We start from the raw sequence: 72089 nt of genomic DNA on the forward strand, positions 1-72089 counted from the left end.
AAAGTTCACATGTCCTAATCTACCATGTTAAATATCACAAGAATCAACCATGTAAGCAGAAAAAGAAGATGCATTATTATTGATAATATCATAAACATTCAACATAAAAAAAAAAACCTGATTACAATAGCCCTTCCCCACAAATGCGTCATTCTTGGTTAAAACTATTTTATCAAAGTCAAACAAGATCCTCATTCCTGCTTTCCCAAGCAAAGATACTGACACCAAGTTCCACTGAATATCTAGCACATAAAGAACATCACTGAGGACGAGCACTTTTCTAGAGGTTAGCTTAAGGAGAACTTTCCCTTTGTCAATCATTGGGGTAGATCTAGAATCACCCATGAACACTTGTTCCTCTCCTTCCTTTATAGTGGTATAGGAACTGAATGCACTTCTATTGCCACATATGTACTTGGTAGCCCTAGAATCTACCACCCGGTCCTTCATATTAGTGACCAAGCTCACATTAGAGGAGACTATTGTTGTGATCACCTCTGTCTCTGCTAGATTTACCTATGAATTGGGCTTCTCAGTTCTTTTCCTATGGTGGCATAGAGCTGCATGGTGACCAAACTTGCCACAGATAAAGCAACTACCCCATTTTTTAATAGTTGGGTTCTGGACCTTGTTTGATGCATTGGGCTTGGTCATAAAGTTTTGTTTTCTAGACCTATTGTTTTTGGGTTTGGGTTTTTCTTCTACTACATTAGCCTTAGAAGATAATTCCTTAGTTTTCTCAACATTGTCCATATTTCAGTTTTGTTCCTCAATCTTAATATGGATTATGACATCTTCTAGGGACATTTGTTTCCTTTTATGTTTCATGTTATTTTTGTAGTCTTTCCAAAACTATGGAAAAGTCTACTAAGTAACCAGCCACAAAAGGTTCAAGTAATTTAATGTCTTCAATAGTAAAGTCATTAATCAATAAGTGGTAATCATGGATTTGAGATGACACATCTCTATCCTCGATCATTTGGAGATTTCTAAAATTCCTTATAGCATATTTCTGAGTTCCTGCATCTTCTAACATATATTTTTTATTTATTGCATCCCAAATTTCTTTTGCAACTTTATATTGACAATAAATATCAAAAAGTTCATTAGAAAGGATACTAAGAATAGCATGTCTAACTTGTTTATTTTCAGTTTCCCAGGTAGGCAATAAATCAGAACCATATTATGGTTTTGAGTCAGTCAAAATATGTCCTAAGTTCACTACATCAATTTTTGAGAAAACCCTTTCTTACCATCTATTGAAGAATGTCCCGTTGAAGGGATCAATCTTAGAGGTGTTAGGACGTGTGTGAACTAGGGAAGCTTCCATGGATCAATTTCAAGATTGTTGTTCTAAGGGTATTAAAGCAAAAGACTAGCCCAAAAATGCAAAAGCAAAGAACAAAAAACTTATCAGTGATAGGATGAAGCGTGATAATGCATTGTCCTTGAAATAGATCCACCATCCTCAAAGATGAACTTGGTGCACTAAGTTACCAGTGGTCTACCTCCAAGATTAAATAGTCAGCTCGCCTTAGGTGTACTCTATAGGCGAGACGTGTATAGCTTGGATTCTAAAAAATTCCTCCAGATAAATGTATGAATACAACAAGAACAATGATGAATAGAATCTTGCAGAGTGCTGGAAGACTTAAAAGAATTCTAGAAATTGGTGTGTTGAGAGTTGAGGGGTGACTTGCTTTTATAGGCCACTAACACAGTCCCAACGGGACTTTAATAGTAATTAAAACAGGACTCTACTTATAAGCAAAATAGGACTCTACTTGTAAGTGGAATGAGACTCTACTTGTAAGCAGAATAGAACCCTACTTGCAAGTGGAATGAGACTCTACTTGTAAACAGAATAGGACTCTACTTATAAGTGGAATGGGACTCTACTAGCGCAATCCCAATGGGACTCTTCCCAAAGAGTCGACCAAAAATAAAAGACTAAGTCAAACAGAATAAAATTAAATTAAACAAAATAATTATTTTGAATTTTTTTAAAAATAATCGAGTTTGCGCGCATACGCGAAGGAAGACCCTCAAAACAGGATGCATGTGCGGACGTGACGCATATTAAGGAATTCTGTCCCAACCAGCCTAAAGCTCACTCAAATGGGCTTGGTCCCCATGGGTGTGCGAGACTTTCCTATACCTCTCCACAAGCCTATTAGGCTAAGGAAAGTGGGTTAGTTAACCACTAAAGGTGTTTCTCATTTTCCTATGTGGGACAAGCTAAAACTATTAAAACACTTTTTCACATTCTACACTTTTCCTACAAGCCATGGTATAGGTTCCATGTTCAACGTGGTGCCGTGAGCACCATGGAAATAGGTTTCGACGAAGCTGTTGATGGTGTATAGTTGAAAAGGACGACATGTTAGTTGTTATCAACAGTGCGGAGAGAGGCGTTTGAAACTGAGGTAGTAGCTTTGAGCATGAAGACAACTCTGACAAGGCACGTAAAGAAGAGAAAGAAAAGGAAACTGTTAGGGCAGTTGATTTTCAATTTTGAAAAGAAAAAAATGAAGCTTTGATAGTGATGTAGAGCTCAATATGGAGAAGTTATTGATGAGAACTAAGAAAAATGGGAGTGAAAATGAGGAAGAAGAGATAAGGTCTTGGGTAGCCCAAAGCATGGAATGTGGCAGAAGAAGGACGATTGATGAGCAATTCTATGAAATGATGAAAATATCGGTAATAACAGATATATCAATACTTCGATTCTATAAATATATCCGCGAATATTTTGACACAAAATATCAGTGACGTAAAAATTAATAAAAATTCTAAAAATATTTAAAAAAAATTCTAAAAAATTATACAAAAAGTAAAAATATATATTTTAAAGTGTAGACCCCTCATGCTAGCCACCCGGAAAAGCTGAATGTTTTTTATTTTTTGGAAGTGGGGGCCGGTTTCGGACGAAGCCACATGCATGGGACGTATGGGCAAGAACACACCACCACATCGCCATGGTGGTTGTTGAGATGGGACTAGTTCTGAAAATGGATAGAGGATGAGATAAGGGCAGGTAGAAAAGAGATCTGGAACAAAAACAGAGGGGAGCTAGGATGGGGGAGCTTATCAAGGAGGATTTTAGGAGATTAATAGAGGTAAGCTATGGAGGGTTTTGGGAGTTAGAGAGAGAAAAAAAATGGAGAGCAATTGAAAAACAGGAAAAATGAAAGAAAATAGTGGGACTTGGAGTTGGAAAAAAAAAAAACAAGGGAGAGTTGAAAAACGACGAGCTGGTGTGAAAAGGAAAATGGGGTTTTTCAGCAAGAGTAAAAAGGAGCTTGGAAGAAAAACAAGGAGCGTTTCTTTGAGAGAAAAAAAAAAAACAAATGGTTGGGTGAGCAAATTTTGAGAGCAAAAAATAGAAAAGAAAGAAAAGATGGGAGAGAATGAAGCAGTTTCTAGAGTTGAAACAGAGCAAGGACTGAAGCAGACTTATCTCAGCATAGGGGAAGACATTGGGGAAAACTGTGTCATGTCATATGAGTTTTAGGTTGCAAAAGCTTGTCGGATACAGTGGGATGGAAAAAAAAAGGAATAGACAACTATGAACCAGGGCCAATTCCATCTCTTAAACCATTGGACATATTTGGATTTATAAAGCCAAAATTTAATACAACCCTTGAAAGGTTAAGCAAGAGTTGGACAACAAATGACCATGAGCGGGAGGAAAGACGGGTAAGAAAATGATTGGAATTGGAGAAGGTGATTGGAATCATTACGTCAAGGGAAAACCTAATGTGGTTATAAGATGTATAAAAAAATGAATTCTTGATTGTTTTAGGGGACCCAGCAAGTTGGCATCAAAAATCTCCACCAACAGTGAGGTCATTTTTTGGTCAAAGGGTACATGGTTTGGTAAAACCATTTAAGTGAATCCACCACGTGTCATTTTTTTTTTTTTTTTATTCTTCATGTTTTGATATAAAAAATTAACTTCCATATTTTCAATTTTCAAACTTAATTTTCCAAAACTTCATTTCCTAAATTTAATTTTCACAACATCCATTCCCAAATAATTTTCCAAAGTTCCAATTTTTAAATTTAATTTTTCAAAATTTCATTTTTTGAATAATTTTCTAAAACTACCATTTTTCAAATTTTCCAAAATCCCAAAATTCCAAATTTAATTCTCAAAATGCCATCTTCAAATAAATTTTCAAAAAATTCTAAAATTCCAAATTTAATTTTTAAAATGTAATCTTCAAATAAAATTTCCAAAAATTCTAATTTTAAAATTTAATTTTTCAAAATGTCATCTTCAAATAAAATTTCCAAAAATTCTAATTTTCAAATTTAATTTTTCAAAATGTCATCCTCAAATAAAATTTCCAAAATTCCGATTTCCAAATTTAATTTCCAATTTCCAATTTAAAATTTTATTTATTTAATTATTATATTTTCATTATTATTATTATTCTATTTATTTATTTATTTTTAAAATTTCATCTTTAAATAATTCTTCAAAATTCCGATTTCCAAATTTAACTCCCAATTTACAATTTTCAAATTTATTTATTTAATCATTACATTTTCGTTGTTATTATTATTCTATTTATTTATTTTTTTTAAAAAATTCAATCTTTAAATCATTCTTCAAAATTTCGATTTCCAAATTTAATTTCCAATTTCCAATTTTCAAATTTATTTATTTAATCATTATATTCTTGTTATTATTATTATTCTATTTATTTGCTTGTTTATTTATTTTTAAAATTCCACCTTTAAATTATCCTTCAAAATTCCAATTTTCAAATTTAATTTCCAATTTCCAATTTTCAAATTTATTTATTTAATCATTATATTTTCGTTGTTATTATTACTCTATTTATTTATTTTTTAAAATTCCATCTCTAAATAATTCTTCAAATTTCCAATTTTCAAATTTAATTTCCAATTTTCAATTTTCAAATTTATTTATTTGATCATTATATTTTCGTTATTATTATTATTCTTATTATTATTTTATTTCTTTATTTATTTTTAAAATTCCATCTTCAAATAATCTCCAAGATTCCAATTTTATCTTTAAATAATTTTCAAAATCCTAATTTCTTTCAAATTTTAATTTCCAACATTCTAATTCTTATTAATTTTCAAAATTCCAATTGTCAAATAATTTTCAAAATTCCAATTTCTTTCAAATTTGATTTCCAACATTCCAATTCTTAAATTTAATTTTCAAAACCCTGATTTTCAAATAATTTTCGAGCTTTCAATTTTCGAATAAATTTCAAAACTTTAGTTTTCTTTCAAATAATCTTGATTTCACTCTAGTTTTCAAATATTTCTTTAATTCTACCACTCTTCATCTTTCCTTAAGGTTCAGAGTCACCAAAAATCTCGTTTTTAATAAACTTATTGCTTTTTTCTTTCAGGTAAGCACCTGCATAAATTTTTCTTTGATTTTAAAATAATTTTTCTGTTCCTCTTGATTTTTAAATAAGCAAGAATGAATTTTATCACAATTCCAAAACAATGGAATTTGTGAGACTAATACATGCAACATATTGAGCTTTGGTGGGGACCCTACATATGAGATTTCTCTTTTGATTGTCAATTGTTATGTTTAATGAGTATTATTTGATCTTTGTCTTACTCTTTGATTTGCATGTGATGATTTTATACTTGAGTTAACATTGTTTCCATGATAGCATATAATGGCTTGCTGCTAAGGTACGTACTCACTCACACTTCAATCGTTTTCCATGCATGTTTCGACTCCCAATGTATGATCACTTCTTGGTATCCGCGTTTAATCAATCAATTGCCACATGTGCTCCATTTCATCAGTAGAGACCCGTTTTTAGGGACTTAGAGAGGTGCTACGGTCTTTACCGTACCTTCCCAACAAGTAATCTGACCCCCAAGCCCGATTTGGTTTTTCACAGACCATCTTTTCCAAATAAGGAGTTACACTTAGGATTTTCTTTCTTATTTTGTTTTTCCTTAAAAATAAAATAAAATAAAAATTAGTGGCGACTCCAAATCTTTTTTCTAAAAATCATTTTTTTTACCAAATAAAAAAAAAGAGTTGTGCCATCGAGTGAGAACGCATCAAGCCAAAATGCAGGCACCGCATAAAGTTATTTATATATATATATATATATATATATATATATATATATATATATATATATATATATATATATATATATATATATATATATATATATATATATATATATATAATTTGTCATATTTGATAATAATATCCTCTACATCGATAAAAAAATATAAATTTTATAAATGTACATTTATTATTAAGTTGCATTATAGATTATTTTACAATATTATTATGATAATATGTCTAATTTTAAAATATATTTAATATTAAAATTATGATCCATTTTAATTTAAATGTATTCAATGATATCAAATAAATAATAATATATGTATAATTTTTTTAATATTTACATTTATTATATTTAATAAATATATAGATTATATAAGAAAGACCTATTAAGAAAATTATATTTTTATATTTTTGGTAATAAATTAAATCAAATATAAAAATAAAATAATTATAATTTATTTATTTAATAATAAAAATAAAAAATTAATTAAATATTGATAAAATATCCGAAAATATCGGTGAAATATGGTTGAAACACAAAAAAAAAATATAGAAAATTTGGTAAAATATCCAAAAATATCGGTTGATGGATATATCTTCCCAAATTTTATATCGGTATTCATGGATATTGGTGTGGACCCCTCATTTCGCTCGATACGCTTCTACTCGATGGCGCGACTCGCTTTTTATTTATTTGGTGAAAATTTGATTTTTTTTTTTTTTGAAAAAGACTTGGAGTCGCCACTTATTTTTATTTTATTTTTAAAGGAAAAAACAAAATAAGAAATAAAACCCTAAAATATGACTCCTGAAAGAAAAATTGGTCTGTGAAAAACCGAGTCTGGGTTCGGAGGTCAGGTTACTTATTGGGAAGGTACGATCAAAACCGTGACACCCTTCTAAGCCCCTAAAATGGGTCTCTATTAATAAGGTGAAGTAAGTGTGACAATTGATTGATTAATTATGGATACCGAACAGTAATCAAGGGTGTGAAAGCAAGACTCGCATGATAAAAAATAAACAGATAAACACAATAGGGTATGAGGCGTACCTTAGTCGCAAGTTGAGTGCTATCATAAGAGACAAGGTTAGTGCACAAATACAGAATAATCTCATGCATGTCATAGAGTGAGGCAAGCTAATCAAGCATAACAATCAATCAATTTATGAGAAAATCACATATGTTGGGTCCCACCAAAACCCAATTGATCTTGCATAAATTAGTCTCACAAATTCCATTATTTCGGAATAATGAAAAATTAATTCTTACTTGTGTAAAATCAAGAGAAACAGAAAGTTATTTGAAAACCAGAGTGAAATTAAAACTGTTCAAGGGAAAAGTGGATTTTTGAAATTTATTTGAAAATTGGAGTCTTGAAAATTAAATTTGAAAATGGGAATTTTGGGAATTAAATTTGACAGAAATTAGCATTTTGAAAATTATTTGAGAATTACAATTTTGAAAATTACATTTAAGAATTAGAATGTTGGAAATTAAATTTTGAAAGAAATTAGAATTTTTAAAAATTATTTAAAGATATAATTTTAAAAAATAAATAAATAAATAAAAGAATAATAATAACGAAAATAATAATGATTAAATAAATAAATGTGAAAATTGGAATTTTGGAAATTGGAAATTGGAAATTTGAAGAACTGTTGAAAAATATGAGTATTTAAAAAAAAATTAAATTTGAGGATTTGAATTTTGAAAAATTATTTGAAAATGAAAATTTGCAAATTAAATTTAAGAAAATGGAATTTTGAAGAATTATTTGATAATGGAATTTAAAAATAAATAAAATAATAATAATAATAATAATAATAATAATAATAATAATAATAATAATAACAACAACAACAATAATAATAACAATAATAATTAAATAAATGTGAAAATTGGAATTCTAGAAATTATTTGAAAATCGAAGTTTTGAAAATTAAATTTTGAAAATTGGAATTTTGATGAATTATTTTTTAGGATGAAATTTCGGAAAATTTCATAAAAAAAATAAAAATAAAAAATAAAAAATGAAAATCTTGGAAAATTGGGATTTTGAGAATTTTTTTTATAAAAAAAGTAAATTTGAGAATAGAATTTCGAAAAATTAAATTTCAAAAATCGGAATCTTGGAAAATCATTTTGAGAATAACATTTATAAAAACTAAATTTCGGAAATTGAAATTTTAGAAAATTATTCTAATATCAAAATATGAAGAAATAGTAAAAAAAAAAAGGTTTGTGGTGATCCTCATTTGCAAAATCTCTCCACGTGTTCAAAGTGGCAACTAGCCTACTCCATTTGCTGCCAGCACACCAAAGAATGCCACAAGCCTATTTCCTATATTACAATAATGTCATTCAAATCCATTTTCCATGCAAGTCTCTATCATACTCACACCATGTACTTCCCGAGAGCACCACAAACTCATTTTTTTACATGAAAAACAAACACCACATGCTACCACCTCCCCACCTATCCGCCAGTCTCACCACCATGCACATGGAGTTTCCATTTGCTTCAAACTTCTCCCACACCCTCCATATTTCCGCACCCATTGCTGCAACAAAGCCAACCATGGCGAGCTTGCTGTTGATCCTTTCTGACGCCGACATATTAAACGCGCATGCATCTCCAAATTTGGTGCTCGCCTTAGGCACGAGAGGAAGAGGATGAAGGGTCGGTTGAGGTGACTATGAGAGTGAGGGTGGCTGCTGGGGTTGGAGGTGTCAGGTGGTGGCTATTCGCTAGAGGAAACCGCTTCTGATCTTGCTTGTGAGAAGGCGTGGTTGAATTTGATGAACATGGAGGATGGAAAAAAAATGGGTATGGATTCGGTGGGTATGAAGATGGATTAGTGGGATGACTTGTGGAGAGATATACGTAGGGGTTCATGCATGATGAAGACAAATGAGAGAGATAGTGAAATAAAGGTAACCATGCGAGTAGGGATTAGTGTTGAGTAGAGCCACGGGTAGTGAGAAAAAGTGAGGAAAATGGGTTAGTGGACTTGTTCATGGGTGGAAAGGATGATGAAATTGCTCAAAAACAGAACATGTTGTGTGCATCACATGTATTAGTTTCTCCTCCCTCCAAAAAAGGCCTTTTTTCCTCTCGGAAAAATCTCCATTTTCTTTTGTTTTTCCTCTAGTTTCTCACTTCCCTCTCAATGTCCTTTTCTCTTGTCAACTCTTTCTTTTCATGCAAGCCGCTACCCGCCCCCCTATTCCAATTGTGCTTCCTTTTTGCTCAGTTATGTCCCCTCCTTTTCAAACAGCTCACCTATTTTTCTCTTCTTGCTTCCCATCCCATCTGGCCGCCCAAAAACAACGCCTTACCCATCAGCTGCTTTTCTTTTACCTCCAGTCGTCGTCCTCTTGGCTGCTCAATACAACTCAACCTTGGGGCGATAAGAAGAAGGAAGCAAGAAGAAAGAAAAATAAGAAAACAAAAGAAATGCCCCCCATCTGAGGGGGTCTACAATTGGATATATCGCGAATATATGGAAGATATATCTAGATATTTTAATCCTTGGTTCTATGAAGGTTAGAGATGATGTTATGGGTTGTTGCTGTACTAGAACTTATGTCATAGCTATATAGAACTGGAGAGTAGGATTATAGGTTGGTATTAACAAGGAGTGATGTATGGGATGTGTGAGAGGTTACTTGGATGGCTGATGAAAAGACTCTATGCGGTGTGGGTATGAAGTGTGAGATATTGGCTTGATTTTGGTGTCCTAACAGCCACAAAAGTGGTAATGGAGGACTTGTGCAAGACATCTTGCCACTGCAGCTAGGGTGCTAGGGTTCTGGTTTTGATATGACATGAGAGGCTTGCAAATGTATGGCTGGTATGGGTTGATATTACAAAGGAACGGTGCATGAAATAGGTTTTGGGTTGATGGGCTATGAGAATATTTGATGAATGGCTGTTGTAGTTAAAAATGATGGGTGTGGGGGTGTTTGATATATTGTAGGTTAAATAGATATTTTAAAGAAAGAATATGAAATTGGGAGATATGAAAGTATGTATAATATATTTTTTATTTAGTATAAAATTAAAATGTTTTAAATCATGGGCTCAATAAACACAATGAATTTAAGTCCTCATTTTAATTTGTAACTCATGAGATATTAAATATCATATTAGTATTTTCAAAATATGCATTTAATGACAATAGTGAAAATTTTATTTTAATTTTTTTTGTTATATTTATTATGTTATTATTATTATTATTATGAGTCATAATCATTAAAAAAAATGAATAAATATGTTGGCATGTTTATTATTTAAAGAAAAAATTTATTTTACTTTATATTTTGAAATAAGGATTGGATTTTTTGTTTCAATTTATGATTAATGATAAATTCGGACAATAAAAAAAAAAAAAAAACCTTGCATTACAAATTCGGAGGTTTATGTGATCACATCAAAGTTTCGTAATTTATCCTCTAAGAAGCTCCCGATGATGAATCAGAGATTACAACTCGATAAATTATAATAATTTACTTAAATAGTAACCAATATGTGTCATGGGCAAAATGAGAGATCTACACATATTTAATAAAACTTTTAAATATCAATATTGTCCTTTAATCAACTATAACTCTTCCATAAAGCAAAAAGTAGGAAGTTATCTTCAACGAGATAAATGATTGTCAAAATATTCGAAGGAAGATGTAAAGGAAAGAAAAATAAAAAATAGATTTAAAATAAATAAAATATTTTTATAAGTCATTTTAAACTTATTTTACTTGATTAATTTTTTAAATAAAAATTAAATAATTTGAAAATAATAAGTTTTTAATTAATTTTAATTTATTTCATATTTTCTATAAAAATACCAAACATAAAAATAAAATAAAATAAAATTCGGCGACCAAGCATTCCCTAAAACCTCCCATGACAAGAGAAGAAAGAGGCCCCAAATGACAAAAGCCCAATTAGGTCTTATAGAATATGAAGCCCAGACCCAACCGTACCGTGTAGCCCAACCCAGGACAACTTAGCCCAATCTAATCCTGAGAGGTAAATGAGACGAACATACGCAGGAAATCATTTGTTTTAGAGCTATCAAAACCCTAGAAAGCCTCCAATGGCGAAGAAGAGAAAGTCCCAAGAACAGCTGCAACCAAAACAAGAGGAGGAAGAAGAATCTGAAGAGGAAGATTCTTCCGAAGAAGAAGAAGAAGAAGAAGAAGAAGAAGAAGAAGATGATGATGATGATGATGGTGAAGAAGAAGATTCATCTGAAGAAGAGAACTCTTCCGAAGAAGAAGAGGACTCGTCAGAAGATGCTGACGAAGCTGACAATGAAGACGATTCGGAGGCCTCTAAGCGCGAAACGATCCGCAAACTCCTCCAACCCTTCGGCAAAGACCAGATCATCGCCTTACTCAAAGAGGCTGCGGATTCCAACCCTGCCACCTTGTCCAAGATCCTCCCCGCGGTGGAATCCGATCCCGTCCACCGCAAAATTTTCGTCCACGGCCTTGGCTGGGACGCCACCAACGAAACCCTAACCTCCGCCTTTAAACAGTATGGCCAGATTGAAGAATGCAATGTGGTTACAGATAAGATCACCGGCCGGTCCAAGGGTTATGGATTTGTGCTATTCAAGACTCGTTCCGGCGCCAGGAAGGCGCTGAAGCAGCCGCAGAAGAAGATTGGGAACCGAATGGCCGCCTGCCACCTGGCTGCGGCTGGCCCGAGCGGGAGCAACCCCGCTGCAGGGGCGGATGTGAATGAGCGGAGACTGTATGTAGGCAATGTGGGGCCGCAGATCAGTGCGGAGAAGCTCAGGACGTTTTTTGCCAAATTTGGGGAGATTGAGGATGGGCCTTTGGGGTTTGATAAGGCCACTGGGAAGTTTCGAGGATTTGCCATAATTGTGTTTAAGACTGCAGAGGGGATGAAGAGGGCATTGGAGGAACCAATTAAGACGTTTGAGAGTTGTAAATTGCAGTGTTCCAGGAAAGTTGCTAAAACGACCCCCGTCCAACAACAGGCGGTTGCAGGTTCCACTGGGGCCACATTGCCTCCTAGTAATTATCAACTGCAGGCATACCAAATGGGATTGAATCAGGGGTTGATTGGGCAAAATGTGAACCCTCAAGGGGTTCTGGTGGGTCATAATCAGGCTGTTGGCATTCTGAACCCAGTGTTAGGTGCAGCTGCGGCACTTAATCAACCGGGTTTGTCCCAGGGATTTGCAGGTGGGTTGTCGCAGCCTGTGAACAGGGCTCCTCCTGTGGGGTTGAGCGCAGGGTTTGGTCCACAGCTTGGTATGAATAGTATAAATCCGGGTGTGCTTGGTGCTTATGGTTCTCCGGCTGCTTTCCAAGGGTTGGGTGCGTACCAGAGCTCCCAATTGGGTCAGTCTCCTGCATCAGCTGCTGCTGCAGGAGCTGGGAGGCCTCACCCTGGTGTTGGATCAGTAGGGACCTTGCCGTCATACTTTGGGCGCTAGGTATGGCATATGATTGAATGCTTAATGTTTATGTACTCTTGTTGATGATATTGGATGTGTGGCATGAAATGCTTTCTGGTTGAGGAAACTAGTTGAATGCACTCAAATACATGTATCTTAGGTAGTTTATTAGGCTCTATGTCTTCCTATCCAGATTTGCAATTATAGTTGTTGCTGAAACCTAGGATATAGGTAAGTTTCATTTGCTCTTTACTTGCTTTGTAATGCAGGCTTTTTTCTATTTTTGTTTTTATTTAAGAAATATCTGAATTGATTGTGCTTGCTGCTCTCTCATGATTAAATTTCATATAAACAGAAGAAAGGAAAATATCGTGTGAGCGAGTTAAACCTTACTTTTATCATCATCTCATTGTGGTTGAGTGAAATTATTTCTGACATTATCTTATCACAACCAAAATTGAAATGGCCACAGACTTATTATTGGGACCCATCATATCAATTCGTTTAATACACGGGCTCTATATTTATGGTTTATGCTCTAGTTTATATGAATAATTAGATATCTTGTTCAAAATCAAAACGATGTACATAATTCAAGTCATGAAGATATTTGGTTTGCCAAAGCAAGTAAGGCTTAATAGTCCATTCAAGTGTGTGGCTATGAACCTAAACCACTTAACCAGTGCATAAAGCCAAAGGTGCAACTGAAAGCAATTATGCCTTAATTGTCAACACAACCTATGGGGCTATGAAGCTAAAATTTAACTAGATCCTCAAATTGCAGTACAAAAAGCTTGGAAGCACTCTAATTTTCAATAAGTTCGGCAGGACCTCTTACACCCAATTGTTTGGCTATGTTATGCCTTATATACAAGATTGATTAATGATATTGTATACTCTTCCTATCATTCTCCCCTTACAGCTCCAAAATCTTTGTTCTAAAGGCAATCTTTCCTATAGTTAATTTGGCTTCAAATATCTCCTATTTCAGAAGCACATTGCAAGCCTTTCTAGGAGTTTTTGGAAATATGTTATGTGAGTGATATTTAAGTTTCAAAGAAAGCTTTCAGTGGAGTCTATTTGTGGACCCCGCATTTCGGCTCATGCGTTTCCTACTCGATGACGAGCTCGATTTTAATTTGAAAAATGATTTTTATTGATTAAGAAAATGACTTGGAGTCGTCACTTATTTTTATTTTATTTTTAAAAGGGTAAACAAAATAAGAAAGAAAACTCTAAGCGCGACTCCTTATTTTGGAAAAGGTGATCTACGAAAAATCGGATCGAGCTCGGGGTCAGGTTACTTATTGGGAAGGTACGGTAAAGACCATAGCACCCCTTTAAGTCCCTAAAGTCGGGTCTCTACTAATAAAATGAAGCTGACGTGGCAATTGATGAGTAAATCAATGAATATCCTGAATGATCATGCACACATAAGAATCGAGACATGCATAGACAACGATTAGAGGGAAAATGGGTACATACCTGGGCAACGAGCCACCATGCGCTAACAATAGAGAGGGTTAGTGCACCATGTAGAGCACGAAACATATCACATGCATCACTAAACAAGGATTAAAATTGTTCGAAGGAAAACTGGATTTTTGAAATTCATTTGAGAATCAGAATCTTAGAGATTATTGGATTTTTAGGAATTAAATGTGAGAATGAGAATTTTAGAAATTAAATTTGAAAGAAAATTAGGATTTTGAAGAATTATTTGAAAGTTCAGGATTTTTAAGAAAAATTAAGTTATAAAAATTGGGATTATGGTAGTTAAATTTTGAAAGGGATCAGAATCGTAAGTTATTTGAGAAGTAGAAATTATGAAAGTTGATGTATAAAAATTGGAAATCTTAGAAATCATTCAAAGGCGGAATTTATAGAAATAATGAATAAAATGATAGTGATAATGATAGTAATAAGTAACGGGATAAATACGGGAATCAGAATATTAGGAACTAAAAATTAGGTTCGGAGATAGGACACTTGGAATTTTAGATAGCTAATTTTAGAAATCGGAATTTTGAAGAATTAGACTTTAATGATTGAGATTTTTAAGAGAAATAAATGGGTAAATATGGGAGGAATAATTCTAATGAAAATAAGACTTAAGCAAATTGTGGAATTTTTAGAATTGAAAAATTAAGTTAGGGAGTTAGATCTTCGAGGGATTAAACTTTAAATAAGTAAATGAATATAGGATATTAATTCAAATTAAAGAAAATAACATCTAGACAAATAGTATAATTTTAGGATTGAAAATTAAATTATGACATTGGATCTTTTTAAAGGATTGGATTTTGGATAAATAAACTAATATAGGATGATAATACTAATTAACGAAAATGATCATTTAAAACGGGATAAAAAGAATAGTGGAATTTTTAGGAGTTTAAAAATTAAGTTGGGACATCGGATTTCTGAAGGGTTGGATTTTAAATTAGTAGATAAATATGGGGTACTAACTCTAGTGGATGATAATGAGATTTGAACTAATTGTTGAGGAATTAAATTAAGACACATGATTTCTTTGAAAGCTTTAGACTTTAAGTAGCTAGACAATATGTGGTAATAATTCTTAATTGATGAAAATGGGATTTAAGTAGGTTATTGAAATATTAGATTAGGATATGGGATTTTTCAAGTATTAGAATTTAACTTTAAGGAATGAGATTATTTTTTAAAAGATGATAAACCGATACATATGAAGTAATAATAATAATTAACAACCATAATGTTTAAATTAGCGGAGTTGAATAATACAAATTTCGAGATTGAAGATTAAATTTGGGATGTTGGATTTTTGAAGAATTAGAATTAGGCTTTTGGTGACTAGGATTTTAAAAGATGATAAATAGATGCATACAAAATAGTAATAATAATTAACAATCATAATGTTTAAACTTAGCGAAATTGAATAGTATGAATTTCGAGATAAAAATATGATTAGTAATAATAATTTATCTTTTAATTGTCTTTAAGTTTGAGTTAACTAAATTGGTAAAAATGAAATAAGATAAAAATAAAAATGAATGAATGACTTAATAAATTACTAAATTAGAGGTTTTTTTCCTTTTAAAAAATAATTATTTAGAAATGAAGTGGCCAAATGGGCTGTCCTAGAATGGGTATGGGCTATGAGAGTGAATAGCACAGGGGGCATGAGGCCCTTCATCAATGCAACTGGGCTTGGGCTCCAACCAGGCCCAAAACTGTCACCAAGAGCAACCCAAAACACCATCACCATCAGAGCTTGGGCTTGGGCTCCAACTTAAGCCCAAGTCCACTGCCATACATGGGCAAACCCAAGGCAGCCATCTCCAGTTGGGCGTCACCCTCAGATGAGGTCTCCACCATCAGCGACATAGATGAGAGGGAAAGGGTGGTGGCTTTGAGACGGCGGAGTTGCTGCCAATGGGATTTAGCCTATGGGACCGGCCTTCAAAGTCCTCCGAAGGCGCTAGGAAGGCAACAGAAAAGCTCCTACTCGCGTCATTCACCCAGCAAAAAGAAAAATTAAGCGTAGAGAGGTGGCCGGACTGGTTGGGAAGTGGAGGGCTGCCGGAGGTGTGGGCGAACGGCAACCGCGGGGGGAGGGGCTTCCATGCATGGCTTTGGGATTCCTATGGAGATGATTCAGAGACGCCTCCTGATGCGCGGGTACTCCTCCAACATCGGCTCCGCGCCTGACTCCGCTAAGAAGAAGACTGATGTGCGGTAGAGTACGCGGGGATTGCATCATATACGCTCCGGTTGAAGCTATGGTTCCAGCAGCCCCTTCAGAAAGTCCTCTCCCTCCAGTCCGGTATTGGCACTCCCGCGAAATCGTTATCACCGCGTTCAGCTTGTCCCACGTGTTTCCGACGGCATGACCATCTCCGCCTCCCGCGTGTCCATTGGCCAGTGAGTGTACCAGGACATCGAAGTCGCTAAAATACAGTTTAGCAAAACTAACCATTCTCAGAACAGCCCGCTATCACGTCCCACTCAGGTCTTGGTGCTGGAAGCTCACTCCAGGGAATCATTCCATCATCCTGAGCCTAGGAACTATACCCAATATGAAAATCAAAAGGCTCATGCTAGCCAAAACCCTTCCCCTGGAGGATACGGATGACTATCGAGAACAGAGTATAAACAAGAAGAGAGCAAGCATAAAAAAAAAAAAAAAAAGAAATAAAATGAAGCATCCAATGAATGGGTGGGAAGAATCAGATGAAAACGAGATCCGAAAATGTGACTCAGACACACGTAGGAAAGCTATGAAGAATTAAATCACTCTCAATCAAGTAGCATATGAAGAACAAAGCATATATGCAGAGGGCTAAATTTAACCAAAGCAAGCAAATTATGGTTTTGGACTAGAACTAAGAAAACGTCAAGAAGGATAGGAGAATAATGGAAGGTGAAAGACATGAGATTCGTACCTGTAAGTGGACTCTCTACCAGCAAGACCAGCTAGGCTTCAAGCTCCTTCCTCCTCACCCTTGCTCCTCTCGTCTGTTCTCCTCCCAGACCTGCCTCCCTTTTCCTTTTTTTTCTCCCAGAACCAGCCCCCTTAACCTTCCTTCCTTTTCCTTTCTTCTCCTTTTTCCCCACGGCAAAAGGTTCCCTCCTTTGATATTTTATTTCCCGCTCTTTCCTTGACAGCCACCACCTACTCTCTGTCTCGCGTCCCATCTCGCCGCCACCCCCAGCTAGATTTCCGGGTGGTCAGAAGAGTAAACGTAAAATAAAATAAAATAAAAAAACACTGTTCGGGGGGGGGGGGGGGGGTGTCTACCGATCGATAGAGTTCACGAGTGTAAAAAATATGAACACTCTATTACTTTGTTCTCTCTCTCTCTCTCTGTCTTTTCTTTTTCTCTTTTTTGTGCTGTAGGTTTTCTATAATAATGTGGTGACATTAGAAGTTTAGCTTGAGGAGAAAGTGGGACTTTTAGTGGAGCCTGATTGGGGGCAGCAGTAGGAAAAGGGACATACGAAGCCCTCCGGATTGTTTTCAGGCATCTTGCTTCTTCGGTTCAAAGCTTGATGAAGAGCTCTTTGGATTGGTATTCAATTCCCTAACTTCCTTCATTTCCAGGGTAGCAGAGGGCTCCATAAATTCTCTCTCAAGTTTGTAGCTTGTTTGGTTTAAAGGGCAAACTATCTGGAGAAGTTTCAAAAGAAAAGTCTCTGGGGCCAAGAGGCCCTTTCATTTGAAGAAGCAGGCAGGCAGGCAGCGAATGAAATGTTGATGTTTATATTTCAAGAATCCGATTGTGTGAGAACATCCTACGAGTTCAAGAGGTTCCTGGCTGTGTAATGGATATCCAACACGTGGCCCACCAAAAATTGCAACAATTCTCCCACTTGGACCCACTTGGACTCAAATCATGGAATATTAAACAATCTAGAACCTCATGCATGCAATACATAAGCAATCCACATTTACAAATATAATACCCACTAATTTATGCATAAAAATTAGTCAAGAATGATTGTTGTTTCTATTTTGCATAAAACTATACGTTTCAAAATTTTCTCATTAAACAAATAAACTCCAAATTAAGCAAGATTGCTGTGTTGGATTTGTTAAAAAAAATAATTTAGAACTCAAAAAAAATAAAACCAATTACCAATCAAATTTCATGGATTAAAATCGGTATAAAATCACTTATTTCTCCTTTGTGCTTAATGATAATTTTATCCTTAGACATAGAATTCAATTCAGTAAGACTTAATATGTTGAATTTATTAATAAGTGTAATAATTTTTAAAAATAATTTGAAACTTTAAAATAAATTCAATTCCTACAAAAATAATAATAATAATAATAATAATAATAATAATAATAATGCATCAAAACTGATATAAAAAGAGTCATAATTTATTATTCCTTCTTCACATAACTATACTTTTCTAGAAAGTTTTTCCAAGCAAATAGATTCTAAATCATGTGAGACAAAATCAAGTGAGACTTAAAAGTTTTAGGCAATGTTTAAAAACCAGATTGGTCTAGTTGGTCCAATCGATTGGACCATCGATTGGTAGCTTTTTTGATTCGGTTGGGTGGGAACAGACCGTTGTGAGGTTGAATCGGCACCAAACCGTCTCATTCTGCAACTGTCAAATCAGACAAACTGTCCAGTGTCTCACTTGCTTCCCAACTCACCAAGCTTTTTACTTGTATTGGTATGTGCAAGCTATCTATATAACTCATTGAGTTTGTTTGATGTGGGATGTGGGATTGGTAATAATAGAAAAGAAATTCTACATGGTGAGGATTTAATTGAAGAGGGAACCGCTATGCTACACAATTTCATTGGCAAGTACATACATATATATATTAATGTTTTTTGCAAATTTTTATAGTATAAAATATTTATAAATGTTTATATTCAGGTTTATTTTTATATTAATCATTAACAATAAATATGAATTAATTAATAACGGTTTTAAAACAATTTTTGAAAATTATTTTCTGATATACCTCAAATTTTTTTAATTTGTTTTTAATGGTTTTAAAAATGATTTTTATATTTAATACGTTATTTTTAATTATTTTATATTATTGTATTATTATTTTTTAAAACAATCATAAAAAACCTATTGAAAATAATTAAAAAATAGTTTTTTGAGAACATTTTTTTTGCTTTTAAGAATTAAAAACAAAAAACAATTTATTGGAAAACGAAAAATCATTCTAAAAAAAATTGCCAACAAGGCCTTAGAATTTGTTTTATAATTGTTTTCAAAAATAGTTTTGAAAAACAATTTTTGAAAACTGTTTTATAATATTTTATAAAACAAAAATCTATTTGTGAACTTGAAATATTCTTAATGTATTTTTAATATCTAGCGTTTTATTTTTAATCATTTTAAATATTTGTATGATAATTTTTTAAAACAATTCTTATAAACCAAGTGAAAATAAATAAAAACACCTCAAAGATATTATTTTAAAGCATTTTTTTTTGTTTAAAAAACAGAAAAAATAAAACAACTTTTTGGTTATCAATGTTTTCTTTTTTATTATGAAAAGCAGAAACCGTTCTCAAAAATAATTTTCATCATTTTCAAACAAATCCTTAGTCTTCCCCTCCTTAACTTCTTGGTTGTGGATGTAATGTGTTTGCTCTTGTATCAATAGTACTGTAGGGAATTAAACCGAATTCCCAACCCGTGAGAAACAAAAATTAGAGAAAACACACGCCAAAGAAAAACAATCTCACACACAAGACAGTATTTACGTGGTTCGGCAATTTGCCTACGTCCACGGAGTTGCAGGGATATCACTATTATCAGGGAAGAATACAGAGTACAACTGAGCGGTTACAATATTCTCTCTATATATATAGCACGACAACCCTACCATACTAAAAAACCCTAATTACAAAAGTTGGTTCCACAATGGGCTAAACGGGCCCAACAGGCCTCAATAAATCTCCCATTAAAAAAGCCATGCAATATTATTCGGGTCGGGTCGTCAAACCAGATCAAACAAAACTAGGCTCCACAAAGCCCAACAAATCTCCCACTTGGAGACTAGTCCAATCACCAACATCAAACCGCTATCCTCCAAGAAACGATCCCTCATCCCTACAACTCATCCTCCTGTCCTCAAGCTAGAAGACCAATTGAAGCTGCGCACAGCTTCAACTTCTCAATAGTGACACCCTTAGTCAACATGTCTGCAGGGTTCTTAGATCCACAAATCTTCTCAAGTATTACCAGTTTATCCTCAACAAGATAACGGATAAAGTGGTATTTTGTTTGTATATGTTTCGACTTTGAATGAAAAGCCGAATTTTTGGCAAGAAAAATTGCACTCTGACTGTCACTGTGTAGAATGCCCATCTCCTGCTTCTTACCCAATTCATCTAAGAAACCATGTAGCCAAATCATCTCCTTTCCAGCTTCAGTTGCTGCAACATACTCAGCTTCTGTAGTAGACAAAGTAACAATCTTCTGTAGATTTGAAGTCCATGATATAGCTGTACCACCTAGAGTAAAAACAAACCCAGTAGTACTCTTTCTACTATCAATATCACCAGCAAAATCAGCATCTACATAACCCTGCAATTTCAAACTTGCACCTGTGAAGCAAAGACATGTATCTAATGAACCCTTCAGATATCTTAAAATCCACTTGACTGCCTCCCAATGCTGCTTTCCAGGCCTACTCATGAATCTGCTCACAACTCCCACTGCATGTGCAATGTCTGGTCTTATACACACCATAGCATACATCAAGCTGCCAATAGCTGAGGCATAGGGCACCTTGCTCATATGGTCCCTTTCTTCTTCTGTCTTTGGTGACTGTTCTTTGCTTAGTTTGAAATGACTACCCAAGGGTGTGCTCACTGGTTTAGCTTCATTCATGTTGAACCTGCTGAGAACTTTCTTCACATACTCTGACTGTGAAAGCTTCAATGTACCATTAGCCTTATCTCTAATGATTCTCATACCAAGGATTTGCTTTGCAACTCCCAAATCCTTCATTACAAACTGTTTGGACAATTGCTTCTTCAGATTATTAATCTTCTCAATGTCAGACCCTACAATAAGCATATCATCCACATACAACAGTAATATGATGTAAGAGTTGTCAAAGGACTTAACATAACAACAATGATCAGCTTCACATCTCTTGAACCCAATTCTATGCATAAAATTGTCAAACTTCTTGTACCACTGTCTAGGAGCTTGTTTAAGGCCATACAAGCTCTTTCTCAGTTTGCAGACTAGATTCTCTTGTCCCTGAACAATGAACCCTTCTGGCTGAATCATGTAAAGGTCTTCCTCCAAGTCACCATGAAGGAATGCTGTCTTTACATCTAACTGCTCAAGATGTAAGTTTTCTGCGGCCACCATTCCAAGTACAAGTCTAATTGTTGACATCTTCACAACTGGAGAAAATATCTCTGTGTAGTCAATGCCCTCCTTCTGCTGGAACCCTTTAACAACTAATCTGGCCTTGTAACGTTTGCTACCATCATGCTCATTCTTTATTCTGTATACCCACTTGTTGTGCAAAGCCTTCTTTCCTACTGGCAATTCAGTCAGTTCCCATGTCTGATTCCCCAACAGGGAATCCATCTCATCCTTCATGGCTAACTCCCACTTGTTTGAATTCTCATCTTGCAAGGCTTCATCATAACACTCTGGCTCACCACCATCAGTCAACAGGAGATAATTTAAAACAGGTGAATAACGCTGCGGAGGTCTAGTGTTCCTAGAAGATCTGCGAACTTCAACTACAGGTGTACTCAGATCTACCTGTGAATTTACATTCTCCTTATCTTCTTCACCCCCTTTTTGGACAGTACTTTCAGTCAATTCATCTAAGTTGACAAACTCAGATTTCTTTTGATCTATCTCTGTAACATCTGACGTTACAGTTGACCTATCCTTGTACATAACCTGTTCATTAAATATCACATTTCTACTTCTGATAATTTTCCTGTTTTGTTCATCCCAAAACCTATAGCCAAATTTCTCATCACCATAGCCAATGAAAAAACATATTTTTGACTTTGCATCAAGTTTACTACGAGCATCAGAATCAATATGAACATAAGAAACACAACCAAAAACTTTTAAATGTGAAAACTTCACCTCTTTACCGCTCCAAACCTCCTCAGGAAGTCTGAACTCCATGGGAACTGATGGTCCTCGGTTTATCAGGTAAGCTGCAGTGCTAACAGCATCAGCCCAAAAAGTTTTTGGTAGTCCAGCATGCAACCTCATACTTCTAGCACGCTCATTGAGAGTTCTATTCATGCGCTCAGCCACACCATTCTGCTGTGGTGTCCCAGGAATGGTCTTCTCCATCCTAATTCCCTGTGCAGCACAATACTCACTGAATCCTCCATCTATGTACTCTCCTCCATTATCTGACCTCAAACATTTTACTTTCAAACCTGTTTCTGTCTCAACCATGACCTTCCACTTCTTAAAAGTTACAAATACATCAGATTTATTTTTCAGAAAATAAACCCATACCTTTCTACTTGAGTCATCAATAAAGGTGATGTAGTACCTTGAACCTCCTAGGGATGCAACCGGAGAAGGCCCCCACAAATCAGTGTGTACTAGTTCCAATTTTTCAGCCTTCGGTGTCCTGCCAGTTTTCAAGAAGCTCACCTTTTTTTGCTTTCCTAAGATGCAACTTTCACACATGTCAAAATCAATGGACTTCAATTCTGGTAGTTTTCCTTTTGACAGCAACATCTTCATCCCTTTCTCACTCATGTGACCAAGTCTGCGATGCCATAGGCTTGTATCAGTACTTGCATCAGCAACTGCAATTGTGTCTCTTGGACATGAGGTCATATACAGAGTGTCAGTCTTCTTTCCACGAGCCAATACCCTAGCTCCCTTTGTAACCTTCCAAGTACCACCAACAAATAGTATTGCATGTCCTTCATCATCAAGTTGTCCAACAGAAATCAGATTCCTCTTCAGGTCAGGAATATGTCGAACCTTCTCCAGTAACCAAACAGACCCATTGGGCAATGATATCCGGACGTCTCCCAGACCCACAACATCCAAGGTTGAACCATCAGCCAAATACACCTTACCAAAATCACCTGCAACATAATTCTGTATGATTTCTCGGTGTGGAGTGGTATGAAACGAAGCTCCTGAATCCAAAACCCAATCATCAAGTGGACTATCTACTGCAAGAAGTAATGCATCCTGTACCTCTTCTGTTACAGCATTAGCAGAATCATCTTCATTCTTCTTCTTAGGGCTTTTGCATTGCCTTTTAAAGTGACCTGTTTTCCCACAATTCCAGCATTGTATTTGTTGGCCTGATCTAGATTTGCTTCTGTTCCGATTAGAATTTCTGGAATTTGATCTACCCTGATTTGAATTTCTGTTATTACCTCTGTCTCTTGTCTCAAGGTTTAGGGCAGAACCAGATCCTGAGATTTCACCTGCATCTCTTCGGCGAATCTCCTCAGCCAAAATTAAATCTCGTATATCATTGTACTTGAGCTTTTCCTTTCCTGTAGAATTGCTTACTGCCATCCTCATTGCCTCCCAACTGTTTGGCAAAGAAGCCAAGACAATCAGAGCACGAATCTCATCATCAAAATCAATTTCTACAGACGACAATTGATTTGTGATTGTATTAAATTCATTCAGATGTTGTGCTACTGATGCATTCTCTGCCATCTTCAAATTGAACAATTTCTTCATCAGATGCACCTTATTGTTTGCGGATGGCTTTTCATACATACCGGACAAAGCCTTCATCAGATCTGCTGTGGTCTTCTCCTTTACAACATTGTGTGCAACAGACCTGGACAGAGTTAACCTAATAACTCCTAGAACCTGTCTGTCAAGAAGCGCCCATTCCTCAGCCTTCATACTCTCAGGTTTTGTCCCCAAAAGAGGCAGATGCAATTTCCTCCCATAGAGATAATCTTCAATCTGCATCCTCCAATACGCAAAGTCTGTGCCATCAAACTTTTCTATTCCAGACGCCTTTCCTGCTTCCTCTGCCATTGCTCCCACTCAAACCTAACCCTAGGCTCTGATACCAGTTGTAGGGAATTAAACTGAATTCCCAACCCGTGAGAAACAAAAATTAGAGAAAACACACGCCAAAGAAAAACAATCTCACACACAAGACAGTATTTACGTGGTTCGGCAATTTGCCTACGTCCACGGAGTTGCAGGGATATCACTATTATCAGGGAAGAATACAGAGTACAACTGAGCGGTTACAATATTCTCTATATATATATAGCACGGCAACCCTACCATACTAAAAAACCTTAATTACAAAAGCTGGTTCCACAATGGGCTAAACGGGCCCAACAGGCCTCAATAAATCTCCCATTAAAAAAGCCATGCAATATTATTCGGGTCGGGTCGTCAAACCAGATCAAACAAAACTAGGCTCCACAAAGCCCAACAAGTACCGATTGTGGAACAACATCGTGAGGATCAACCGTAGAAAAGGTTCACATACTTCCGTAAGTCAAGTATTTTTTTTTTATCTAATATGAATTTACGTAAAGATGTTAAATTCCTACCCTAATCACTTCAATGACAAGTGGATAACTATATTGATTAATTTATTCAACTCTTCTTCACGATTTTTCAAAATGAAAATTTTAAAAATATATTAAAATTAAAAATATCCTAACTTTCAAAGAAAATTAATAAAACCATTAACATTAAAAAAAGTTTAACTAAAAAACCAGGAGTAGAAAAGAATATCTCGACCTTTACAAATTATTATGAAAAAAAAAATTAAGATAATGATTTAAAAATAAAATAAAAATTAAGATAAAGAAAACAAAAGAATATAATTATCTATGAGTAATGAGGTTTAACTTAGTGCTATAATTTTATAAAATGTAACTTTTAAAAAATTTTAATTGTATTTTTTAATAAGAGAATTTTTAGTATTTAAAAAGAATTGAAATACTTTTTACAATTGTTAAGAAGTTTTTAGCTTTAACCCTATTCAAATGAGTCATTTAAAAAATAAATCAATAAAAAATTAGATATAAAAAAATATCTACAAGGAAAAAAGACAAACAAATGATGAATTTTAAGAGGCAAATGAATATTTTATTTTTATAATTTTAGTTGAAAATATTGTTTCCATTTTAATTATGTTTTAATTTATTCATTTTTTATTGTAAAAGGAAAATGAGTTTTTTACTTTATTTTAATGTGAAAATTATAAAAATAAAATAAAATAAAATAAACCTAGAATGTAGAATTTCGAGTCATTATTAACAACTCGATGTTTAAGGGAAATTTTTATTTTTATTTTTCACTTTGATGATTTAGTGTTTAACGTAACATTTAGAGTTATCATCAATTATGTGTTATTGTGAATATTAATTTCAATTGTGGTAAATTCTAATATAAATTGTATTAAGCATGAGTTAACAACATAAACAAAAATGAAAATAAAAGAAATAAAATAGTAAAAAAATATTAGTTTTTCCTAAAATTTATCATTATATTTATGATATCTCGCATCAGATATGAGAGAAAATTCATAATAATATAAACTTCCTTTAACTTTATAAATGCATTTTAAAGTCAATGTAGTGGTTTATTTAGTGTTTACAATGTCTGTTTCACCCCATAGGACATTGTATTTGCATGAGGAAGTGCGTACTAAATTTAATTTGATGATTTGGTAATGAAAAAAGGAATTTGAAAAATGTTTTACTCTACAAATTAAATCTTTTATTTGCAGTATGACATATTTTACATACTATAGAAATAATATATTCATTAACGAAAATGTCAATTTGCATAAAATATTATACAAATGATTGTTAAAAGAAATTAAAACTAGATTATATTAGAATTTCTTTAAAATCTATGAACAACAAATTTTTATTATTATTGTAGATATTTTCAAATAAGAAATTATCATTATTAAATTCTTAAACAACAAAATGAATTATTTTTTAATGATAATTATCTAGCGCTATAGAAGCAATCTAATAATTATTATTGGTGATGTACAAAATAATTATTATGCTATTAATAATCTAATAAAATACAATTAATGTTATAAAATAAGAAACAAACTAATGAAATATAAAAAAGAATTGAGAGGAAAGAATGAGATAAAGAACTTAAGAAGGTTTTCATTTTTGGGATGGATCCTTATTCAAGGTATGAGATGTTTTTTATAAGCTTCACCAAATGACCTTCAATTACTCATGTTTAAGATGAATAAATGGAAGTTCATAAACAAACTTTAATATTCATAATGTTTCATAAATGACATTTTAACGTTGTCATTCACCACTTATTTTCAACACTCCTCCTTGGATGACCACCTATTAAAAGAAAATGTCTTATTAAAACTTTGCTAGTAAAAAAAACCCCATGAGAAAAACCTAGCAGAGGAAAAAGAATACAATATTCTTCTAATTCTTTAGGCTACTCTTGGTTTATTAGGACTACATTAAAAACCTTGCCAGTAAAACTTAAAGAGACAAAACTTGGACGAAGAGAAAAAGAGTACAATATACTAACATCTTTTTATAAATATGCTCCCTCTCATGTCAACATCCTTGAGTTGACGCATTCCAATCTTATGTATTAACTTCTTAAATGTTGAGGTTGGTAATGACTTCATGAATAAATATGCTAGGTTATCATTTGAGCATATTTGTTGAACATCAATTTCATAATTTGAAGTTCATATGTATAAAAGAATTTTGGTAAAATGTGTTTAGTTCTATCTTCTTTAATATAACTCCCTTTTATTTGTGCAATGCATGCAACATTATCTTCAAATAATATTGTTAGGTTGTCTTTGATGGAGGAAAGTCCACACGATTTCTGAATATGTTGGGTTATAGGTCTTTGCCATATACATTCATGACTTGCTTCATAAGTTGCAAGTATTTCAAAATGATTAGACAATGTGACCACAATTGGTTTTTTTTAATAGATCTCTATGAAGTAGCAGTACCATTACAAAATAAACACGTACCCTATTTGTGACCTAGCTTTATCTGGATCTGAAAAATATCATGCATCTACATATCCAAGCAATTGTAGTTTTGATTCTCTTGAGTAAAATAAATTGATATAAGTAGTTCCACAAAGAAAGCGCAATATATGTGTGATACTATTCCAAGGTCTTCGGGTTGGAGTGGAACTATATCTTGTTAATAAATTGATAAAACAAGCAATGTCTATGCATGTACAATTGACAAGATACATAAGTGCACCAATAACACTAAGATATGGTACTTCAAGACCAAGTAATTCTTCACATTTTATGCAATGATGAAATTGATCATTTTTCATGTCTAGTGATTCGACAACCATTGAAGAACTTAAAGGATGCATTTTATCCATATAAAAATACTTACAAAAATTTCTTAATGTATGTTGATTAATGTACTAAAAATCCATTTGGAAAATGCTCGATTTGTAGGTTGAGACAAAGTTTTGTTTTCTTAAGATCTTTTATCTTAAATTTCTTTTTCAAATAATTTGTTCTTCTTATGAGCTCTTTAAGAGTCCTAACAAGAGTCAAGTCATCAACATACACTGTAATAATTTCAAATCCAATTTTTTAATTCTTAATAAAAATACATGGACATATAGAGTTATTTACATACTCTTTTTTAGCAAGTATTTGCTAAGGTGATTATACCACATGCATCCAAATTACTTTAATCTATACAAGGATTTTTGTAACTTGATTGAGTACATGCTACGAGACTTTGTACTATTTGTTTCAAGTAATTTAAATCATTCAGGAATTTTCATGTATATATCATTATTTATGGATCCATATAAGTATGTTGTAATAACATCCATGAGATGCATATTCAATCTTTCTAAGACTGCTAAATTAATTAAAAAGTGACATGTGACTGCATCCATGACAGGATAGTATGTTTCTTCATAGTCAATATCAGGTTTTGTTGAGAAATCTTTTCAACTAATCGTGCTTTATGTCTTATGATCTCATTATTCTCATTGCATTTTCATGCAAATACACATTTATACCCAACAAGCTTTACATCTTAAAGTGTTCAAACTATAGGTCCGAAAACATCTTGTTTTGTTAATGAGTTTAACTCTACATATATGGTTTCTTTCCATTTTGGCCAATCATTTCTATGTCGACATTCTTCTATATTTCATGGTTTGGAATCTCCATTATTTCTTATGATGTCAAAGGCCACTTGAAAAACAAAAATATTGTTAACAACAATACTATTTTGATCCAATTTTTCTCTTATGTGTACATAACTTATTGAGATCTCACAATTTTCAGGTACTTGTTCCTTTATAGGAGATATTTGTTTAATTTGTGCTTATTTAGAGACTTCTTGTTCAATATGTGCCTTTTCAAGGGCTTTCTGCTTTATTTGTCCTCTTTAGGGGCTATGGATTTATCAATTTTAGACAAATCAATCATTTTAATGACCTCTTCTAGAGTGCTAAGTTTTCTTTGTACTCTCATTTTCCAAGGAGTTACATTCTTTGAGCCAACAGGTTTACCACACTTCAGGTGTATTTTAGATTCATTTTATAACTATCCTACATGGACATCAATCTGTATTAGAGTATTTGCAGTAAGGATATGTGACTTTATCACTTTCTTTATATCAATGAATGCATCTGGTAATTGGTTTGCGAGATTTTTCAAATGAATGATCATTTGAAATTCTAGTTTACATTTATTTATATGAGGATCAAGATGAGACATAGTAGATGCATTCCAAATAATTTCTTGTCGTTCTTCTAGAATCAGCTTTTTTCCACCTAATGCAAGAATACACTCTCATTAAAATGACAATATGCAAAATAGGTTGTAAAAACACCTCCTTGTGAGTAAGCAACACATAAGTATTCATTAGACAAAAGAATCTTCTAGTTCTTTTGTGGATGCCCATGTGAGTATTCTATTATTCGATATATCATTGAAGAACTTGGGTGACTTAGCCTATAATGCTAAAGGATAAAAAATTTTGGGTCGTTAAACTTCTAGTTCACAACAATATATGACTCAATAAGCTTTATAATTGTATGATACAACATAGACGAGAAAGCTGAGAGTTTTTTCACTATAAGCTTTTGACTAGAAATAGTAGAAGTAATGTAAAGATATTCTATATTACTTTCATTCATAGTTTCAATATGATATCAATTTCTACGGATATCTTAAAATTGAGCAATTTTCTTCTGGATTTGCCAAAATATAAAGCATCATTTATATGAAAGCAAGTTTCCACTTTGTTGGAGCTATTTTGTTGGAGCTAGGTGGGTGCCCAAGTTAGGCTAACCCAACATGATTCAACCAAATAATATATCAAAGGGAGTAGTTTATGGGAGTTGGAACTACACAAAAACCACCCTAATAAATAAAATAAAATAAAAAAGTGATACCTTTCTCTTTCTCAATTTTACTTTTCTTTGGGAAAAGAAAGACCAAGAGAACTTAGGATGAAAAGTTTAGTTCTCTAAAAAAGAAGGTAAAAGACTTTTGTGTTGTGAAACAAAGTGATTTTTTTATTTTAGTGTGGTTCCATTTATGACTTGGGGCGAAGAATTGAATAGTGAAACAACTATTTTTTTGGATCTTGGGCATTTTAAAAAGGTAATTCAAAGTTTTCCTGCAATGGTATTAGAGCATGTTTAGTTTGTTTCTTGTTCTGTTTTATTTGTTTCCATAAATAACACCAAGTTTATAAAAATATTTCCATGGTTCCTTAAAAGAACAATGTTCCCATAAATAAAATAAGACCGAAAAAAATAGAGAATATCTAAAAAAATCAATGAAAAGTGGATAATATCCAATAAAATGCGGTGGAATGTGGATAATATAATATATATATACACACACAAAGGCATACCTCTTGAAATTAATTTTCAAAAAAAAAAAAAAAAATTTAATAAGTTGCACCAAAATTTGAAAACAATTGAGTATTCAAACAAATCAAAAAGTTTGAGTCCAACTATTGAGGAATATTGATGATAATCAACAAACAACAAATCATACTTTAACCTAAAAGGAGAAAAGATGAAGAACACACACTTTAATAATTAAAGTTCAAAATCAAAAGGCAACAAAAATTTTGGCACAAAAGTACATTCCACTTTCACCAGCTTAAACAACAAAGAATCAAACAAAAAAACAAGGCCTCGTTTGGTTAATGCAAGTATAAGAAGAGGAATCAAGTCTTTGGATCTAAATTTTTTTCATCACTCATAAACACTATTTTGTTCACTCAAAAAACACTCAAAAGCAAAATTAGCTCATCATGTGAAGTTCTCTCCAATTTTTTTTTGTTGGAGTCAAGTTGACCCAACCTAATTCAACCAAATAAAAGATAAGGGAGAGCAATTTCTAGGAGTTGGAACTACCATAAACTAACCAAAAACCACCCCAATAAATAGAATAGTGATTCTTCTTTCTCACACACACACATTTACTTTTCTTTAGGAAAAGAAAGACTAAGATAACTCATAAAGAAAAACAGTCTTAAAAAGAAGGTGAACGGGTTTTGTGCTGTAAAACGAAGTGGTTCTTGATTTTAGTATGGTTCCATTCATGACTTCAGGCGAAGAATTGAACAATGAAACACTCCGTTTTTGGATCTTCGACATGTTAGAAAGATAATCTGAAGTTTTCCTGCATTGGTATTAGAGCATGTTTAATTTGTTTCCTGTTCTGTTTTATTTGTTCCCAAAAAGAACACTAAGTCAATAAAAATGTTTTCAAGGTTCCTGAAAAGAATAGTGTTCCAATGAATAAAATAAAGTAGAGAATATCTATAAAAATGCAATGGAAAGATGATAATATATATATAGACACACACACTCAAAGACATACTAAAATTAATTTTTCAAGAAAAAAAAAAACAAAATTTAGTAAGCTACACCCAAAATAGAAAACAACTAAGCATTTAAACAAAACCAAAAAGTTGAGTCCAAGTAGTGAGGAATATTGATGATAATCAACAAACAATAAATCGTACTTTAACCTTAAGGGGAAATGATGAAGAACACACACTTTAATAATTAAGGTCCAAAATCAAAAGCTAAAAAATAATTGGTGCAAAAGTACATTCCATTCTTACTTAGCTTACACAACAAAGAATCAAACAAAAGAACAAGGTCTCGTTTGGTTAATGCGAGTATAAGAAGAGAATTAAGCCTTTGAATCTGAATTTTTTTATCACTCATAAAAAATATTTTGGTCCCTCAAAAAGCACCATAAGGCAGAATTAGCTCATCGTATCAAGTTTTATCCAATTTTTTTGTTAGAGTTGGGTGGGTGCCCAAGTCAGGCTAACCCAACATGATTAAACCAAATAAGATATTAGGGGATTAGTTTATGGGAATTGAAACTATCAGAAAAGGCACAAAAACCACCCCAATAAAAAATAGAGAAAGAAAAAAAGTGATTCTTTTCTCTTTCTCAATCTTTCACTTTTACTTTTATCTAGGAAAAGAAAGATCAAGAGAACCTAGGAAGAAAAGTTATGTTCTCTAAGAAAGAAGGCAAAAGGCTTTTGTCCTGTGAAACAAAGTGGCTCTTGATTTTAATGTGGTTCCATTCATGACTTGAAGCGAAGAATTGAATGGTAAAACAACTATTTTTTATTTGTTATTTATCTTGGGCATTTTAGATGTTTTCCTGCAATGGTATTAGTGCATATTTGGTTTGTTTCTTGTTCTATTTTATTTGTTTCCACAAAGAACACCAAGTCGATAAAAATGTTTCCATGGTTCCTATAAAGAATAGTGTTCCCAATAAAATAAGATTGAAAATAAAAAATAAAAGAAGTGGAGAGTAAAAAAAATGTAATGAAAAGCAGATAATATCCAATAAAATGCATTGAAAAGTGGATAATATAACAAAAAAAAATGAACATACACACACACACACATATATATATATATATACAAAGGCCTACTTCCTTAAATTAAATTTTTTTTTTTTAAAACCAAAATTCAGTATGGTGCACCCAAAATAGAAAACAATTGATCATTCAAACAAACCAAAAAGTTTGAGTCCAAGTAGTGAGGAATATTAATGATAATCAATAAACAACAAATCGTACTTTAACCCAAAGGGAAAAAAATGAAGAACACATGCTTCAATAATTAAAGTCCAAAATCAAAAGCCAAAAAATATTTGATGCAAAAGTACATTCCACTCTTACTAGCTTAAACAAAAAGGAATCAAATAGAAGAACAAGGCGTCCTTTGGTTAATGCGAGTATAAGAAGATGAATCAAACCTTCAAATCAAAAAAATTTTCATTACTCATAAAAGCTATTTTGGCCACTAAAAAAACACCAGAAAGTCAAATTAGGTCATCGTGTGAAATTCTTTCCATTTTTATTTTTTTTTGTGTTGGAGTTAGGGGTGCTTAAGTTGGGTTAACCCAACATGACCTAACCAAATAAGAGAGTGGGGGAGAGTAGCTTCTAGGAGTTGGAACTGCTATAAATTGCCCAAAAACCACCCCAATAAAAATAAATGATTCCTCTCTCACTCTGTCTCACTTTTATTTTTCTCTTGGAAAAGGAAAACGAAGACAACTCGGAAAGAAAAGTTCTTTGAAAAGTAAGGTGAAAGGGTTTTATGTTGTGAAACAGAACGGTTCTCGCTTTTAGTGTGGTTCCATTCATGACTTTTGGTGAATAATTGAATGGTAAATAACCTTTTTGTTTTTTTTATCTTGAGCACTTTAAAAGGTAATTTGAAATTTTCTTGCATTGGTATCAGAGCATGTTTAGTTTGTTTGTTTCCCGTTCTCTTTTATTTGTTTCCAAAAAGAACATCAAGTCAATAAAAATGTTTCCATGGTTCCTAAAAAGAACAGTCTTCTCCTAAATAAAATAAGATCGAAAAAAAAAATGAAGAATATCTAAAGAAAAAAAATACAATTAAAAGTAGATAATATTTAGTAAAATGCAATGGAAAGTGGATAGTATTAAAAAATAAAAATAAAAAACATGAGGGGATATATATATACAAAGGCTTACTTCCTAAAATTAATTTTTCAAAAAAAAAATCAAAATTTAGTAAACTGCACCCAAAATAGGAAACAACTGAGTGTTCAAATAAACCAAAAAATTGAGTCCAAGTGGTGAGGAATATCAATGATAATCAACAAACAACAAATCGCACTTTAACCCAAAGAGGAAAAGATGAAGAACACACTTCAATAATTATAGTCCAAAATCAAAAGCCAAAAAATATTTGGCACAAAAGTACATTCCACTCTCATCAGCTTAAACAACAAATAATCAAATAGAAAAACAAGGCCTTGTTTGGTTAATGCGAGTATAAGAAAAGGAATCAAGCCTTCGAATATGAATTTTTTCATTGCTCATAAACACTATTTTTGCCACTCAAAAGCACCAGAAAGCAAAATTATCTCATCGTGTGAAATTCAATCCATTTTTTTTTTTGTTGGAGTTTGGTAGGTGCCCAAGTTGGGCTAACCCAACATGATCCAACCAAATAAGAGATCATGGAGAAGTAGTTTCTAGGAGTTGGAAATGCCAAAAACTGTCAAAAAGCCACCCCAATAAAAAAAGAAAAAAGAATGATCTTCTTTCTCTTTCACTTTTAGTTTTCAATGAGAAAATAAAGACTGAGAGAACTCGGGAAGAAAAGTTCTCTAAAAAAAAAAAGGCAAAAGGCTTTTGTGCTATGAAACAAAGTGGTCATGGATTTTAGTGTGGTTCCATTCACGACGACTTGGAGCGAAGAATTGAATTGTGAAATAACTATTTTTTTTGGATCTTGGGTATTCTAAAAAGGTAATTCGAAGTTTTCCTGCATTGGTATAAAAGCATGTTTAGTTTGTTTCCCCTTTTGTTTTATTTGTTTCTAAAAAGAACACTAAGTTGATCAAAATGTTTCCCTGATTCCTGAAAAGAAGAGTGTTCCCATAAATTAAAGAAGATCGAAATAAAAAATACAAAAAGTGGAGAAAATCTAGAAAAATGTAGTGAAAAGTGGATTTTATCTAATAAAATGAAGTGGAAAGTGGATAATGTAAAAAAAAAAAAATGATAGGCAATTTGTCCATTCAAACTAACATCATTCAACAAAAAAGACATGGTATTTAAGAAGCTTGGTGGACAATTTGTTTGATTTTAAATATAAGGGGCTAATGTACAAAACATGTGATACGTTGAGGGGATAAAGTGTATTAAACTCGATATATAATTATTTTTTCATACTAATCTTGAACTCTAATCCTTAGAAATATACTTGAGAGAGAAGCAACTATCCACATTTTGTGGGCAATTTGTTTGATTTTAAACTTAAGGGGATAATATGCAAAATACTCGATAAGTTGAAGGGATAAAGTGTATCAAACCTACTATATATATATATATATTCATACTAATCTTGAACTCTAATCCTTAGAAATATACTTGAGTGAGAAGCATCTATCCACATTATTGATGACTTTTTCTTAAATTTATTTTTAAAGTATAAAAATCATTTTTTACAGCTTTTTTTTTTATTGTAAAACAATTTTATTTTCGTAACAATTTTGAAGTGAGTTTTTGTATTTTTTTTTTTAATATTTTTTACTTATGAGATTTGTGAAAAAAGAAAAGAGAATTTCTAAATTAAATGTTCTAGAATAGATAAATATACTCAGGGACAAAATTGCCTTTTTTCATGGGGGTAGGATAGTAGAAGGTAGTATTAGTTAAAATAATTTCACAAGGTGAAACCATTCCAACACACCGTATGCTCTTTTAACTGTATAGGTAAATGCCACTCGAACAAAGATTTATTTTAATAATTTTAGTGAATTCTAAAAAAATATTAATATAATTTATTAACTTGATAAATAAGATTAGAAGATAAAAACTAATTAAATATATTTTATCTAATATGTACAAAAATTTAAATCGTTCTATATTATTTATTTTAAGTAAATATAAATATTGAATAAAAATATTTACATTATTACAATGTTTCTATTTATTTTATATTATATATATATAACCATATGTTCACATTATTTTTATTCATATTAAAATTTTATAACTCAATATTTTTTCGTATTTCTTATACCTATTATACATATTAAACCAAGAAGGGTCTTTATGGCTTTAAAAGGCGTCAAGAACTTTTCCTTTATATACGATGTAGTATACAACCACCTTTATGCACATGCAGCAGCGGGGATAAACTCTGATATCATTTTTTATACTCGAAATCCAAAGGCCAAGGACACCATGACCATAACACATAAATGTCATTAACTAACAAATTCAAAACTAAAAAGAAAAAAAAAAAAAGCTCAAATACTTGGATTAAAAAAAAAATCTAGAATTTATAATTGAAATTGAGTTTTAGGTCAAGAATCTTAAATAATCAAATTTAAAGCAGAAGCACCCTTCCTATCTCAATCTCTTTTCACCAACGTCACTTGTATCTCAAAAAAAGAATGATATAGAAGGATGAACTCGACAAGTCAATAAGGAAAAATAGTTCAATGAGAAAGATCAAGTATAGTACAAATTAAATTGTAGGAGGTATCATTTTATATATATATATATATATATATATATATATATATATATATATATAAGTCAATTAATAAATAAGCTCTTTTAATTTAATAATTTAATTCACTTTCTTTGAAAAAAATTAACAATTTCAAGTTAAAGATAAAGCAACGTAATACTCTCAATTTTGATAAAAACAATATAATATACTTTGCATAATTCAGTTCATATTCAAAATAATTTCACAAGTAAACATTTTACTTTGGTTAATTTACAATAACTTTATACCCAAAGCGATACTTTAACAATAACACTATGCCAAAATAATAAGAATTGCGCTAGGTGACTAGCATTAAATTGTCACCTCACCTCAAATTGTTACTGGTGGATGGAACGGTTTGGATCAATGGTATACAAAAGACCAATAAAGCTAGGGTTGCACCACATCATTTATCACTTGTTGACTAGGGCCACTAATGATTAAAGTTTCCAAAATCATTTTAATTAATTGAAAGGATAAAATTCACATGCATATCAATCAAATCATTCATATTCCCACTTTATTTTATAAACTAAGGAATATATTTAAGAAAAATATCACTTGATTTACTTTGGGGAATTCAAATATTTTTATACCTTAAAAAAATAGATGTTAACGAGAATTATAAAATTACTTATTACATATTAACCCTTACCTTGAAGAAGTCATTCACTTAAATTCTTAAAATAATTAATTCATTCCTTTAAATTTTATACCAAAGCAAATACTAAGGTTCTGTTAGGTAACTGTTTTCGAGAACAGTTTTTTCTTTTGGAAAAAAAAATACAATCAAAAATTGTTTTCTGTTTTATTTTAAGAACAAAAAGTTTTTAGAGAACATTTTTTAGTTGTTTTTTTTTATTGTTTTCATTTGTTTTTAAGGACTATTTTAAAAAATAATTATGCAAATATATAGAATGATTAAAAATAAAATATTGGACATAAAAATTATTTTTAAAAAACATTAAAAAGGGGTTAAAATATTTTAAATTTTAAAATAAACCTTTGTTTAAAGGAAAGTTTTTAAAAATTGTTCTTAAAAAATGTTTTTCAAAATTGTTTTTTAAAATAAATAGACTCTAAGAGGGCATTTGGGAGTGATTCTACAAAACGTTTCTAATATTTCTAATAATTAAATGATGAAAATTTTCAGAGTATTAAAAATATTAAAAACGCTTTCTAAAATCACTATCAAAGGGGTTCTAAAACTTTCTTTTTTCTCACCCTTGTTTTTTTTTCAATGATATGAGAAATCGTAACATATAAAAAAATATTAGTTATATTTTTTAATTTAAAATACAAAGAAATCCCTATCTCTTTAAAATTTTAAAATATATAAATATCCCAAAAGTTAGGTGTTTTTAAAATTTCAAAATATATAAATATCCCTAAAATCTCTTTTTAAAATTTCAAAATACATAAATATCCCTAAATTCTAGGTAAAAATGTTACATATATCATAATTTTCATACTTTAATATCATTATAACATTTTTTTATTATATAATTCTTACAATTTTCATATAAGATTTTTAATTCTTCAAACGTATAATTAGAGCTAGTTTGGGAATTGAGAATATTTTTTTTATTCTCTAGAATAAACAATACATAAACATGTTAGACAACCAAAAACTGTTTTATATCTTCAGATTTTAAGAACAAAAAATAAGGTGTTTCATAGAACATTTCTTTTTATTGTTTTCACTTTTTTTAGGATTGTTTTAAGAAATAATTGTACAAATATATAAAATGATTAAAAATAAAATACTAAATATAAAAATTATTTTTAAAATATATTTAAAATATTAAAAATAAGTTTAAAATATTTTAAGTTTTCATAACAAACGTTTGTTTTACAAAAACAAGATAACTATTTTAAAAAATAATTCTTAAAAACTATTTTTTAAAATTGTTTTCAAAAATTTTACCGATGACCCTTAGTGACTTGTTTTGCTTCTACTTCTTTCTTTCGTTAAATATAAAAATTAAACAAAATTCAATTCTCATATAAGGTAACTATTTTTTAATATTCTCTACAACCTCTTTAATTTATAACTTCTTATTTAATTCATATTCTCTAAATCCATCAACAAAGGCAATAAAAAATATTATATGATTTTATGGATACAAATATACTATGTATTCTACCATATTAGTTTTAATCTACCATATTTATATGCTTCTCATTTTAGTTATTTATTTAAAATCTTTGTAAAACTATTTAAAAAATAATTTTTTTTAATAAATATGTTATTTAATAAATATATTAAAATTAACTTTCTTATATTTTATAAACAAGGAAAAGGAAAGAAATTGAAAAAATAATTGTGATAGGAGTTATTTATGTTATCTTATATATTATTTTAATTTATTTTGAACTATTTAAAAATTATTTAAAGGAAATAATTTATTTTAAATAATTTATTGTCAAAACTTTCTTTATTAATAAATATATATAGAATCCCCATAATTTAATTTAAATTATTTCATCCTATGGAAAAAAAAAATTCACCAAAGTTAAAACTCATTTATAAAAGTTAAGTGTATTTAAAATAATAAATTCAAATTTGTATAATCGATTATAAAAGATTGTTTCCCAATCAACTCTACGATAAATATTGATTTTTAATAAATTATTTATTTTTAAATAATTATATGGTTTTATTTTAATATTTTAATATTTTTTTCTTATTTAAAAATAAAACTCAAAGCTAAAGTCATTATCTTAAACAAGTAACTATAAAATAATAAAAATTCCTTTTAGTTAAATATTAGAGTTAAAAATAAAATTATAACTTTAGAAGTGGTAATTTTAATATTATAAAAGTTTTATTAAACATATTTTTTTATACACATCAAAATAAAATTTTGAAACGGCTTTCACCTAATTTTAAATTAAGATTTCTCGAACAAAATTATCTTTTTAATTTTTAAAAATTATCCAATCACCCTATGTTAAAATATGTTTTTGTGAAAATTTATTTCATATTTTTATTTTAACTAATTTTTTTTTTCAAGTTTTAAAATTTTTCAACATGAATGTGAGTTATAATTAGTTCAAAAGGAGTTAACCTTTGGTAATTTGAATATTTATATTTTCTAAATATATATATATATATATATATATATATATATTCAAAAATGGAAGATTAATTTTGAAGATTTAGAAATAATTAATAAAAGATTCGAAGGGTAAAATTATAGAAAAAATAAAAAATAAAAAAGAAAATGGAAAAAAGGAAAAAGTAAAGATGGGCAAAATGTGAAGTGGGGGAAAGAGCGATGATGTGGGGAGAACACGAGGCAAATGAGGGATGACATAACAGTATTTTGTTCAATGTGAGAGTACCCCTCTCTCTCTCCCCCTCCCCCTCCCCCCTTACTCCACTCTCCACCGAAACGACACTCTCTCTCTGCAGCGAGTAGTTTGTATTTAAGAAAGGTGCGAGCGTGGCCTTTTTTAATTTAATTTCACAATCTCTCTCCCTTAAAAGAGTCTCTCTGTGATACAGAAGTGGAAGAGTTGACACATAAGAGTGAAGAGAAGAGGGACCCTTCTCTCAGGTTAGGGTTTTTCCCTTTTAGGCTTTCTTCCTGTTTCTCACTGGTTTTAACCCTTTCTCTGCTCCTTCAAACGTGTGTTTTTCTGTCGTGGGTTTTGTAGTGTTGTTGGGTTTCAGTCTCGACAATGCTGCTGATTTTCTTGTTTATTTGTTGGTTTTTTGAGGGTTTCTCTGTTCTGGGTTTGTGGGTTTTCTCCTCTGTTTTCTTGGTTCGATCTGCTCTCATTTTGTGTGTTTCTACTTGCAGTGTTCGAGGAATCTAACAGTTTGCTGTTCTCAAGGCCTGGCCCTTCAATTTTTAGGTAAGATGTGGTGTGGATTTTGGTTGCGTCCATGGCCTTGTTTGTGAAATGGGTTTGATGTTTTTGCTTGATTCATGCTTTGGCTTCAAGGATTGTGATCACCGGTTTATAGTTTCTGTTTGACTCTTTCTGTATTTGTTTTGAAATCGTAGCCTCCGTTGACATATCTAGTTCTTTTAGGCCTTAGGGTTTTTACTTTTCTTTAGTTTTTGTTTGTTTTAACTCTATCTCTCCCTTTAATGTGCCCTAGGTATTGTTTGCTATTTTGAGAGGTTGTGGTTTTAACATCTCCTTTTCTTGTGACTTTTTTCCCATTTCAAAACCCTCTTTAAAGGAGTTCTTCCACATTCATATGTTTTTTCCTTTTCCACATTCATATGTTTTTTCCTTTTCAACTTAATGTTTCTTTGATTCATCTTTTGTGTTTAATGTTTTCGTGATTCCTTGTATTGTGGTGAACTTATGGTCTTTTTTTTTGTCTCTCCCAATGGTTGTGTTTTTATTAAGTTGGTCCCTGTTATGGTGATCTTAAAACAATATACTGCATTTTATTATATATATTGTTCATCAACTATATTGACCTGTTGCTCCATAATTTAAACCCCCGGCACCCCTCACCCCCAAGCTTTCTTGGATTACAATCTCTGGGTGTTGTGTTTTTCTTTAATATATTTGTTATGTGAGCTTGGTTGGTGTTTGATGCTTGTTTTCTGTGGAATTTATCCTTGTGGTTATTTATGTAGGTTTTGCCTTTGTTCATCTTTCTTCACAGCATTTTACACCACTGATGAGTTCGAGTTTAACACCAAAATGGTTGTGAAATTTCCTTTATCAATGAATTCTTAGAATCCTACGTGACAGTGACTGCTCATTATAGCATATTATATTTTTTTAATGCTCCATACTTTTCTACCCTAAATAGTATTAAGTAAACCCCAATAAGAAGCAAAACTTAAAAATATTTTAATGTACTCTCTGCTTCATGTTTAAATGCTATCATGTTGTACCTTGAGAAAGTTAGAATGATTCTGTTTATATTATTTTCTCAACCTTCTGATAGGTTGTGTTTATCTGGTGCATGTTTTTATTAGTGTCTTGATATGGATTCTGGGGAAGATGGAAATGGGGCACAAGATGCTTTGCCACCTCCCCCACCTGTTCCGCCAAATGTTGTTCCAATAAAAGCTGATTCAGTTGCTTCTGAGCCAGTTAAGAAAAAGGTCGCACGTGTTCCAATAGCTCGCCGTGGCTTTGCATCCAAGGGGCAAAAAATAGCACTAACTACTAACCACTTCAAAGTTAATGTTACTGGTGCTGATGGTCACTTCTTCCATTACAGTGTATGTTCCATATCTCTATGCTGTTACTCCACTCTATTATGGTTTTGTGGGCGGTGATGTGTGCAATTATTCACTCTTTTCCCTTTTTCTGTTGACTGGTTTTGCTTCGAAACAGGTTTCCCTTTCATATGAAGATGGCCGTCCTGTTGATGGTAAGGGAATTGGAAGAAAGGTTATCGATAGAGTTCATGAGACATATGATAGCGAGTTAGGTGGAAAGGACTTTGCTTATGATGGGGAGAAGAGTTTGTTCACAGTTGGTCCTCTTCCACGAAACAAACTTGAGTTCACTGTTGTGCTTGAGGATGTTTCATCAAATAGGTAAGCATGGATGTTTTCTGGTTATCTGTCCAAATATGATTTTTCTGTGCCATTTTGGCTTTATATCTTATTTAGGGGTGGGGAGTGGTTTATCTCAGGAATAATGGCAATGGAAGTCCTGATCGTGGTAGTCCGAATGAGAGTGATCGAAAAAGGATGCGGCGTCCTTACCAGTCAAAGACTTTTAAAGTAGAGATTAGCTTTGCTGCTAAAATACCAATGCAGGCAATTGCCAATGCACTACGTGGTCAAGAATCAGAAAACTCTCAAGAAGCACTTAGAGTTTTGGATATCATTTTAAGGCAGCATGCATCAAAACAGTAAGTTAAACATGCTCAGAATTTTTACCACTTGATTTTATTAATATCTAATCATTTACGGTCTATTACAGGGGTTGCCTCCTTGTTCGTCAATCCTTTTTTCACAATGATCCAAAAAATTTCATTGATTTGGGAGGGGGCGTTCTTGGCTGCAGAGGATTCCATTCAAGTTTTCGAACCACCCAAGGAGGCTTATCACTGAATATTGGCAAGTTATTGATTTTATTTTGTTTGTCCTGTATGTTTGCTTTAATGTTTTGTTGTTTACAAAGTTTATTCTGTTATCTTCATGTTCAGATGTATCTACTACCATGATAGTGCAACCTGGGCCAGTGGTTGATTTTTTAATTGCCAATCAAAATGCGAGGGATCCTTTTTCCCTGGACTGGGCTAAGGTAATCAATGTTATGCACCTTATTATTATTATTATTATTATTATTATATGTAAAATTTTGTTGCTTGTTTTTAATATATTTTTTATTTTACCAACAGGCCAAGAAAATGCTAAAAAATCTGAGGGTGAAGACAAGCCCCTCAAACACCGAGTACAAAATAACTGGACTGAGTGAGAAGCCTTGCAAGGAGCAGTTGTATGGTTCTTATCATGTCACTATATGTATCTTTTTGCTTGCTTTGAAAAATAGGCTGACGTGTCTTTAACAGCTTTAATATATCTCACTCTTGGTCGTGACGCTCCAACCAAAACCACACCAACCCCCAACACACCTCTCTCTCTCTCTCTCCATCTCTGATGGGTTGAGCAGTTGTTCAATTATATATATTTAAGTAAATCAGCAGTAACTTCTTTCACATGCTATAGGTTTACGCTTAAGCAAAGAAATGGGAAGGATGAGAATGGCGAGGCCCAAACGATTGAAGTGACTGTTTTTGATTATTTTGTTAATCATCGCCGCATAGAACTACGTTATTCTGCAGATTTACCTTGCATTAATGTTGGGAAGCCAAAACGACCGACTTACTTCCCTATAGAGGTGAAACAGCATTTTGTGGTTCTGTTGAGTTAAAAATATGCATCAAGTTATTTTCTGTATGTTTGGAACTTACGTTGCCTTCTATTGTATCTTTTTTTTTTTTTTTTTGCATTTTCTGCAACTTTATTATGAAAGCTTTGTACCTTGGTGTCGTTACAACGTTATACTAAAGCGTTGTCCACTCTTCAAAGAGCTTCACTGGTGGAAAGATCAAGGCAAAAACCACAAGAAAGGATAGGAGTTTTGACTAATGTAGGTTGTCTTCCTGCAACTTTTGGCTTGTGGTATTCTTTGTGATAAATACTCAACTCTCTGTTCTTTCATATGTTTTTTTCTTGCAGGCTTTGAGAAGCAACAATTATGATGCTGAGCCTATGCTACGTTCCTGTGGCATTTCAATAAGCAGAGACTTGACCCAAATTGAAGGCCGTGTTCTGGCAGCTCCAAGGGTATTTATGTTGTTCAACTTGATGTCAGTTTGTTTAATGTTAATTGATTATTGATGTTCTTTATTCATATAACATTCTCAATTTTGATTTAGACTAAATTTATTTTGGATTTACTGCAGTTGAAAGTTGGTAATGGGGAGGATTTCTTTCCACGAAATGGGCGGTGGAATTTTAACAATAAGGTCAGTGCTCTCTGTTATTTTCTACCACAAACTGGATGTTTCTTCAGTGGTTCTTATAATGTTTTCTTGTTAGAAACTGGTGGAGCCCACAAAGATAGAACGTTGGGCTGTGGTCAACTTCTCGGCTCGCTGTGATATTCGAAACCTCGTCCGAGAACTGATCAAATGTGGAGGAATGAAAGGAATTGTAGGTTCTGTTCTTACAAGTTTCTTCCATTACGAAAATAAGTGATGACTAATTAGGTCTTCTTGTGTTTTTGTAGCACATTGATCCTCCATTTGATGTATTTGAAGAGAATCCACAATCTCGACGAGCCCCACCCATTGTTAGGGTGGAGAAAATGTTTGAGGAGATACAGTCTAAACTCCCTGGAGCTCCTCAGTTCCTTCTCTGTCTACTTCCAGAGAGGAAAAACTCTGATCTATATGGTTGAGTGATTAGATATATTCTTTTATTTACAATGTTTACTTCTTTACCAGGTATTATAATAAATGACTTCATTAATCTCACAGGTCCTTGGAAACGAAAGAATCTTTCTGAATATGGAATTGTGACTCAATGCATTGCTCCTACAAGGGTTAATGATCAATATCTTACGAATGTTCTCCTAAAGATTAATGCAAAAGTGAGAACTTGCATTTTCCCTTTCTTGTTTGTCTCAGGTTTCGGAAGGAAGGTTTTTTTATTTTCTTTTTTGTCTTCCTTTTTTCCCTTTCCTCTTCCCCCTGTTCCAGCCTTTTTTTTTTTGTTGATAAGGGCCCTGGGATGTTTGTTTTGGTTGTGTTGGTTATTTCAGCATGTAGGATGTGGTTTGAAATAAAGTATTGCAGTTGCTTGGTTCTGTTCTGTACTAATACCTCATGCAGCTTGAGCTTGTTTGGTTGTTCTTTACTGCTTCCCTACATAATGTTCCCTTTTTACTTGTTTGTTTATTTATAAATTAACCCTTTTACTTATCGAAAAAAAAAAAAATCCTTTTACTTGATGCAGCTTGGTGGATTAAATTCTATGCTAGCAGTAGAACATTCCCCTTCTATTCCAATTGTTTCGAAGGGACCCACCATAATCCTTGGGATGGATGTGTCTCATGGTTCTCCTGGACAATCTGATGTACCATCTATTGCTGCGGTAACGTGCATTTTCCTTCTGTGTATTTGATTAATAGGGTCAAAATATGACCATATTTTGTGAAATGATCCTCACTTTTTCAAAACAATAAGAATGACCGTTTTTGGACATAAATACCCTTCGTCAAACTTTTTATAACCATTTCACATCAAAGCAATTTTTAATAAAATAACATAAGGGGTATTTTGGTCCATTTGATGTTATATGTACTATTTCAAACATATGGAGGTTACTTTCTAAAAGTGGGAGTATTTTAGCCCTATGTCACAAATATTTTATTTTATTTTTTTCGCTTATTTGTTTGTCTGCCATGATTACATTTTTATTTTCATTATTTAGAAGCTCTTCTGATTTTAAGTCTTATTATTGATTTTGTAGGTTGTCAGCTCCAGGCAGTGGCCACTGATTTCGCGCTATAGAGCATCAGTTCGTACACAATCTCCAAAGGTTGAGATGATTGATTCTCTGTATAAGCGAGTATCTGAAACTGAAGATGAAGGCATAATTAGGTGGATTTTTAGCTGTTATAATATGTGAATGTATTTTGTTTTTCTGTGTCTCTAGAGCTTTTAGACATCCTAACAATTCTAGTTGATTTATCAATTTAGATGGATGGTTACTAAAATTTTGTTATTTATGCAAATTGACTTCTTGTCCTCATTTCTTAGACTTAATATACACTAATGAAATGGTCGTCTTTCTTTCAATTTCAGAGAGCTTTTGCTAGACTTTTATGTGAGTTCAGGCAAAAGAAAACCCGATCAGATTATCATATTCAGGTATTTTTTTTCTTGTTTTGTTTACATTTTTCATTGTTAAAGCATCTCTATTATAGTGGATCTTCAAAATGGAATTTTTTATCCCTCATCAAAATTGATTACAGTCAAAAGGAATAATAGAGACAGTCAGAAGGACTGATAGAGACAATAAATAAGTGAGAGAATTAATGAAGAAAGTTTTGTGCAATTTATACTGTAAATTGGAATATATTTATTTATTATATCTATTTTCCCAAATTCCTAACCTTTTGCAGCTGACACTTGGATCTGTAAAGACACCTGGACATTGTTTGTTTCAACAGCTGCATATTTGATATTTGCATATTTGATATTATTCTGTAAATTTAAAATGTATAGTGAGGACATCCTTTTTCCCCAAAACTGCACCTCATGTAGCAGACAGTGTTTTGGTAAATATACCCATACCAGTGATTGTGTTTTGCCATCTGATACATAACAAAAGATACTGTTGTCTTACCATTCCTGAAGGCATGCTGTGAAGTAATGAGGATATAAGCAAAAGGAAATGCATATACTGCATTGTTTGGAAGTAAATGAAAGAATGATGTGATGTGGCTCACTAACATGTATTCTGAGGGATTTGTTAAAGGTTGGAAGGGGGGCCCCTAGTGCAGGGCGTTTTGGTTTGGCATGGGAGGTGGCTTATGATTGGTTTGGTATAAATGAAGTTGTTGGTGGATGATTGATAGATGCATGTATAACCTTTAACTATGTTCTATTTATCCTGTTAATGTTGCCTATGCTGAATGTTCTTACTATATTTGACACATTCTTATTAGACTAAACTTTACCTGTGTTTTACTTATAGTATGTTTATAGTTGTGATGCCTTCCAATATTCACAACATTTCATATTCCAAGTATTGAAGGCTTTTTATGCATTTCTTGATTGCTAATAAGTAATGTTCTGGACCTAGGGATGGAGTCAGCGAGTCTCAGTTCAATCAAGTTCTGAACATCGAACTGGATCAAATTATTGAGGTCTTTTTTTATTTTTATTTTTTTATCTAATTGGCTTCCTTCAATTTTATGCTTGAAGAACTGAATTTTGTGCTTTATTTGGAGTATAAGACTTCTTATTTTGAATTCTGTTTTCTAACCTGCAGGCCTGCAAGTTCCTTGATGAGAAGTGGTCTCCCAAATTTGTGGTGATTGTTGCGCAGAAAAACCATCATACCAAGTTTTTCCAACATGGATCTCCTGATAACGTCCCACCTGGTAAGCCTCCCTCACCAGAAAATCAGTTTCAGCATAGTGAATGTTGTAACTTTTGATTTATTTATTTATTTATTAGTTTTTGTTTGTTTCCGCAGGCACAGTCATAGACAACAAAGTTTGTCATCCACGGAACAATGACTTTTATCTCTGTGCACATGCTGGAATGATTGTGAGTTTTGACATAAGAGTATTATTAACATATAGATGCAGAACTACACTTTCCCTCACCAATTGGATAATCATATGCATGACTTATAAAGGATTCCCTATTATTTGGATTGTCTGTATAGTTCGGTTGTTGGTTCAGTGGGCATTCTTAATTTTGTTGGCTAACGATGTAAAAAAGGATAACTTGAATTGTGCCCTTAAATCATGTAGTGCTAAATTATAACCTTTTGAGACTTTTCTTAAACCTAGTTTCACTTATAACTTCTCAAAGACAGCGGTTTATCCATGTTTCAATCAATTTCTTTATGAAATATATCTATGGTTAGAAATAAATTTTAGCCCAAATCTAGCTTTTCTTAGTTACGGAATTTGTATTTGAATTGAAACAGCTTAATCCTTTTTCACCTATCAAGAAAACTCAGTAGTATGAATTCCCTTCTTATTTTAAATTTGTTATATATACTCAATATATTTGTATTTCCCCTTACTAGGCCTCACCTATCTGTATTGTGGTTGAGTCTGGTGTATTGAATATATTTGAACTTGTGCTCATCTTGTATCATTGTTTGTCATGTGCTTGCATGTGAAATTCTTGAGATACTTGATGTTTGACTTGTATTTCTACATAGATGTGAGATTTTGATGAAGTTTCTCACGTCTTCTGAACAGGGTACTACCAGGCCGACGCATTACCACGTTCTATTGGATGAAGTTGGTTTCTCTTCGGATGATCTTCAGGAGCTTGTGCATTCTTTATCCTATGTGTAAGTAGACCCAGCGTGACCGCTTGGATGGTTATAGCTCTAATGACAATCCTTCTAAATTATTTGCTCTTGTTGCAGGTACCAAAGGAGCACCACTGCCATTTCCGTAGGTAATACAGATTTGTCTACTTATATATATATATACACACACAAAATTGATGTAGACTCTGTAAAAACCACCCCCCAACGCTGGTTGCCTAGTGCCTGATAACAGTCGATTCTTCACCTTATTTACTTTTCATTTCCAAAGTAATAAATAAAGTTTCTTAATCTTGTGAAATTTTGCAGTTGCTCCCATATGCTATGCCCACTTAGCAGCTACTCAGATGTCTCAGTTCATGAAGTTTGAAGACACGTCAGAGACATCCTCAAGCCAAGGTGGACTGACGTCAGCAGGGCCTGTTCCAGTGCCTCAACTCCCCAAATTGCAGGAGAGTGTCTGCAATTCGATGTTCTTTTGCTGAGAGACATGTGGGGGAAGCTGAACCCTGCTAAATACTTTTGTTCCAAAAACAAATTGGGTTTTGTACAGTTTTGTCTTTTAGGGTGAGCTTTCCTCTGGAGGAAGCTGAAGGATGTTAAAATCCTTTCTTGCTTTAGGGTTTAGTAAGTAGTAAGGTGTAGGGTATCTATCTATGATACTAATTTTTGGGGTTATGCTTCTAGACAGTGCCACCTCTTTATAGTATGGCCTTGGGTTGGCCACGGTGGCTTGAACTTCTAAATGTTTATGGCTTTTTGTTTATCTGATGAATACACCCGTTATGTGTACTTTTGGAAGAAGTGCTACGTAGAAAAGAGAAAGAAAGATAGTGTAAATTCAAATATAAGAATTTTTTAACCATCCCAAGGGGAGCAATTAAAAAGCAAACTTGATTATTAGGGTGTGTTTGGTACATGAAATGAAAATAATAATACATTCTCTTAGTAATGTGTGGGAAGTGGAATGACTGTTCCATTCCCCTTGCTTATTCCAGCCTTCCAAGGCAAAAGAGTTGGAAAACAGTTCTCTTCCAACTTCACCTAATAATTGTTTCATCTTGGATGGTGAATTCAAGTCTCTAGGAGCCCTGTTCCTTTTTTATTTGTTTGTTTGTATTTTTCTATAATAGCATGTTATACTCAAAGCTTTTACATTCATTTATTTTGTTATAAGATTTTACCATCTTTTTTACAATGATTTTATTTTTTATAATAATACTTTAGGATTTATAATCTTTTTCCAACAAGTTGAGTATTTTTCTCATTGCTATTACTTCTTACATTCTTTTTGTAATTTGACTATGTAGACAAGTTCATGAACCTATGGAATCAAATTTGAAATGACGGTTTTATATTGGGCAAATTTGCTAGCTTTTTTTTTTTTTTTTTTTTGAATTCTAAAATGGACTTTCTTCATTGTTTTACATATAAATTTTGATTTTTGTTTTCAATTTTTAATGTCATTATGCAAAATTTTTGGAATGTGGATGATGATGATGATGATAATATATTAGTTTTAAGTTGATAATTTTGTTCATTTTTTATTGTGATAGATGCTTCTTATTTCTAAAGAGTCTTATCCATTCTTAATTAACTTCAATGATTTCAAAGTTGATAAATCTGGAGGTATGCAAGTATTTAGAGTTACTAACTTTTAAGGTATGTAAGTATCTAAAGTTACCAAGTTTTAAGGATTGATTATCAAAGACTAACTTGGTTTATTTGGACAAACACATTGGAAGTAGAGTGGAAGAACAATTCAATGAGATGAGCATTCGAACACCCAAAGGAAGCATTGAAGTGTCTTTTAGGACATCCGAAAGGTCAACATGGAATGTTCAAACGTCCTCTTCAATATTCAAAACATTGGAAAATTTATCGTATTTTTCATTATATTCTTCGTATTTCAAGGATATATATATATATATGTAAAATTGATGTTAGAATGGTTTTCCAAGGCTAAGCCCTACATTTTTGGTATAAATACTTAAGTTTATTATTTCGAACATGATGCACAAGTGATTAGCCATTCCTATAGCCAAAGTACTTCCATCTCTTAAAATTTGACAATCTAAAGGTCAAGGATTGGAATTGCTAAAACCTTATAATGCTTTTTGAGATGATAAGGAGCATGAGGGTGTACTATATTGAGGATGTGGAAGAAGAACCTCTGGACCAGGAGGATCCATTCAAGTAATGTTGTATACCCTTTTGTCATATTTAGTAAATTATTTACCATTGATAGATCATTTGTGGTTTTTTTTTATTTTTTACAACTAAGGATTTTTAGGTGGTTTTTTCACGCTATATCTTGGATCAATTATGCGATTAAATTGGCTTGTGCATAGGATTGATCTTTTTATAATCATAGTTATCATATCTATTGAAATCAATCAAGAATCTTGATATCGGACTATCTTACTTACACTACCTATTCACATCCATTTATATAGTTTCATAGGAGCATGACAAGCCCAATTGGACTGAATCTATATATGTTGATTCACTTACACCTAAGGGAGGTTAAGTGTGGCCCCAAGTGGTTGAATATCGCCTATGGTACCAAAGTGCGGGTAGGTCAAGGACCCAAACTACCTAACGTTCTTGATTTTCTTTCTAGCCAACATAGAGTTTCCCACAAAGGGGATGCTAAGCTAAGTTACAACTATTTCTATACATAAAGGATAAGTGAACTGAAAAGTAGATAAATGTATCTGTTGGAGGTGACACCAAGAGCTCAATAATAGACTTATTATTCATAGGGAACTATTTTTCTTCCATGATTTTGGTAGAATACTTTTTTTTTCTTTTCACTTTTTTGTTTCTTTGGCATTCCCATTTATTCTAATTCCCCCCTCTTGATCAACTTCCTTCCTTTTCCATAAGTATCTTATTCCTTTAGCAATGTTTGGTTCTCGAGAAATATTAAGATAAAAAAAATATTATGGGAAATGATTTTCTCATTTTTGGTTTTAATATAGGGACTATAAAAGAAAGTTAAATATAATTATAATTAATAAGAAACTTATATATTTTAAAATTATTTAGGGTCTGTTTGGGAATTATTTTTTATAATAGTTTTATATTCTCCGGAACGAAAAACATAAAAAGCATGTTTAACGACCAAAAACCATTTCTATTTTCTATTTTTTAAAATAGAAAATAGGATGTTTTCAAAGAACATTTTTTAGTTGTTTGTTGTTGTTTTCACTTGTTTTATGGGGGTTGTTTTAAGAAATAATTACGTAAATACGTAGAATGATTAATATTAAAACATTATATATATAAATTATTTTTAAAACATATTTAAAAATATTAAAAACATGTTAAAAATATTTTAGGTTTCCCAGCAAACTTTTGTTTCAAAAAAATCAAAGAAGAATTTGTAAAAATTGTTCTCAAAAATTATTTTTTAGAATTGTTTTTATAAAATCGTTACTAAACAGATCCTTAATTTTTATATAAAATAGTTAAGTAACTAAAATGAGTTCAAAGTAAAAAAAAAAAAAAAAAATTTATATACTTTAAATATATTTTTATTTTCCTACATTTTTTATTTCCTTATGCTTGATCCTCATTTTTTCTTCCTTTTGCATTTCCCTTCAAATTTTCAATATAGATTTTAGCAAAAATATATCCTCATATCTTTTTTTCTTTCTTTCTTTCTTTCTTTCTTTTATTTTATTTTTATTTTTAAATTTTTTAAATTTTTAATTTTTTTTGAATCGAATTACTCCCCAGATTTTAGCTATTCTTTTTTGGTTATTTTGTAATTTGTCAACCTTTCCTTTTTCTTATAAAACTTTAATTCAAGAATCTTTTCCTTCTGATTCCCCCCATCAATCCTTCTTTATCATTCGTCTTCCTTTTGTATGGGATCCTAGTTGACATCCACCATTTTTACTTCCCCATTGTAGTTCCTTTGATTATTCACATCATCAGTCACGTCTCCACCTAAAGATATTTATCCACATCAGTAGTTGCAATTTTTGGTCCAGCTAACAGGTGTCTTATTTTTTAAATGAGAGATGTGTTTGACACCTTTCTCATTTTCGAATGCCTCTCCTTCATGTCACCCTACTAATGCCAAGGGTATGTCTACCAAAGCCTCCATGCATAGGGCCATAGGCAAGGGCAATATCCTTCTGCTGGCTAAGCCAGTATCCATATGTTGGCTGAGGCAGTTTCCCTGTATTGGCAAAGCTAGTATCCTTATGTTGGCTGAGTGCAGTATCCCTTAGTTGGGCGAGCTAGTATCCTTCCGTTAGTAGAGATAATATCCATACAATGATCAAGGCAGTATCCTAGTTATTATTATTTTACCTCAATTGGTTTGACTTCCACTACTCATCAAAGTGTCATCCTTCCATGTCTTCATGGCCAGCATTTATCTTTCTCTTGTCTTTGAACAGCTTAGGTGAGGAGTAGGATACATTCAACTGTTTGATATCCTTAAGCATTCATCTTGTTAGGTCGATCGTGGATATTTTTGATGGTCGATATCTATGACTGAAAATGTGCATCATTTTAAATCAATAGGAAGGTCGGGATATAGGTCTTGAGATTGCGTACATTAATTTCTTCATTTTTAGTCTAACTTTACCACACCCAATTCCATATCCAGATCTTTATAATAAGTATGTTTGGATGGTACTTTCCCTTGGAACTTAGTAAACGTACTCTCTGGTAGTGACAACTAGCATGTGCTAGCTCCACTTGACCGCATCCATTTGAATTGAAATCTGTAATGGTTTCGCCAGTTTCTTGTTTGACTTTTGATAAATGCGTTATTGAACCTTCAATTCGGCTTTATAAAACTACTAATCGAATTACTCTTCCATTTCCTACCAAGTTAATATATATATCATAGAAAGAACCTTAAATTTAGCTAATCATTTTTGACTAATTTTACACATTAACCAGTGAACCCATATTATGTTTGATGTTGCAAAATCCCATATTGGAAAGGAATAGGAACGGTAAGTGGTTTATGTTAGACTCCACTTTATAAGTCTCCTAGGCTTGTGGAGAGATAAGTGGAAGCCCACCTAGTGTTTGGGTGAACCATCTAATGTGTTTAATGTTGTAAAATCCCATATTGGGAAGGAATAGGAATGTTAAGTGGTTTATGTTAGACTCCACTTTGTAAGTCTCCTAGGCTTGTGGAGAGATAAGTGGAAGCACACCTAATGTTTGGGCAAAACCATCTAATGTGTTTGATATTGGAAAATCCCATATTGGAAAGGAATAGGAATATTAAGTGGTTTATATTAGACTCCACTTTATAAGTCTGATGAGTGGAAGCCCACCTAGTTTTTGAGTGAACCATCTAATGTGTTTGATGTAGGAAAATCCCATATTGGAAAGGAATAGGAATATTAAGTGGTTTATATTAGACTCCACTTTATAAGTCTGATGAGTGGAAGCCCACCTAGTTTTTGAGTGAACCATCTAATGTGTTTGATGTAGGAAAATCCCATATTGGGAAGGAATAGGAACATTAAGTGGTTTATATTAGACTCCGATTTATAAGTCTCCTATGCTTATCCCATATTGGAAAGGAACAGAACATTAAGTGGTTTATATTAGACTCCCTTTTTATAACCCTCTTGTGCTTGTGGAGAGATAAGTGGAAACCCAAGCTCACCTAGTGGGATTTTAGGGGGCCAATTAAAAAACCTCATCTACATGCCATCATTATCAAAACTAAATAAAGTCTTTAATTTTAAATCATGTGTTTTTCATTTGTTGGAGTTTTTCTAAAAATAGAGAACTATTACACAAAAAATTGAACCTCTTTGAAAAACTCTTGAATTTTTGTTTTGTTTTTTCTCCTTTTCTCTTGTTATTTAGGGAAACAATCCTATGCTAAAGATTTGTCATTAGAGAAAGCCCTTTCAAGGAGTGTGCCTTGGAAGAGTTGTGGGGGTTGAATCCTATAGGTTGAATACCTGTCTTTCCTCATTGCATTGAGATGCAATCTTTGAGGAGGACAAACCTAGTTTAAGGACAATACATTGTCACACCTCAATCCAAAGCATAAATCCAATGAGTATTTAGTTTATAATTTGGTTTATGGTTTTTTCGTTTTTCAATTTCTTCTTAGATAATTCTAGAATTTCCTTCTTGCTCTGTTGTCCAACAATCGTAAATTAGATCAATGGAAGCCTCATGTCAAACTAAGGTTTGGTTAATCTTGGTTTTGATGATAATAAAATAAGGTTTGGAACTAATGATTATATTTTAAGTGTAATTAGGTAAGACGATTTCCAAAGTGACAATCACAAAGACAAAATCAAGTCAAAGAGAAATCAATAAGAAGAAGAAGACCTCAAAGAGAAGTGTTTTTCAATACCTAAGCTTTATAGGATCTCTTTGTAAGGTTGTTGGTGCACTAAGTTTTTCATGCATTACATTATTAATTTATGCACCAAAATCATCCAAAAGTAATTTTGTTTTAAATCCTTTAAAATTGGATGATTTCATTTTCAACTAAAACTTCGTGTCAAATGTTTTCCAAACTTATTTAAAAGGTTTAAGTTGAAAAGAATGATTGTTTAGTCAAAAATGGCTCAAGCGGTTGAACTATTTAGCTCAATCGGTCGAAGGGTGCAAAAACCTTCTCTCTCTTCCAGAACGCTCGTTCAACTGGTCAGGTTGAACCTCAATCGGTCAAGGGGCGGTTGAGGTCCAACGTTCACCTGCCAAGCCTTAAATGCTAGTGGCTAGTCAATTGATCGACCCCTAGCTCGACCGGTCGAACCCCCAATGGCTAGTTTGGTCTTTTTCTTCTATAAAAATGCTCTAATCTTCATTGTTTCAAGAGCTTAACCTTCCTAAACATTTCTTGAATATATTTGAGCCTTGGGAGAACATTCTTAAGTGCACATTGTTCTAAAACTTGCATATCTTTAGTGCACCATTTAATTATAATTTTTCTTGTACATTTGTGCCTAAAGTTTTGTAATAGGATTTTGTGAGAATATTTCCTATCTTCATTTGTAAATCTTTGAGAAGAAAATTCTAAATGTGAGGTATCACTTAGGGAGTCTCAAGTGTGGGGTATCACTTGAGGGGTTGTTCAAGAGTGAGGTATCTCTTGGAGATTGTAAAAGGTGCTTGGAGCCAAAAGTCCAAGAGGGTTGATTAGAACCATAATCCAATTGTATTTCTTGAAGGCTTGGATTGAAAGCCTTGAATTAGTGGAACCTCAAGCTTGGGATTGAAGCTAGAGAAGAGTGAACGTAGGTTGGGTTGCGCCGAATCACTATAAAAATCTTGTGTTTGCATTCTCTCTTCATTACTCTCTTACTTTATATGCAATTGTTTTTATATTGTTTTATTATATATTTGCATATAATTATCTCTTGCATTCACATAATTTAAATTTATAAAAAAAGACCATCACCCTATTCACCCCTCCTTTAGGGTGATTACCTTAGGTTGGATTAGCCTAATTTTTCTAACACCTCCCTTGTTCACAACTATCCTAAAACCTTAACGATTAATCCTTTTAATGGGACATTTTTTAAAAGATGGCAGGATATAACCTTTAGCTATAGACTAGCCACAAAAAGCTCAAGCTTTCCATCTACTCGTTTGTTTATCTTGTAGACCAACTTATACCTATGGATTTTATCATTTTAGGTGTTTCTACAGGAACCCAAACTATGCTAGAATACAAAGATTTTAACTATTCCTTCACAACTCCTTACAAAGAATGAGCACAAAAATCGCTTACTATGTCATCATAATTCGTGGGATATAAACCTCCCGCTATGATGAGGTACTGGTGTACTAGAAATCATAGGAATGATATGTCTTTAACCGTTTAGATCCATAATATCTTGTGCAAAAGTGAGACTATCTTCTAATGTATCCTCCAATCTATGTCACTCTTTGCCTTATTCCTTATCATATAGTCTTCATCATAAATCTGACCTTTGTTCCAACAAATATCTTCTGATGATCCTAACTATAAAGGTAATAACCCAAAAATCTTTTTAGATATCTTATAAATTGATATACTTCTTCGAAATAAAAGGTATTACATAGTCTTTAAGATTTTTCAAAAGAATATAGGAAGTAATGAGAAACCAATCACCGATCTCACCATGTCTATCAAAGTTTGATATCTTCTTTCCATCTTTCCATTTTGCAATGTTATCCCTAAAACATAAAACTAGGATATAATCTCGTGCTCTGTATGGAAAGAATTAAACTTACTAAACACACCACTTCAATCAAATCAAAGTTTCTAGCATGTTTACCCAATAGGTTATCCAATCTCACCTTAAATTCAATGAATGTATCCAAGGTATTGGATTTCCTATGTACATGTCCAAACCTAGAGTATTTATTAGTAAAATGATGAAATGCCCACACTATCCATGCATAAACACAAAAAGGTCCATACACATTAGTATGTACTAACTCTAAACATCCCTTAGCTTTAGTCCTCTTGGTCATTTTACCATCTATATAAGATTCATAGACTAGAAGATCTTTTGGAATCAAAGAGTCCAGACTTGACTAGTCTTTGGATTTTATTTAGATTAATATGACCTAGGTTTAGATACCAAATGTTTAATTAGTGCTAGGTTGAATCCTGAGATCTAACTATTCTCATCACTTGGCAAAGTGATAATAGAATATATATATATATATATAAAGAAGATATTATCTCCCACTAACTTGCACAACTAACCTTGCAATTGAAGTTAAGATAAGTACAATCTCATCATTTAATCTTCCCACTTGTTGAATACCTATAAGGAATTATAGACGGTGAGTCTGGACTCTATCCACCATAAATGGTGAAATCCACTACTAAACATTCAATAATGAAAAAATTATGTATACTTTCCTTTTTCATTAGGTGAACAAAACATTCCTTTTCTAGCATCCTTAAAGGCCACAAAGGAATCATCTGCCCTTAAACTTGCTTTCTTATTCTTTCTCTTGAACTTTCCTTATTTGGTGTTGTTGTTCCTCTTCTTGGTAGAAGAATTTGAAAACCTTTAACTCTTATATGAACAACTCTATGTTCTTTAAATTCCTTTAACCATCCTGAAGGAAACTAACAAGGTCTCTAAGATCATATGAACTCTGGTGTTCATAATAGTCCTAAGAGTAACTTGTTTAAGCTGGCTTGCCATTATAACCAAACAAACCTCGTATAATAGAAAGAGAATATCAAAGTCTCTGGTAATAAACATGTGTTGCTATTACAATACATTATTCAAAGATCTAAGTATTAGACATTTAGTCTTTTGATCCATCTAATGCCACCTTTGATATACCACTCTTTCCTGTTACTAGGTTAGTTCGTAAGGAATAGCTAGCTCTACCTAAACTAGATTCTTTGTAATTAGTTACTAAATCTAGATTAAAATTTGTCCAAATGATTAGTTGAACTTGGTCCAAAATGAGAAAAAACATGATGATAAATAACCAACATGATATCTATAACAAAGAATACAACTATGCATATGACATAATTAATCATTCAAGGCAATTGGTAATTAATTTAGCAAAAATATAGTGTTCTCAAACTACATGTCCTTTTGCAAGGTATCCTAGTATCATAAGAATCAAGCCTATAGTGGGTAGGTCATGGCTTTGTTACTAGTTAGAGACCCTCTTAGATTGATCTCCTTGCCTTAATCATGAAATGTATCTAAAGGTAAGATTAACATATCTTTTATTTGGCCCATGGACTATGAAAATGAGACCACAGTGCGTGATTTGACCACTTCATATCCAATGACAAGTGTATAACCATTGTTCTTGAACTATCAATGTCACCAAGTAAGGAATCCCACCAATGGGATGGTTGCTCCCACTACAAACATGTTTAATCTCATCCTAATGAAGAGTCTATATCTTTTGATTCCTAAGGCCTAACCCGTCAATGAGGTGGTGTTGAACCCAAATCAAGATGAACTTCATAATGGGGGTCGTGGGCATTGGATTGAGCCTCTAAAAGCAAGACATGATGTAACAAAGTCAAACTTGATTATTTCCTTGTTATCTTTTTTATGCATTGACATTGATTTGAGCATTCAACCTATATCTCGTACATTGTACATGAGTTGGGTGTATTAGGAGTTGCATAGAGGATACAAGTCATAGGTTCCTTGTAAGTAGATAAGTTTTCCATATGGTTCACGAATTTGGTAGTAATATAATAGAGATTGTAGTGCACCCCTTCCCAATTAGAGAGATGACTTGTTTTGACTATCGGGATGGGTTTCCCACGGTGAGTTTACTAATGTATGTGATGCACATTGGATAGGACTTACGATGAATCATAATGTAAGGTTATCAATTGTCATGATTCACCAAGCTACTATACTGCATTGACCCTTAATCTTAAGAGGATATTGAGTCTATGCCAAAATCAATAGGAGACTTTAACCCATGTGTGAGTCCTTAAAGTAGTCATATATCCCTATGGAGTGAGTCACTATTGATGGAGGCTGGTGACAACAAGTATTCTCAATAAAGGCACCATGATATCTCATGAGTTTGATATAGTGTGTCCCTTTGAGTGATCCAAAGGACATGTGATTTTGAAATATGTGGTCACAATAATTCCTTTAATGAAATTTGACATGATCCTTGAAGTTAGAGTGTGTTAGCTGATCACATAATAAGTGATATTTGTAACTTAAGGATTTGAAAGCTAATCTTGATAGATAATAACATTACCCTATTAGATTACATACACCAGTTCATAAGGGGTCTGCATGCAGTTCTTGTTGTTATTTACATAGGGAATTGGAGTGCAATTGATTCTTTATATTGAGATGTTGAATTAACTTCAAAATTGGATTTTGAGGGATCCAGTACTCGTATGGGTCCCAGTGGTCCTTGCTTTGAGCTCATATATCATGTTACCATGGTTTATAAGGTTGGATTAACTCTTAGTTCACTTTTGTGCATAAGGGCGTTTTGGTAACTATGTAAGGTTGCATAAGGAATCATAAATAAGGTCTCTAGATTGAGCTAATCGATTATTTAGATGGTCATATGTGGTTAATTAATCAATTAGGACCCATTTTGGGCTATATTAAGTGATCCAAGCCCATGTGGGCATAAGTCACATAAGCCTAGTAGGAAAACCCTATAAATACCCTTTTATGGGGTTACGGTTTCCTTATGACTTTAGTTAATAGTTTTCCACCTCCAAAGAAAAAGAGCCAAAACTTCCTCCATTCCAAAACCCACAATTTAGAGCGCCAAGATTGTAGTTTAAGTCATCGGATAGAGGATCTTGAGTGTATGAGACCTTTATACATGTTTTTTTTACTACTAAGAATTGATTTAGGAATATTAAGATCCAATTATAACTAATATCTCTAAATTTATAGTTAATAATGGTTTTTATTGTCATTTTATTATGTTGCGATAGATTTAGATATGCATAGGGGATAGATGCATGCACCTTGTGGAATTTAGGGATAGGGAATGGGGAAATCCGGGGTTCTCAATAATGGACTTGCCTAAAGTCCTCTCTTACTTAATCTTTTAAGATAGATAAAAGAATTTTAAATCCTTAGTAATTATTTTGATAAATACATTATCTACTTTGAAAATTTCCAAAAATATTTATTTTCTAATTGGATCCTAGTGTGATAGGAGAATATCAACATGAAAGATTTAAAATTTCCATGAGAGTATTTTTCAAAAAGAATTTTGATAAAATATCCACTCTTAAAATCTTAAAATCTATTTTCATAAAATTCTCTTTCTATACACAATTAATCCAATTAATAAATATTTTATCTAGGAAATGTTTCAAAGAAAATTATTTCCATCAAATTACTAAACCTTTTGATAATAATCTTTTAATGATAAATTATTTCTAATGAAAATTTTCAAAATATTTATTTTCCAAATTGGAAACATTAGTGTAATAAGAAAATGACTAATTTATGAGATTTTGAAAATATGGAGAGCACCTTATTCAAGAAAAGAACTTAAACTTCTCATATTCAAAATTTCTCATAAATTTATTTTCCTTATCCTTACACCTTTCCAATCTAATAAATATTCTCATGAAAACTTTATAATAATTTATTCCATTAAATACTATCAAAATCATAACTTTTTTAGTAATTCCTTAATGGATAAAATAATCTATATGAAAAACTTCCAAAAATGTTTATTTCCCTAAAAAGAATTAAACAATTCTTTTTGAAAAGCATTTTGAAAATATTTTATATCTCCATTAAATTACTAAAGTTTCCAAAAATATTTTGACAATCTTTCTATCATAAATTCTCTATCATGAGATTTTTCAAATCCATTATTTATCTTTTAAACTAGGACACCTATTCCAAAAGAATTGTTCTTTTATTCCTTATTCTTGAATTATCTGTATTTAATTAGAACGGTTTCCTTATTCTCTCGGGGAGGAAAGCCTAAAGGACCATCATAAGTGTAGTTCTCTTTCTCTTAGGGGGATAACCTGGAGAACTACCTATACAAAAAACAAAAGGATAGTTCTAAATGGAATAACATTCTTATTAGTAACAACCAATTTAAATAAATAATCTTGAAAAAATATTCTCATGAAAATTTAAGAGGAATCCCAAAACATTTTTCTTTAGGTTTAATACTTATTTTTAAAATTAACTTCTTTTTTTTAAATTGGAATCTTGTGCAAAATAGGAAAAATACTATTTTTATAAAGATTTGGAAAAATAAGAGTTTTTCAAAGATTTCAAAGATTTGAGAAGATTTTAAATAAAATTAAAATATCTAAGAATTAATTTTAAAAAGGAAAGAAAACTCTTAATCCTTTTCCAACTTATTTTTTCTTAAAATAAAATTTTTTAACCATCCACATTCCAATTAAAATAAGTTTTTCAATTTTGAAAAATTTATGAAAATTTATTTCCAATTAGAAATACCAAAATATTTTAAGACCACAAATGTAATTAATAAAAAAAATAAAGAATAAATAAGGAAATAATTAAATAAAAATTCCCCATGGCCTTTAGGGATCATGTTGCATATTTGGTAATTAAAAATTGAATAAAATCCAAATTACCAAAATAACCCTATAAACAAAGATTAGGGTTAGTAAAAATTGAAAAACCCTAAAAAGCCCAATTGCTACAAAATAAATAAATAAAAGCCTAAAAAGAAACAAAAAAAAAAGTCCAAACAAACAAAAACAATTTGGTTTGAAATCAATCCCAAAACATCATACTCTTTGTGCAACCTTATTTCAATCGACCATATCTCCCTTGTTTCAATTATGAATTGCAAATTGTTTGAATTGCTGGATTCTTGACTTCCTAATATTAAAAACCATATGTGAATTGCCCTAAGAAACTCATGGGAGGTAGTTCCTATTTTGAGTCAAAGTTGACGTCACTATGTTGCATGCTCTTTGCACAACCTTGCTTTAATTGATCATATCTCAATCATTTCAACTTCGAATTGTGAATTGTTTGAAGCATTAGATTCCTGACTTCCTAAACTTGAGAACCATATGTGGTTTGCCCCAAGAAACTCATGGGAGGTAGTCTTGATTTTGAGTCAAATTTGATATCATTGTGTTGACATGGATCTTAAAACAAGAACTTCCAAGAATCTTTCTTTTTTCTTAAATCACCTTAGGATTTTGAAAAAGAAACTTTAAAAATGTTTATTTTATCTTAGGTCACCATGGATGAATAAAAAAATTGAAAATTTTATAATAATAAAAATTTCTATACTCTTATAATGGAGTTTACAATCCATCAATTAAAAAGAAAATATTTTTTCAATAAAATAAAAATCTTATACCTCTTATGGGGTGTACAACCCAATCTAGAGAAAGAGAAAACAAGATCTCACACATTTCCATATTAATTCATTGAATTGAACAAATAACAATCAATCACAAAATTCATGCACAAATTTAATTTTATCCCTAGGGACTATGGGATAAAAAATACCATGTAAAATTGAGTTACCACACACTAGAACAGATCTAGCATGTAAGAACCTACCCTAACGCTTTGATACCAATTGTTGGGAACCACAAATTACTCTATTTCCATGCCTTAGATCTCATAGGGTGCATGCTTTTATCCCGAGGGATCTCTAGATCTAACACAATATAAATAAATGGCTTCAAAAACCATAAGATAATACAGATCTGGAGATTCAAACTCATACTTGCAATCTGGATGTTCCCAAATCGAAATCTATCTGATGAAGAACATGCTTGAATGCTCTAGAGGTCTTGTACACCTAAAGTCTTTGCCTAATGATTCGAACCATATTTATGACACTCCAAAGAGTAGACTTTGGAAGGGTGGATGACTAGACTCTCATTCTCTCTCTGGATATGAAAGACAACAATCATAAGGCCATTAGGAAACCCTAACCCCAAAAAGGGGTATTTATAGGGTTCTCCTACTAGGCTTAAGTGACTTAAACCTTCATGGGCTTAGGTAACTTAATCTAGCCCAAAATAGGTTTTAATTGATTAATTAACCACAAAGGGTTATCTAATTAATTAATTAGCCTTATTCAGAGACCTTATTTACTATCTCCATATGCAATCTTACATAATTACCAAAATGTCCTCAATGCACAAGAATGAACCAAGAGCCAATTCAACCCTTATAAACCATGCCAATATGGTATATGAGCTCAAAGCGAGGACCATTGGGATCAATAGTGGTACCGAATCCCTCAAAATCCAATTTGAAAATTGATTGAACATCACACTACAATGAATGAATTGCACTCTAGTACCCTATGTAAATAATAATGAGATGAAACTCAGGTATGTGACCTACTATCCATTGCATGTAAACCCCTATGAACTAGTATCTGTAATCTAAGAAGGTAATGTCATTATGTATCAAGATTACCTTCCAAATCCTTGAGTTACAAATCTCACTTATTATGTGATCAATTGACATACTCTAACTCTAAGGAGCATATGTCAAATTCCACTAAAGGAATTATTACGATCATAGATTTCATTATCACATGTCCTTTGGATCACCCAATGGGACACACTATCTCAATCCCATGAGATATCATAGTATCTCTATTGAGAATACTTGTTACCATTAGCCTTCATAAATAGTGACTCAATTCATAGGGATATATGACCATTTTAGTGTCTCACCCATAGGTCAAAGTTTCTTGTTGATTTTAGCACATGCTTAATATCCTTTGAAGGTTGAGATTTCATGCAGTATAGTAGTTTGGTGAAGCATGAAAATTGATAGTCTTGCATCACATTCATCGTAGGTCCTATCTTGTGTGCATCACATGTACTAGTGGACTCACCATAGAAAATCCACCCCGATGGTCAAGACAAATCATCCCTCAAATTAGGAGATAGTGCATTATAGTTTCTACTAGATTGCCCAAATCTATAAACTAATTGTGGACAACTTATTTATTTACAAGGAACCCATGACTTGTATCCTCTATGTAACTCCCAATGCACCCAAGTCATGTAAAATGTAGAAGATATAAGTTGAATGTTCAAATCAATGTCAATACATAAAAATGATAACAAAGAGACAATGAAGTTTGACTTTATTACATCATGTCTTACTTTTACAGACTTAATCTCAATACTTATAACTATAGAAGCCATAAAAATACTAAATCTAAAGGAAAAAGTTTCATACTTGCGATTTGGATGTTCCCATATTGATTTCCATTAGATGAACACCTTAAAACTGTAGTGGTCATTTTAAGAGTTGTTTAGGCAATGATCTTCCACCTTATCTCTCCCTCCATAGGTCTTGGCACGAGAGAAGGGTGGGCTTTTTCCTCTCTCTCTAGAGGGTGGCTAGGGTTTCTCTATTTGGAATTTCATAAAACTGAATTATAAGGTTGAATCCCTAACCCATAAGGGGGTTTATATAGGCTTCCCTGTAGGCTTAAACGACTTAAGTCCAAATTAGGCTTAGGTAACCTAATTTAACCCACTTGGGTCTTGACTAATTAATTAGCCTTGATGGGATCCAATTAATTAATTAGCCAATTCTAAAATGCTAGTTCATAAAATCTAACCATACACACCAACTCACTATGGGAACCCCATCTTGATGGCTATGACAAGTCATCCTTCCAATTAGGAGATAGTGCACTATAGTTTTTACAGGATTGCCTAAATCCATGAACTGGCTAAAACAATTTATTATCTTACAAGTATCCTTTGTACAACTCCTAATGCACCCAAGTCATGTACAATGCAAGTGATATGGGTTGAATGTTCAAATCAATATCAATGTATAAAAAATGATAGTCTAGGGACAATAAAATCTAACTTTGTTATAACATGTCTTTCTTTTAGGAGCTCAATCCTAATAGGTGAATCTTAACAATTGATAGTCTTATGTCATAATTTATCGTAAGTCTAGTCCAATGTGCATTACATATACTAGTGCACTCACCGGGAGAAAACCATCTTGATGACCATTACAAATCATTCTTCCAATTATGAGGCAATGCACTACAGTCTCCTATGGATTGCCCAAGTCCATGAATCAATTGTAAACTACTCATTACTCTGTAAGGAACTCATGAGTTGGATCTTCCATGCAACTCCTAATACACCCAAATCATGTCCAATACAAGTGATATAGGAGTGTATGGCCATATAATTGATTAATGCATATAGGATAATAAAAGGGAAACCAAGAAACATGGATAAATAATTTTATAAATAAATTTCAATTTGTTACATCATGTTATGTTTTCTAAGGTTTAATCTTAACATATTACAATTCAAGTTATTTGATAATAGAAAAATACTATGGAATTGTGGCGGTAGTTATAAAACAAAAAATCAAAACCTTTCGATATGAATGATAAGATCTAAGCCATCGAATGAGGGTGCAAACGAATGAGACCAAGGTACAAACAAATAGGACTAGGATACAACTAATGAGACTTAAAAATATATACGTGACATTACTTGATTGATAGTATTTTTTCGTTAAGTACCAAAAAAGTCATATTTCTATACTAGTTTATTTTGATAGCGTCTACATACTATTATGATCAGGTGTCAAAAAACTTGGTTGTCCTCTTTTATTTGTGTCATCTAAAACACCTTCACAAGAAGACTTGTGTTTGCCCTGTTATTCTTGCTCCTCTTTCCACTACTTTCCAATACCACCATTGCTTTCGTTCGCTAAGAGCATTGCACCGTCCACTAGGCCTAACTCCTTATCAAAGAGGAAACTTCTCTTTTGCAAACTAACTTCTCGAACTTTTAAGCATTGTAATAAATAAAACATAAAATAAAAGTTTAAAATTCATTTTCTATTATAATAGATAAGAAGCTATATTTCGTAAAATTATTATGAGAACAAATACAATAGTTATTTTTTTTACCAATAATAGTATTAAAATCCCAATTTTAAAATTTGAATGAAGTTAATAGTCAATTAACGTTGGGTCCACTATGAAACTTGTAGGGACCCCTCCCCTTGGGAAACACGTGGCACGCAGCTCATGGTGACGCGTGGCACATGCTATCAGCCGGACCATCATCATCCGGATTCTCCTAAAGATATGCATGGTGCGGCTATCCTATCCGGAACCCCTCAAGGAAAGGCAAACGACGTTTCAGCTTCTGCTATCCAAGGAAGAGCAAACGACGCTGGCAGAGCGTAGGCACCCGGATAGTCTCCACAACACATCCGGATAATCAGCATGATCCATCCGGATATAAATCGTCTGGATGGTCAATTAAAGTAAAGCGAGTCTTACACGCAATCACAACAAGCAGCCATGGCCCACATCCCATCACCTGCAGAATGAGAAGACAAGAGGAAGTGACAGCAAGTCACTTCCCACGATCATTCTACATAATCACTTCCCACGATCTCTGACAGCCGCATCACCTACCATGGTCTCTGACAGCCATTCGTAGGATGATAGTGCTCCTACTAACACCTATTGTCATCATCACAACAGAAAATATCTCCTCACCATTAATGAGAGGAACAGTACCCCTGAAGCTGTATATATATGACTTCACACGAAGAAGAAAAGGGGATCTCCTGGTAACCTCTTGATACCTAGTAAAAGGCCAACTGCCTCATATATCTTATTCTCTTACCATGGCTAACAACATCATCGGAGGGTGCATCCGGACACCCTGTCCGGATGCCTTTTTGCAGGTACAACCACTGAATCAAGAACCCCTTGTGTGTTGAGAATCGCGTGTCCATCCATCTAGCAGCAACGCGGCCCACATGATACGCGAGGTGACAACAAAACTCACTTAACACTTTCTTTTGTTTTTTTCCTAAGAATTGGTTACCAATCTGACTACCAAGCCCCGATTGCTCAATCAAAAGTGAAGGCTTGCATCAACATAAGTACAGGAAGGTCTTGTGTACCCGATTCTTAATTTTAATGGATATCTAGGTTGAATGTAAATTATTATTATTTTTAAGTTCTTCATTCAAATTAATAATAATTGAATTATTTTGAGTTTCTTGGGATCGGCAGTGTTTATTTTTTTTAACTTGATTATAAAAAACAAAAAAAAAAAACCTTAGAATTAAATTATGTTTAATAGTATTAAATATTATATCGTTTGCTTTTCTTTTTTTTTTAATATTTTACTTCCATTAAATACTAAAAAATAAAGAAATATCAACAAATCACTTTAAACATTGAGAAAAATTCAATAAAAAATTTAAGAAAAAAACAATAAGTTAATAAAAAACGAAAAAGCAAACATAAAAAATCTAAAAGCAAATTATTTTTTAAAAAAAATAGAAAAACAAACATCACCTTACGGGGAGAACACGTAATAAATTTACATTTAGTCTTTTTTTTTTAATGATTCTTTTAATGTTTTTATTCTTGATCAAGAATTCTAAGAACTTATAACATTTAGTAGTACTAAGGGTTGTATAAACTATAAGATCAAATTTACAATTGCATTCGACTAAATTTATTTTAAAACTTTGTGCATTTATTTTGAATTTATTCCTCTTGATCTTTATTTATTTTCAAATTTGCTTGAGAAATAGTCCAAACAAAATCTATGTAAATTAAATTACATTTTTTCTTGATAACATTATAAATTTTTGGTAAGTTTAATTCACACTAATATTATATAAAAATACAGATTTTTAACTCAAATATTATATAAATTTTCAAATATAAATTTGATCATATTTTGAATTAAAAAAAAAGGTTTGGGTGCTCTATGAGTTAAATATTAAAAAATGTCTTCTATTAATATAAAAGTAATAAAATAAAGAAGAAATTACTTTTTTTTGTCTTCATTTTTTAAAGTATATATTGATAAAAAAAATAAAAATAAAAACACAAACAGTTCAAAATCAAGTCAAAAGAGGAAAAGGAGCAAAATATTCAGACTTGAACGCAGACATTGGTAAAGACAAATATATTATTCATGATTAAAGCTATAAGCTCTGTCTACATTTAAATTCACCTCTATTTAAATTTCACAAAATTAAGAAAAAAAAACCCTATTAAAATAATAAAAAATTTATAATAATTAATTATACTAGTAATTTGAAAATTAGTAATTAGGAGCTAATTAGACTTTTTAATTATGTTTTATGACTAAGAAAAATGTTAGAATTTTTTTAAGTTCCAATTTGAAAAATGTTTTCAATTGTTTAAGATCAATTTATTAATTTTAAGATTTTTAATTTAGAAAATGATATCAAACTATAACTTTTTTATTCTTCAAAATTTAATGAAATTCTTAATTTTTAATGGATATCTAGGTGAATGTAAATTATTATTATTTTTTAAGTTCTTCATTCAAATTAATAATAATTGAATTATTTTGAGTTTCCTGTAAGGAAAGGGATCAGCAGTATTTATTTTTTTAACTTGATTATAAAAATAAAAAAACTTAGAATTAAATAGTGCTCAATAGTGTTAAATGTTTTTTTTTAATATTTTATTTCCATTAAATACTAAAAAATAAAAATAAAAAATCAACAAATTACTTTTACCATTGAGAAAAATTCAATTAAAAAAATTTAAGAAATAAACAATAAGTTAATAAAAAGCAAAAAAGCAAATATAAAAAATATAAAAGCAAATTATTTTCAAAAAAAGAAAAACAAACATCACCTAAGTGAGAGAACTCGTGATAAATTTACATTTAGTCATTTTTTTTTTAATGATTCTTTTAATGTTTTTATTCTTGATCAAGAATTATAAGAACTTGCAACATTTAGTAGTACTAAGGGTTGGATAAATTATAAGATCAAATTTACAATTGCATTCGACTAAATTTATTTTCAAACTTTGTGCATTTATTTTGAATTTATTCCTCTTGATCTTTATTTGTTTTCAAATGTGCTTGAGAAATAGTCCAAACAATATCTATGTAAATTCAATTACATTTTTCCTTGATAACATTATAAATTTTTGGTAAATTTAATTCCCACTAATATTATAAAAAAAAAATAAAGATAGCTTAATTTATTTTTAACTCAAATATCATAAAAATTTTCAAATATAAATTTGATCTTTTGAATTAAAAAAAATAAGGTTTGGGTGTTGTATGAGTTAAATATTAAAAAATGTCTTTTATTAATATAAAAGTAATAAAATAAAGAATAAATTACTTTTTTTTTCTTCATTTTTTAAAGTATATATTGATAAAATAAAATAAAAAAACAAACAAACAGTTCAAAATCAAGTCAAAAGGGGAAAAGGAGCAAAATATTCAGACTTGAACACAGACGTTGGTAAAGACAAATATATTATTCATGATTAAAGCTATAAGCTCTGTCTACATTTAAATTCACCTTTATTTAAATTTCACAAAATTAAGAAAAAAAACCCTAAATAAGCCCATTGCCAATATGATTATGATTTCAACACGCATGATTAATTTTTGAATTAATGGGTTAAAAGGACGAAATAATCCCAAACTTGTAAATCTAATCATTCTCGTGTTTTTACTTGAAAAATAACTTATTTTTAGTATAAATACCTTTTAATATTTCAAATATTTATATATAAATTAAAAAAAATGATTATTTTTGCCAAAAACAATAAGACATTTTTGTCTGAATGAAGCAAACAAATAAAAATAAAAATAAAAATTAAAGGGTAAAATTTAAAAAATTGGGTTTTCAATTAAGTTTTTAATCGAATAACCCTTAACTTTTCGAAAAGCACGTGTCACTTTTTTCTTTAGGGATTTACAAACACAAAGTGGGACTGGAGGTGCCACCACCAATCCCTGTCACTCCCTGTGAGGAAATACAATTCCAGTTTCTGGAGTACGCATTTAAACTGAGAATTTTCAGCATCACCTCACCTTTTTCATTAGCAGTTTGTATCATAACTCGCAAGTCCCTGCAACTCTGGACCTTCCAGTCTAGGATTATTCTCAAAGCTACACCATTAAATCAAAAATAAAATAAAAATCTGTTAGTTGGGTAGTCAGAGGGAGAATCTCGACCTACGCTTAGACAATCACACATTTGCGAAAAGTGAGGACTCTTCTCCTGAGTCATTTCTACAACTCACTTGAAGAGGGCTTAAAACAGTTAGTAAAACAAATGTACGAGAAATTGTACAGTAAAACCTTTATAAAATAATACTCTTGGGACCAAAGAGAAATTGTCATCCTAGTAGCATTATTGATTTATCGTACGATATTTTCACATGTATGACTTATAAACCTAAAAACAATGGATGTGACAAAAAGTTAATATATAGAAGCTTAAGAGACTAAAAAAAAAAAGAGATGATTATTAATTTTAAATGATAAATAGATTTCTAAAAAGAAGAGGTACGGTGTTAATTAGAAGATAAAAGAAGTTTCAAATATGTAATGATTCCAAAGAGTGAATTAAGAAAATGAAGTTATATATATATATATATTATGTGTTTCAACGATTATTAATTTATATTTTCTTAGGCCCTTGAGGATTTTTAAAAATACTATTATTTTATGCATTTAGTGAGGTTGTTAATTTAATACACTCACATGAGTTGGCACCGGAAGATTTTATTATTTAAATGAGATTATTAATTTATCAAAGGATGAGGTGACCAAAGCATTGTCAGAATTGGGGGGTTATAAGGTGCTAGGGCCAAATGGGTTCTCGTTGGCTTTCTCGAAGTTTTGCTAGCCTATAGTAGGTGGGTAAGTGATGCAGGTATTAGAGGAATTCCATTCGCAGAATGTCGCAGTTACCAGAACAAAACCTTTTTAGTCCTCATCCCGAAGAAGAAAGGGGCAAGGGACATACAAGATTTCAGGCCAATTAATCTTGTGGGGAGTCTCTACAAAATTCTTGCAAAAGTCCTAGCTAATAAATTGAAGAGGGTGATTGACAAAGTGGTGTCGAACAATCAGAATGCTTTTGTGGGGGGGTTAGACAGATTCTGGATGCAGCCTTAGTAGCAAATGAGGCGATCGACTCATGGAAATGAAGGTCTAATGTGTGAGTGGTTTGCAAGTTGGATATAGAAAAAGCTTACGACAATGTAAACTGAAATTTCCTTCTTTCGGTTTTAGAGAAGATGGGTTTTGGCCCCAAATGGAGACAATGGATCCTCTATTGCATTTCTACTGCAAGAATGGTTGTTCTAGTTAATGGCATTCCCATAAATTTTTTCTCGACACATAGGGGGCTGAGGCAGGGGGACCCACTCTCACCTTACCTATTTGTGTTGAATATGAAAGCTTTCAACAGATTAATTGGTAAGGCTGAGGAGGGAGGTTTTATTAGGGGTGTTAAGATAGAAGGTATAGGGGGAGAAGGGGTTCAAGTTTCTCATTTATTATCCGTAGACGATACTCTCCTTTTCTACGAGGATGATGAAGACTAACTGAAATATTGGAAATGGATTGTCACTTGTTTTGAGTTGGTTTCAGGACTTGAGATAAATTTGCAAAAAAGTGAAATTATTCCAGTAGGGGGTATGGAGGATGTGGACAGAGCTGCTGCCCTGTTTGGATGCAAAGTGGGGAGATTTCCTATTTCTTATCTAGTTTTACCACTTGGAGCCCCATATAGATCAATTGGTGTTTGAGATGTAATAGAGGAGAGATTCAAGAGGAAATTGGCTGTATGGAAAAAACAGTAGCTATCCAAAGGAGGAAGACTCGTCCTTATTAAAAGTACTCTCTCAAGCCTACTTGGTAAATTAGGCGGAGGTTTGTAAGGATAAGAAGCATGGAGGATTGGGGTTAAGGCACTTGGAGGGTCTTAATCAAGACTTGTTAGGCAAATGGCTATGGAGATTCTTCCTTGAGAGGGAAAATCTTTGGAGAAAAGTCATTCTTGGAAAATTTGGGGAGGTGGAGGGGGGTTGGACCGCTAGAGAGGTGAGGGATTCTTACGGGCTAAGTCTTTGGAAAGACATTAGAAAAGGCTGGGAAAAGTTCACTCATAGAACCAGCATCTTAATTGGAAATGGTAGACGCACAAGATTTTGGTGGGATAGTTGGGTTGGGGAGAATAAGTTGAAGGATGTTTACCCAACTCTATTCAGGCTTTCTTCCCACAAGAATGCAACAGTGAGATTTATGGGGTATGGGAGGGGGTCGAGGTGGGTGTTGAGAGGTGTCTTTTAGAAGACCCTTCCAAGATTACGAGTTAGAGGAGGTGTCTTGGTTTTTGGAACACATCTCTTCTTCAAAAGTGCAAGAAGGAGAGGACACTTTAATTTGGAAAAATGAAGGGAAGAGAAAGTATAGTGTCAAGTCTTATTATATCTCTTTAAGGGCTGAGAACAATCTTTTATTTCCAGCTAAAGAGGTTTGGGGATTAGTTGCTCCTCTCAAAACTCGTTTTTTTGCTTGGAAAGCAGTGTGGGAGAAGATATTAACTGTAGATATGTTGATGAAGAGGGGATGGTCCTTGGTTAATATATATAGTCTTTGTAAAGATAGTGAAGAGTCAACTGATCATATTTTGATTCATTGTGATAGGACAAGACAACTTTGGATATTGTTGTTAACAACTTTTGGTTTGGTTTGGGTGTTCTTGGCTTGGTTCCAATTTGTCTATTTTGGTGTATTTGGGGGGAGCACAACTGAAGGATTTTCAAAGACGAAGAATTGACGGACCAAAGGCTGAGGGTTCTCTTTTTCAGATCCCTTGTGGAGTGGTCCAAACAGTTGCTGGACTGGGAGATCCCCTTTCTTCTGAATTTTCTAGTCTCTTTATAGTGGCCAGTGTTCCTCTTTTCTAGGTTTCTTCTTTCTTTTCGGGTGCTTGGGTTTTTTTTTGTGTATACTGCTTGAATTCGTTGGGTGCACCCCCTTTTTTGGCACTTCTTAATACAAACTTTTGTCTATAAAAAAAATAAAATTATTGAACATTCATTTAGCATGTTTTACTGCAAAATGATGTAGCAACGGTAGGAGGTGTCCAAGAGAACACTTGAAAACCCATGGATTATACTATCCATGTTCATAGCTAGTTCAAGAGTTATCAGAAGCCATATAATTCATAAAGTAGAAGAAAGATAAATTAAGGCATACTTGTTCAATGGAATGTGCTCAAACGGTCCGGTTGTTGGAATTGTTCCACATAAGTTGTTGCTTGAAACATCACTGAATACACAAATTTTTTACATTATAAGTGCACTACAACTAAACAGATCATAGAAGCACTGATGCACTAAAAAATAAGTATAAGAACAAAACCACTTACACAATTTTGAGGCTTGATATACCAACAAGTTCCCTTGGGATTTGACCAGTTAACTGATTGTCATTAAGCCGTCTGCTCAATCAAAGAACAAGTGAGAGACATGGAAGCACAAATTGCTTGCACATGTGCAGACACAGAGGGAGAGAGAACTGATATATCAAGACTTCAATCCGAGAGACCAAGAAATTCAAAAAGCAGGAGAAATAGCAGATAAATGCTATTCCCATGCAAAAAAAAAATCAGCTGGTTCCTTAGTTTTAGGCACCCACATCAATTTTTGCATTATAGTCATTGAACTGAAATCAAGGCAGG

The 72089-nt window shown here is 32.4% G+C and overlaps 3 protein-coding genes across 5 annotated transcripts in view; 2 read left to right on the forward strand and 1 right to left on the reverse strand.

Annotated features, from left to right (window-relative positions):
- The first annotated feature begins 11094 nt into the window (after positions 1 to 11094).
- LOC100263294 (UBP1-associated protein 2A) lies at positions 11095 to 17944 on the forward strand. 2 transcript variants are annotated; one of them, XM_019220745.2, is made up of 2 exons: positions 11095 to 12571; positions 17415 to 17944. In XM_019220745.2, the coding sequence occupies exon 1, from the start codon at positions 11198 to 11200 to the stop codon at positions 12569 to 12571; it is 1374 nt and encodes a 457-aa protein (XP_019076290.1). In that variant the 5' UTR covers positions 11095 to 11197; the 3' UTR covers positions 17415 to 17944. The 2 variants fall into 2 exon arrangements, with proteins under 2 accessions (XP_019076290.1, XP_059593549.1); XM_059737566.1 differs by lacking the exon at positions 17415 to 17944 and adding an exon at positions 13524 to 13609.
- Positions 17945 to 38871: 20927 nt separating this feature from the next.
- Positions 38872 to 47895, forward strand: LOC100241029 (protein argonaute 4). Of its 2 annotated transcripts, XM_010653314.3 has the most exons (25): positions 38898 to 39019; positions 39090 to 39141; positions 39388 to 39442; positions 40534 to 40782; positions 40898 to 41103; positions 41202 to 41423; positions 41495 to 41631; positions 41721 to 41818; positions 41916 to 42013; positions 42244 to 42415; positions 42551 to 42667; positions 42757 to 42864; positions 42984 to 43046; positions 43120 to 43233; positions 43310 to 43475; positions 43560 to 43672; positions 44038 to 44175; positions 44554 to 44684; positions 44889 to 44954; positions 45892 to 45955; positions 46081 to 46192; positions 46288 to 46361; positions 47030 to 47124; positions 47203 to 47234; positions 47413 to 47895. In XM_010653314.3, the coding sequence occupies exons 4-25, from the start codon at positions 40543 to 40545 to the stop codon at positions 47586 to 47588; spliced, it is 2742 nt and encodes a 913-aa protein (XP_010651616.1). In that variant the 5' UTR covers positions 38898 to 39019; positions 39090 to 39141; positions 39388 to 39442; positions 40534 to 40542; the 3' UTR covers positions 47589 to 47895. The 2 variants fall into 2 exon arrangements, with proteins under 2 accessions (XP_002275928.1, XP_010651616.1); XM_002275892.3 differs by having other exon boundaries at positions 38872 to 39141.
- Positions 47896 to 68217: 20322 nt separating this feature from the next.
- The window catches only part of LOC100246136 (leucine-rich repeat protein 1), a 9137-nt gene continuing 5265 nt past the window's right edge, over positions 68218 to 72089 (reverse strand). The window contains exons 4-6 of the mRNA XM_002275841.4: positions 71778 to 71849; positions 71606 to 71677; positions 68218 to 68500 (exon numbers count right to left, since the gene is read on the reverse strand). Of these exons, the coding sequence (XP_002275877.1) occupies positions 68431 to 68500; positions 71606 to 71677; positions 71778 to 71849 (214 nt within the window). The 3' untranslated portion in view covers positions 68218 to 68430. The remainder of the gene's footprint in view (positions 68501 to 71605; positions 71678 to 71777; positions 71850 to 72089) is intronic.

Source organism: Vitis vinifera, chromosome 6 (assembly GCF_030704535.1).
Source record: "Vitis vinifera cultivar Pinot Noir 40024 chromosome 6, ASM3070453v1".
Taxonomy (NCBI): domain Eukaryota; kingdom Viridiplantae; phylum Streptophyta; class Magnoliopsida; order Vitales; family Vitaceae; genus Vitis; species Vitis vinifera.

Excerpts from the sequence above, each read along its gene's own strand:
- LOC100263294 (XM_019220745.2), top strand. The coding sequence starts at position 11,198 with ATGGCGAAGAAGAGAAAGTCCCAAGAACAGCTGCAACCAAAACAAGAG.
- LOC100241029 (XM_002275892.3), top strand. The coding sequence starts at position 40,543 with ATGGATTCTGGGGAAGATGGAAATGGGGCACAAGATGCTTTGCCACCT. Across the intron at positions 43,234-43,309 it reads GTGGAGGAATGAAAGGAATT|CACATTGATCCTCCATTTGA; the intron begins GTAGGTTCTGTT and ends GTGTTTTTGTAG. Across the intron at positions 44,685-44,888 it reads GAAGATGAAGGCATAATTAG|AGAGCTTTTGCTAGACTTTT; the intron begins GTGGATTTTTAG and ends TTTCAATTTCAG.